General features: G+C 50.5%; 2 protein-coding genes and 1 long non-coding RNA gene across 3 annotated transcripts; 1 reads left to right on the forward strand and 2 right to left on the reverse strand.

Annotated features, from left to right (window-relative positions):
* Positions 1 to 4276: 4276 nt before the first annotated feature.
* LOC125917534 (ATP-dependent DNA helicase PIF1) lies at positions 4277 to 17000 on the reverse strand. The gene is made up of 13 exons (XM_049623713.1): positions 16864 to 17000; positions 11062 to 11638; positions 9988 to 10120; positions 9775 to 9900; positions 9495 to 9648; positions 9289 to 9403; positions 9106 to 9212; positions 7584 to 7723; positions 7125 to 7231; positions 6348 to 6435; positions 6066 to 6211; positions 5204 to 5395; positions 4277 to 4992 (listed from the first exon to the last, which is right to left on the reverse strand). The coding sequence occupies exons 2-13, from the start codon at positions 11617 to 11619 to the stop codon at positions 4933 to 4935; spliced, it is 1926 nt and encodes a 641-aa protein (XP_049479670.1). The 5' UTR covers positions 11620 to 11638; positions 16864 to 17000; the 3' UTR covers positions 4277 to 4932.
* A 47-nt stretch (positions 17001 to 17047) lies between these two features.
* LOC125917535 (uncharacterized) lies at positions 17048 to 21655 on the reverse strand. The gene is made up of 3 exons (XR_007456219.1): positions 20938 to 21655; positions 20408 to 20765; positions 17048 to 18712 (listed from the first exon to the last, which is right to left on the reverse strand). It is a non-coding gene; the product is annotated as an uncharacterized LOC125917535 (long non-coding RNA).
* Positions 21656 to 22082: 427 nt separating this feature from the next.
* LOC125917533 (pleckstrin homology domain-containing family O member 2-like) lies at positions 22083 to 49718 on the forward strand. The gene is made up of 6 exons (XM_049623712.1): positions 22083 to 22199; positions 28394 to 28543; positions 32779 to 32895; positions 39522 to 39626; positions 41174 to 41272; positions 43572 to 49718. Exons 1-6 carry the CDS (start codon positions 22188 to 22190, stop codon positions 44574 to 44576), a joined length of 1488 nt encoding a protein of 495 aa, XP_049479669.1. The 5' UTR covers positions 22083 to 22187; the 3' UTR covers positions 44577 to 49718.
* Positions 49719 to 69945: the final 20227 nt, after the last annotated feature.

Here is a 69945-nt window from a genome sequence, read left to right on the forward strand (position 1 = left end):
GGGGGGGGGGGGGGGGGGGGGGGGGGGGGAGGGGGGGGGGGGCAGGGCACGGAGTTCTAGTTCCAGCCCAGCTACTGCCTAGCTCCCCAGGACTCAGCTACCTCGTCTGCAAAATCAGAGTAAACATCCCTGCCTCTCAGGGGACCTTTTCTTTCATTTATCAAATATTTTATGAAGTATCTCCTTTCTGAAGTCCATCATGCTGAGTGCTGTGGGGACACAAAGACATCGAAGCCAGGTCTCTTGCTCCCAAAGGCTCCACCTCATTCCAGGAGAAGACAGACTTGTGAATTGCTAATTACCATCGGAGGCAGGTCACTACTGAGTGCTCCATCTTCAGGCACAGAAGAGGGGGGTGGGGCGGCAGAAAGTGGGACTCACAGGAGCCCCTCTTAGCCCCAGGAGGGGCTCTCACCCCTGCGTTGAGCCCCCTCAGGAATATGTCTGCCTCCCCCAACAGCCATTTTCTCTTGCTTTCCAGTGTAATAAAGTGGGATGTCAAGCTCCATCTTTCACACTTCTATGCCTTTGTACTACACAGTTCCCTTTTCCAAAATGGCTTTCTCCAACTTGTCCACCTGATAAACTTCTCTCCAGCCTTCCTCTGGAGAGTGGAGGGGAGAAGGATGGGAAATGCCCATGACTAGGCAACTAGAGGGGACACAGATCGTCTCCCAAGCAGTGGCACAGGAACCCCCATCACCTGGACAGCATGCTCAGGCAGGTGGGAAGCCCCCTGGGCCCCTAACTGCGGGATCTCTGCATTCTTTCATCCTTTGTTCATTCCATGCTGTTGGCCTGCCCCAGTCCCTGTGCTGGGCTAGGTGCACCGGTTGCAGGAAGCAGGGGCCTCAATCCTGTTCTGAGGAGCTTTCTGGTGCAGGAGACAGACCCACAGGCAAGGACAACACAGTGGATGTGCTGAGACTGGAGCCTTTTTTCTAGAAAGGGGCAGGGCTAGGTCCTGGGAACAGAGGTGATGTTTGAGGTGAGTCATGAGGGGTTAATCTGGACATCTCAGGTTAGCCCAAGTCAGGGAGGTATGCAGGGGGAAGGCACCCACCTCCCAGTCCCTTTCTCCAACCATCCTCTAAGTGAGCTCTCCTCACCCACAGGTACTCCTTATTTGATCACTTAGTTAGTTGCTTGCTTGTTTATAAATCTGTCTCCCTGTATTCACCCTAAGCATCCCAGGGCCATGTCTTTCTGGTTCACTGGGGTCTTCAGGGTCTAGCCCAGCACCTGGAACATTATAGGTGCTCAATAGGTAAATATTTGTGGAATCAATGCATGAATGAACACACAGGCTGGGTGGGAAGTCTCTTTTATCCCAGAATGATAGTGATTACTGGAGATATTTTCTCTGTTCTGACCATACTTATCTGTCCACCACACCCCCATTTTCTAAGCAGGGTCACTAGGCCTTTGGGCTTCTTTGCCTCAAATCCAGAGGCTACCTGAGAGCACACTCTCCTGGCTTTTGCTTCCAGTTTCTTGAGGGGATTATGCTGGGGGGAAGGAGAGGCAGAGAGAGGAGGGTTTCCAAAACTAGGGAGGGGTGAGGGGTGAGTGAAGGTGGCCTGGGAGCACCACAAGGAGGTGGCAGGGCTCTGGAGGGCAGAGTGTGAGGCCCCTGGAGAGGCTATGACCTCTCCTCCACCCTTACCTTTCCCTAGGGCCTGGGTAGAGTCAAAGCCTATGGAGCTTGTCACTGTGGGTATCAGCAGCCACCATGAGGCCATGGACACGAGAGACCTGCTCTTGCAAGCCCTACTCCCGGCCTGTGTGACGCCAGGGGTGAATGGGGAGCCCTCAATTCTAAGATGGGGTTTCCCTACACCCTCACGGATATAGGTTTGAAGTTAGATTAAATTAGATGCCAAGAACATAAAGGACTGTGAGGTTCCTTACACATATCCCTCTGGCCTGAGGGCAGCTCCTCCTCACAGGGGACATGTGTGCCTTTCTCTGGAGCCTTCTGGAGAACATCAAGAAGGGACTTTCTGGTATACAGGCAGTCCCGTGAGGAAGACATCTTTAAGCAGGGCAAGTCCATATGAGACCAGGAAAGCTAAAATCAGTCCTTGGGGGAGGGGAAAAAATCTGGGGGTAGTGGGACATGCCTACTAGTGTGTAGTAGGAGAGCGGTCAGAGAGGAGAGCCCCAGGAGAGGATGCAGAAGAAATGACTGCATCACCAGGATCCTCAAACATCTTCCAACAGCCTGGCTCTGGGGGATGATGGGACATTCATCTCTTGGCAGAAGCCCTGGTCCCTGTCGTACCTTGATGGTATATCCAACCTCTTGCTAGGTACTCTTGCTAGTAGCTGCAGGGCTTGCATTGGAGACCAAGCCCCACCAGCCACATACCTGCACCTGCCTTTAGGTGTGGGCTGAGTGAAGCAAGGAGGCGGGAAAGTACAGGATTCCTTCCCTGATGGCTGTGCTTGTGTCCAGGGGACACAGAACTTCCCCCAGCCCTCTGCCCCCAGCTCCACTCTTGCCATTTGTTCTAGCTTCTCTGGTTCCCACTTGTATCCAAGCTTGGGTTTCTGGGCTTCATATCAGTTCTTTGAGCTAGCCTTCCATTACCTTCCTTTCCTGCTCATTATCTTGAGTCAAGTTCTTCTGTTTCCATCCAAGAACCCCCAAGGTGCAGAGCTGCTAGGAAGCACAAGCAAGTGCTATCTGTGCTGAACTGGATGGTTCCCAAACTGTGTTAAGCGGAAAGAGTGAAAAAAGCAAGTGCAGCCAGACCAGTAAGCCCCTTGAGGGCAGGGCATGGTGAGATCAGCTCAGAGCTGGTTCTGCAAGGAGGGCTATGTCATATAGGCAGATGGGAAACACTGACTTTCAAATGGCACTACATTTAAAGACCACCATGATTGCCCACTTGTGGGTGGGTGGGGGGTCACCCTGATGGGCTTGGTTCCTCCTAGGAGTGTTTTCTATTTGGGGCAAAGAAAAGGGTTCAAGCTACAGAAAAACAATCAACTCCTCAAGATCAGGAAAAGTGGTGACAAGAGGGAGACAGGCAGGGGTTGTACAGGGGTGAGGCTGGCACCCCTCTGAGGCTCCACATCTTGTCTGCCAAAGGAGTGTAGGAACAAGATATTATGGTGATAATCGTTAGTGATCATAAATGTTAATGACAGCTCCTGACCGAGTTCCTGCCATGTGGCTGGCCTTTCTCCTAACAACCCTACATGAAAGTCACAGTTACCACCTGCACTTTACAGATAAAGAAACCCCCCAGAGAGGCTGTGTAACATGCCTAAAGTTACACAGCTGGCGAGTGGCAAAATCAGATGGAAAGCCAGGTCTGTCCCCTGTCAGTCTAATTCTCCACAAGCTGTAACCCTGCCTCTTCCATGAAGCCCATGGGGAAGGTCTGAGGATCCATAGCTCCTCCGAAGCACCATAGCACAGAGCTGCCCTACCCATGGTCTCCACCATTTAACTAGACACTCCTTGAGCACCTGCTCTGTGTGCTGGGGCCTCTGCTGGCTCTTGGAAGACAAGGATAAATGCTCTCAGGTACCCAGAATTCATGTCTTCCTGCAACCAGCATGGTTTCACTCCTTACCGTTGTCAACTTCATATTTAAAATACATTTACTCATAAGCAGGGAACCTTAGTTTTAGCCAAACTATAAGGGCCCCTCAGCAATTTCCACCTGACTCTTTGAACAACTGAAGTTAGTTTGCTGATGATCCCTTCCCAATTGGAACATTCAAGCTGGAGCCTCAGCAAGGCACAAAATAAAAAAGTTGCAACTGAGATCCCCAGCACTCAGTCATTGTGACAGACCCATTTCCTGCCATGTGAATTCTCTTGTGTGCCTTTGTCTGACTACTGGGCAACGGTGATTCACCTTGTCATTTCGTTGTGAGTCTCAATCTTGGGTAACTCAGCTTTCCAAATAACTGGTGATCCTAATAAAAGCTCATATAAGGGTACCGTGAGCTCAGCCATTGTGATGTAAACAAACACCTCTGTGTGTACCCACGGGGAGAGGGCCATGGCAACACTTATAGCCAGTGCCTCAGGCAGGGATGTGCCTTTGAGAGAGAGTGAGCATGTGAGAGTGAGACATGATGGGCAGAGGGAGAGATAGAATCTTAAGCAGGCTCTATGCCCAGTGCAAAGCCCAATGTGGGGATCAACCTCATGACCATGATCATGACCTCAGTGGAAATCAAGAGTTGGACGCTTAACGAACTGAGCCCCATGGGATGCCTTCTTAAGGAGAGCAGAAGACTCAACTCAGAGTCCTTACACAATTCACAAGTTTATTTGTCCTAAATAAATACGATCTGAGAACTCCATCTCAGTACCCCTAAATATGATTTCTTCTCCAAAAAGGGAGCTTAAGATAATAGGCACATGGTTTGCATTGTGTGTTCTCAGGTTAAGCTCAGGAGAGTCTGTGTCCTGGCTTGTGCTATCCTGGGCCTAGCTGTGATGATAACCCCAGGTTCCTTTCTCTGTGTGGGGCCTGTATTTGGCCTGAGTCCCCCAGTTCAGGACTGTTATAGCCTGTTCCTGCTCCTGAAGCACCTGTCTTCACTGCCTCTCCTCTCTGCAGCCCAAAGAGGGCAGCATTCACAACCGTGTGGCCCTGGGCTAGCCCTCGCAGAGAGCTTTGTCCTATAACACCAGGTGCCACCATAAGCCCTTTCCCAGTTGGCACAGAAAGGGTTACTCCTGTCCCTGGAATTAGATTACCCAGGGCAAAGGGAGAAACTGAGGCAGAGCTGGAAAAGGGGTAAGAAGTAGTCTCCCTTGAACCTGGACCAGGAAAGACCAGGAGGCTGAGAGCCCTAATGAAGGAGAAAGGGTTGACTATCTTCCCCAAGTTATCTTCAGAGGCCCTGGCCCACTAGGGAGGAAGAAGTAGGGGAGACCATCATGTGTCTTCTCTTTGAGGCTCAAAGGTTTGGGTCCTCATTCTCTTGGTCTGAGGCTGCCTCATCATCATTTGGAGACTTCTGGATCAGAGACAGAGAAAGCCAGTCATCGGTTCATGCTGTCCCCTAAGGCCACAGCCCAGGGGCCAGCATCTCCTTCTTCTTGCCCCTGTTCCCAACAGAGCCAGAGAAGGCTCTGCCATCCCTACCCCAGGATCCTTTGGCCTTCCCTCTGTCCTAGTTCCCAGGCTTCCCACACTATATGGCCCACCATCAGGTGATTCCATCTTACCATCTTGAGGCCTCTGCCCCTCCGCAGAGTGGCATAGAAGCTCAGCACACGAGGGTCACAGCGAACCACCATGGGATCAAAGTCCAGCACACGCAGGCCCTGCAGGCTGCGGGCCCGGGAAAGGGCCACATAGGCCTGGCCGCTGGCAAACACTCGGCCCAGAGAAATCTCCACGCAATCCAGGGTCATGCCCTGGGGGAATGGGGAGACACAGCTGGAGCCAGCTCAACCTCTTGTGCCCAAGAGCCTGACCCCACCTACACCAGTCCAGCTACTGCCTCTGGAGCTCCTCACCCAGTCTAGAGATTCTCAAGGCAGAGGGACAGATTGACAGCAGCTGAGTGTCTGAGTGGGAGGAGGTCCAAGAGACACAAATTCAGTAGAGGGATGGTGGTGAAAGGAAAGAGCACAGGCCTGGGTCAGACAAGCATGGAAATGAATCCTGGCTCTGCCTCTCACTCTCTGTGTAACCTTGGGCAAGTTACTTAACTGCTCTGAGCTTTAGTTTTCTCTTCTGTAGAACAGGAACGATGATCATATCTATACCTTGCACAGTTGTAAGGATTAAATTTAACATCTGGTAGTGCCTCACAAAATGGCAGAATAGGAGATTATGTGTTTGGGAAAGGGAGAGGAAGCAGGATGGGAAATGCACTAAAGAAAGGTTAATTCTGCCACTGGTGTGGAACTCTGACTACACTTGATCTTAGCCAAAAGGCCAAGAAGCGATGGTCTGGAACTTTCTATCCAGAGCAAACTCAACCTCCATAAAGCCTTTAAGAACCCCCTTCAACATGCCCTAGGTCTATTCAGTCCCCCCATCTGCCCTGCCCTGTCCCCGTCCCCCACACTGACTGCTCACCTGGCTCTTGTGGATAGATATTGCCCAGGCCAGCTGGAGGGGCAGCTGCTGCCGACTGAGGAGTTGGCCGCCAGTGGCCTGCACCGTCCAGCGGTCAGCACGGATGACCTCGGTGACTCCACACAGGAACCGCACCTGGGGCAGCCCTGAGGGAGGTGTGGAGAAATCCCACCTTTCAGCCCTGCTTCAGGGCTCAGAGGTGAGGAGCAGGCCTTCTCCTCCTCACATACCCCAGGGCCCTGCCGCAAACCCAAGCTGTAGGACTGCTCCCCCACTGCCTACCTCTCCCCTCTGTCTCGAACCCAACAACCACCCCACGGGCACCATTCACCAGGCCTCGGGACACCGCTAAGTTCTTCACCAACATCACCTGCAAGAGAAAGAGGACTTGACCCATGGAGAACAGCCCATTCCTATGCCCTGCCTCAGTTCCAGACTTGCTGTAGCAGTCCCAGGAGGCTGGAGGCACTCATGGAGGGGCACTAAGACCTAATCCTTAACTCTGCCATCTGCTGACTGTGACCCCTATGGCAAGCTGCTTTATTTTCCCTGGTCTCAGTTGGACCTAATGTCAAAGTGGAATGACATTTGCTGTTTGCCTCAGGAAGAGGGAAACAGTAATAACGTAACAGACCTCACATGGCTCTGAAAATGATCATGTCTGTTTTGCAATATGTGTATGGGCCGCAATCATTAGGGACAGCCCCAGGTCCTGCCACCCCTCTCCAGCCCTTAAGTGCCCTTCGGAATCCAAGGCAAGTCTCCCATTTGGCCCACCCCAACACCATGGGAAGAAGCAGGGCTCTTTCACACTACACAGATGTGGAAACTGAGCTTCAGCAAGAGAAAGGGACTTGTCCAAAGCATTGCTGCTGGTGCCCCCAGGCCTAGCAAGAGGAGGGCAGTGGGAGGCTGAAGACGGGAAGATGGGTAGAAGCGGGAGGGAGGGAGTTCACTGGGGTCACAGCTAGGCTTTCTGGCTGTGAAGCAGCCTGGGGAGAGCTTCAAGGACAGGAGAGGCCCAGGCTTTCAGGGTCTTGGCCCTGCTTCCCAACTCACCTGGGCCCCCAGCTTTAGTTGAAGGATCTGGCTAACAGGACAATGGGCATCCAAGGTTCGGGCTTGCTCGGGGTCACTGTCCATGGCCTTAAAGCTGTGTACCTCACCTAGGAAAAAAGAGTTGGGCAAACAGATTACAAGTCACTGACTTGTGGTTCAGTTTCCAAAAACATATATTAGACCAGGGTATGGAAGGAGGTAGTGGGGACAGTTCAGGCAAGCCAGGGCTTTTGAATCAGGAGCCTGGGTTCAAGTCTTACTTCCAACATTTACTAGTTCGGTGACCTTGACCCATTCAAAGTCCTGCCTCTCCAAGTCACAGTTACATCTACAAATATAAAGGCCTTTATGGCCAGAGAAGTTAGGGGCCTAAATATCCAAGCTGTTGGGGGAGGAGGGCCCACATGTGCCTGATGGCTTCTCCCAGATGGTCTTGCCCAGCCCTGGCTCTCTGCTCACCTGGCAGTTCCTGCAGTCGCCTCTCATTGGTGAGGGCCACGTCATCCTGGTGAGTGCAAAGCCTCGTGGCCACAATCCCATCTCGCCCCACCTTATGGGAGGCTGTGGCCTGGAGCTGGTGGGTCACTTCATCTGAGCACCTGTAGAGGCTAGGCTGTCAGGGCAGAGCACCTCCCTGAACACCAGGGAAAGCAGGGCACAGAGCTGATATGGCCCAAGCAATAGGCCACGGGTCAGGCTTAGGGATTAGAAAGGGTCACCAGGGCAAAATGTGCTGGCCCCCAGGCTGACCAAGTTGCCCTTCCCCACTCAGACCCCAGACATGGAGAATGATCATGGGCAGGCTCCCTTCCCTGTAAATATCTCCAGGTAGGAGCTAGCCACCCTCCCATTCCGGTGCTCCAGAGGAAGTTGGATATGATGAGTGGGCATAGGCCAGAAGTTTAAAGGACCTAGACAAGGTGCTGATGTCGATAACCTGTCATACTGGTAGCCTATAATCAAATCAGTCTCCAGGCTACTATCTTCTAGCCTCTTGCTTGCTGCTTTGGGGGCAAAAATCTACTGTGTATGTGTGTGTGTGTGTGTGTATATATATATATATATATATATATATATATATGTGTGTGTGTGTGTGTGTTTAAAGTTTATTTAATAAATCTGTACACCCAATGTGGGGCTTGAACTGGGGACCTCAAGATTAAGAATCACATGCTTCTCCGACTGACCCGGCCAGGTGCCCCTAGCCTGTGTTTCTATCTCAAGCTTTCCTCCACACGAGAAAGCCTGGGAACAACAGCAAATCAGGTGGAAGAAGGGGGAAAAACGGGACCATCTCTCACTGCTCTGCCACTCAGCCTTCCTCTTGTTCCCCACACATGCTGGTGTATGCTATGCATCTTCCTACCTGCCTCCTCTGTCTGACAGGGGTCCCTAAGCATAGAAAGCCCCTCACCACAACCACTTGCTCCCCATCCCATTTCAGTCTGGTTTTCAAAGCCCAGCTCTGGGCCATGTCTTCCACCTTCCTATCCTCCTGTCCACTCTCACATTAGACTAGTCCTGGCATTTCAGCCTTTTGTCCTAGCTGGGGTGGGACCATGTCTGCAACCTCCTTCCCTCATCAAGTGACCCCATAGGCTCTGAGAGTGGAAGGAACTTGGGCTTTAGAATCAGGCCAGGTTCAAATCCCAGCCCAGGCACTTACTGGCTGTGACTCTGGGCAAGGTACTTCACCTCTTTGAACCCCTGTTTCGGCATCTGTGAAATAGGAGTGTTAACATCTCTGATTTCCTCTTGTGTGTCCATGTGCCCACACTTCCCTGACACCTACTCTGTGCCAGGGCCTGTGCTGGGTGATGGGGACCCAACCTTGGAGGAGGCAGGGTCCCAGTGCTCACATAGTGACCATCTTCTATGGGGCCATGAAGCATTTTTTCCCCCTTCTCTGGATCCCTGTGCTCCCCTGTGACCCACACTTGGATCCTTATCCATGGCCCCTTCTCTGTTCACCAGGGCCCACCTTCCCAGCCTGACAGCCTGCAGCAGAGAGATGAAGGTCTGGTCTGCCTGCCTCCACACCTTGGTCAGCTCCAGGGTCACTGGGACACATCTTCTCCAGCTCTTGGCCTGGTGCGGGGAGAGTAGGGGTATCAGGGAGAAGAGCAGACATCTATGGAGGACAGGGCTAGAGGGTGAGTGATACCTGAAAGCAGAACTTTGGGGGCTGGGAGCCCTTGGTTACAGGTGGCAGCTGCAGGAAGTCCCCACAGATGATGAGCTGGATCCCTCCAAATGGTTTGTTCTGCTGCCGGATAGCTCTGGAGAGGAGCATGGGGTACTTTAGGAGCTGGGATGGACAGGTTCCATATGGAAAACCACCAGAACACAGCCCTTACTGCATATACTGACCTGGCCATGGCTTCCAGCTTGTCAAACAGGTCGGCCTCCACCATGGAGATCTCATCAATGACTAGCCGCTGGCAGTTCAGCCAGCCCTGCCGCACAGCTGGCCGCTGAGCCAGGGCTACACATTGGGCCAGAGGAGCCTGGCCTGAGCCAATGCCTGTGAGTGATGTAAGAGAGAGTATTTAGCCTGAGACCGTGGCCCTGGCCCAACCCTGACCCCCTCTCCCTCCCTTCTCAGAGGCCTGGCTTGCTTCCAGCTCAAGCCCTAGAGGTTCCTACTTACCTGCAAAGGCATGGAGAGTGGTACCCCCGATGTGGCAGGCTGCCACCCCAGTGCTGGCAGTAGCCACAGTACCTGTGGGAGGCAGCAAGCCCAGGATACGCTTCAGCAGATAAGACTTCCCTGTCCCTGGGCAGAGGGTAAAGTCAGGGTCACCTGCTCCTCCACTGTATCCCACCTCCGTTCCCCCAGCCCCCCTATTCTGCCCTCCACTACCTGCACTCCCAGTGAAGAAGATGCTCTGGCCTTTCAGGACAACCCTCAGCACAGCAGCCTGTTCTTCAGAAAGCTGTGGTTTGCTCGGGGGCAAGCTCAGCCTCTTCACAGGCAAGGGCCACTTTGGGGCTTCCTATAGGGGGACAGGACTCAGAGCTTCCTACCACCCCTTAGGCATTGCCCCTCCCTTCTTAGCTTGCGCACAATGCTAGGTCTCTGCTGGCTTCACTCCTTGAAGCCCCTCCACTGATCCCTGGTGCCCTGATTACTGCATTAAGTAGGTCTAAGGGAGGTCCAGACCTTCCTCAGCTCCCTCCCCTGGTTTCCCTAAATCTCCTGGTTCTCTCACAGGTCCTTCCTTCTCACTTCTCTTTCTGTCACAAACCTGTCTCTCTCACTTCAAAATACCCCAGCAATGGGGTGCCTGGCTGGCTCAGTTGGTGGAGCATGTGACTCTTGACCTCAGAGTCCTGAGTTCAAGCCCCACAATGGATGTGAGGCCTCCTTAAAAAAAAAAAAAAAAAAAAAAAAAAAGTAAACAAAACAAAATACCCCAGCAAAACCCTGCCTGGACAGGGCCCCTTTCTTGTTCCATCTCCATCCTTTCACCAGCTTAGTCTTGAACCCCTGTAGTCTACCATCCATCTGCCCCAGTTCACAAACCCACCAGGCTTTGCACATCGCCCCCCCAATATGATCAGACCAGTTGGCTGCCCAGACACTGCTGACCAGTTCTTTTTTTCAAAAGCTTCTTTCCTTCTCCAGGCTGAATAGCTTCCTACTTTTTCTTCTAAAGTCACCTTTCTTTCTAGGCCTCCTTCTCTTTCCCTTTTAACGTGACCTGGGCCTCTTTTCCCATTCTAGCTTACTCAGGAATTGCACTATGGGAAATACGCACAACCCTCATCTCTCTGTCATCCTCCTACATCTGATGGGCATCTCCTCTGAGATAACCAGCAACCTCCTCGAATACTGCCACCATCCTCCCCCCAACCCCAAACTTGGACCTCCTGGGTCTCTTCCATCTCAGTGGCACACCCACTCCCTAAGGCGTCCCCGCTTTCCGGTCCTCACGTTGCTGGGATCAGATCTCGCCCGGAGTTCCCTCGGCCGCTTCACGGGCGTGGCGTGCGGGACGCCGGTGGGCGCCGCGCGCCGCAACTCCTCCGGCTGCACTGGGCTGATGGTGACGAAGTCTCGGGGCCGCGGGCCAAGCAGCTGTGCGCGGGCGGAGGCCGGTCCGGGGCCCGGGGCTGCGGCCAGCTTGAGACGCAGCGTGCGCAGGAAGCGTCGCAGGCGGTCGGGGGGGCAGTCGGAGAGCAGCAGCTGCACAGCGCCCGCGCGGGGAGCGCCGTCAACTGGGAGCCGTAGTGTGCTGCGCCCGGCCGCTGCGAAGCGCGTGAAGAGGCGCACCGCCCTCAGAGGGAAGCAGCGCGGCCGCCCCGCGGGCCCAGGCGCTTGCAGCCGCAGCAGCAACTCGCGGCGCTCATTTCGTCCCAGGCTCAGCTCCGCGGTGCGTAGGGCCTGGCGCTTTCGCGGCTGCCCGCTGGGGCTCAGCTCCTCCACAGCCACGCGACACCGCAGCTCTGCGTCCTCGAATTCCACTGGCGCTGCCTGGGTGCCCGACAGCATCTCCACCGCCTCCGGAGGTCTACAAGAGGCCGGAAGCACAGGGGTCACGAGGACTCAGGGGCATAATAGGTGGTATAGAGACTTTGACGGGAGCCCGGTCAAAGCCAAATAAGGTCACGGAGGCTGTCACTGGTAACACAAAGAGGTCATGGAGACGGTGAGAGACCTGGGCCAACCAGAATTCACAGAGACATTACTCTCCTACGCAGTAATTTCCAGAATGGTGGATGGGCAGCATCAAATGCACCCAGGATTGGAGAGCCTCGGCTGTCTGACAAGCAGGCTCCGTAACAAAAGAGAAACCTGTTTCCAAAAGGCCCAGGGAGGACAAAGGAATCCTTAGTCCTCTCCCAAAGAAGAAGGGAATGAGGAGGGATGAGGGATGAGCAGGGGGCTGACTTGTAATAAGCACCTTCTTTCCTCCAGATACGTTCACTAGTTTATATGCAGCCAGGTCAATCTCTTTCCCGTGTACAGAAAATGGAAACAGACTGAGGGGCTACAACGACTGGTAGGAGTCAGGGTTAGTGTGATTCCGCAGCTCTGACTCTTCTTCCCAATCTCTAAGGTGGGCATAGGGTGGAGAATATTTGCCAGCGAAAATCGCGAGGGATCCTGGGGCCCAGGAATCCCTGTTTCTTCCGTCTGACCCACTCGTCTGCACCCTCCCGGCAGAGACCTTTTGAAAAAAGCATAACTTTGTCTCCCACCTCCGGGATCGCGTGGACACTCACTTGCACCGGCACTCGGAGAACGCGCTGAACAGAGCCGGCCAGTTAACTAAACTTGGGCACTAAGAACTTTCAAATCTAGGAGTAGAGAATCATCCTATCACCGGCCGGATCTTTAAACTCTCCAGCCAATCAGAGACAGGGGCGTGACAACGGGCGTGTCTTTCATTGGGTTCCAACTCCCAGAGCTTGGGCTGTACCAATCGCAAGCTGGAGGAAGGAGGCTTATAGTGGTGGGCGAGCATACCAAAGCCGGTGGACCAGTGGAAGTGGAAAGGGGCGGAGGGCTGCAGCAGGGCGATGCGTGATGTCGCGTCACACAACGCGGCTTGAAGATTTGTTTTCAGAACGGTGCCTCCAACACACTTTTTCTCTGCTTTAGCCCCCACACAGCGGCTGAACTTGGCCTTGGGGGATGAGCTGCCCCTGATCCCTCCCACCCGTGTTTACCTTCACCTGGCGCTTGCCGATTCCTGGGCCTGTCGCTTCCTCTGCCCCCGCCCCCTACCCCTCTTTTCCTCCTTCTCTGCCTCTGTAAGGGTCATTTTATGCATTTGTCTCCAAGCAGGCTGAGGCCCATCGTTCAGGAATTCCTAGACCTGTGTTAGGTGCTCAGGGAGTACAAAGGAAGCATGTGAGCCTATGTCTTCAGGGAGTTCGTATCCCTTTTGTCAAATGCACTGGCTGCTCAGAGAATGTATTTTTAATTATCTTTTCAACCCCCTCATTGACGCTTGTAATTACATAGCTGGAAGGGATCTTACAGGTGAGTCAGCCCCCTCCTTTATTGGCTTGTCCTCATTTTTCAAATGAGGAAACCAAGGCTCCAAGAGATTTTACCAAAGATCACATAGCTTGTAGACAGCAAAGCAAAGCCTTGAACCCAAGTCTAACCCAGCGTGAGCACCTGCTGTTTAACTATTATGCCACACTGCTCCCAGGTGACTCGTCTAATTTCATGAAGGGAATCCAGGCCTGGACTGGAAGCTCAGCTCCTGACAGCTGCTGCCATGACCCAGCCCTGCCAGTTAGATGTTACTCTAAGCAAGTTTACTTTGTTTCCTCATATATAAAAATGGTCAAAGATGAAAATTTTCATTGATGGTAGAACTCTGTGGCTATACTAAAAACCATTGAACTGATGCTTTAAATGGGCAAATTTTTTGGCATATGAATTATATCTCAATAAAACTGTTAGAAAAAAAATCAGGAGAAATATTTTTCCTCTTCAGTTCTATCTTGACATATCAGTCCCCAGTGGCATGGGAAAAATTTCAACATCACTGTGGTAGGCAGAAGAATGGTCTCCCTAAGATGCCCCCATCCTAATCCCCAGAATTTATGAATATGTTACCTTACTTACATGGCAAAAGAGATTTTGCAGATGTGATAAATTAAGGATCCTGAAATGGAAAGATTATCCTGGATTTTTGGGTGGGCCATGGAATCACAAGCATTCTTATAAAGCAATCAGGAAAGCAAGAGAGAACAGGAGATGAGATAAAGAAGCAGAGGTGTGTGTGAGAAACAGAAAGATTTGAAGAGGTTACTGCTGGCTTTGACAGAGAAAAGGGTCATGAGTCAAGACATAGAATACAGGAGGCTTCTAGAAGCTGGAAATGGCAACAAAGTAGGTTCTTCCTCCCTAGAATCTACAGAATGAACACAGGTCCTGATTTTAGCCCAGTGAGACACACGTCAGACCTCTAGAACTGCAAGATAACAGATTTGTGTCGCTTTAAGTCACTAAATTTGTGGTAATTTGTTACAGCAGCAACAGCACTAAGAAACAAGTACAGTCACACAACTACAACATGAAAAGAGCTAGGATTATGAACCCAGGTCTGTTTCTAAAGCCTCTGTTCTTTCTTCCCGCTACCCTTTGCTCAAAATGGGCCCAGCACACCGACAAACAGCCTGCTTCCTTCCCCTTTCTTTCTGTGCAGTACCCTTGACTGCCTCTAGAGAAGGCACAGACACTTCCACATGGATTTTCCCCCAGTGTTTTTTTTTTTCCTTTTGGCTTTCAAACTTAAAAAAAAAAATTGTACAATGTAAATAACATCAAAATTTTACCATCTTAACCATTTTTTAATGTTTATTTATTTTTGAGAGACAGAGAGGCACAGAGCACGAACGGGGAAGGAGCAGAGAGAGAGGGAGACACAGAATCTGAAGCAGACTCCAGGCTCTGAGATGGCAGCACAGAGCCCGACACGGGGCTCAAACTCAGGAACCGCGAGACCATGACCTGAGCCGAAGTTGATGTTTAACTGATCGACCACCCAGGTGCCCCAGCATCTTAACCATTAAAAAAAAATTTTTTTTAATGTTTATTTTTGAGAGAGAGAGAGAGAGAGAGAGAGAGCGAGCACAAGCAGGGGAGGGGCAGAGAGAGAGAGGGAGACACAGAATCCGAAGCAGGCTCCAGGCTCCGAGCTGTCAGCAAAGAGCCCGATGCGGGCTTGAACTCATGAATGAGATCATGACCAGAGCCGAAGTTGGATGCTTAACCGACTGAGCCACCCAGGTGCCCCTTAACCATTTTTAAGTGTACAACTCATTGCCATTAAGTACTTTCAAGCACTGCATAACCATCACCACTAGTTCTAGAAAATTTTCATCATCCCAAACAAAGTTTGTACCCATGAGAAAATAACTCCCCACTTTCTCCTCTCAGCCCTTGAGAACTCCAGCATTTTATTCTGAACATATTCCAACATAAACAGAAAGGTTCAAAGAATTGTACAGTGAACACCCATAAACCCACCACCAAGATGCTACAATTAATGTTTTATCATGCCTGATCATCTGTCCATCTCAACATTCATGAATCCATCTATTATGCATTTTGAAGTTGCAGACAACAGTACATTTCATGTCTAAACACTTTAACATGCATAGCATTAACTAGGGTTTATGCTTTTTTTTTTTCTTAAGTAGGCGCCACACCCAATGTGGGGACTGAACTCATGACCCCATGATCAAGAGCCAAGTATGCTCTACTGACTGATCCAGCCAGTTGCCCTAAAGCTTACCTTTTTATCAAGTCCCCTCCCCCACTTTTAAGTTTATTTTTGAGGGGGGCAGGGGCAGAGAAACAGGGAGACAGAGGATCTGAAGCAGGCTCTGTGTTGACAACAGAGAGCCTGATGTGGGGCTCCAATTCAGGAACCTTGAGGTCAAGACCTGAGCCAAAGTGCAATGCTTAACCGACTGAGCCACCTAGGCACCCCCTAATGCTTGTCTTAAAAAAAATTTTTTTTAAATGTTTATTCATTTTTGAGAGGCAGAGAGAGACACAGCATGAGCGAGAGAGGGAGACACAAAATCGGAAGGAGGCTCCAGGCTCTGAGCTGTCAGCACAGAGTCCAACGTGGAGCTCGAACTCGGGAGCTGTGAGATCATGACCTGAGCTGAAGCTGGACAGAGTGACCCAGGTGCCCTGATGCTTATCTTTTTAATGTAAACTTCACAAATGATGAAATGCACAACTCTTACGCTTATCATGAGAAGAGTTTTGACAAACATATATATCTGTGCAGCCAAGTCCTTATCAGGATATAAACCATGCTGTATATGGTAGTTACCAGCCACATGTGGCTAATTTTAAATTCAAATGAATTAAAATTAAATGAAATTTAAGCTTCAGTTTTGTTTTTCTAAAGGTTTTATTTTTTATTTTTTTGAGAGAGAGAGTGCGCCCGTGCGAACGAGCGGAGGAGGGGCAGAGATAGAGAGAGGGAGACATGCTTCACGCTGTCAGCCCATAGCCTGAGGTGGGGCTTGAACCTAAGAACCGTGGGATCATGACCTGAGCCAAAGTTCAATGCTCAATTGACTGAGTCATCCAGGTGCCCTAAAATTCAGTTTTTGAGTCGTACTGGCCACACTTCAAATGCTCAGTAGTTGCATGTGGCTAGAAGCTATGGGACAGTTTCTTCATTGCACAGTTCTAAGAACATTATCATCACCTAGAAAGTTTCCTCAGGTCACTTTGCACCACTCAATTCCCACCCTCAATCCTCAGGCAACTCTGCTCTAACTTGGTTTTCACCATAAATTTGGTTTGTTCTAAAACTTCTTATAAATGGAATTATACAATATGTATTCTTTGTGTACAGGTTTCTTTCACTCTGCATAATTATTTGGAGATTCATCCATGTTGCTATATCAGTAGTTGGTTCCTTTTTATTGCTAAGTAGTATTCCATCCGTATGGATATACTGTACTAGTTTTCCATTTTACTGTTGATGGATATCTGGGCTTTCTGTGGGTTTATGCTTTAATTTTTAAAAATAAATACCTCAGTGAGGGGCACCTGAATGGCTCAGTTGGTTAAGCTTCAGACTTTGGCTCAGCTCATGATCTCCAGGTGAGTTCCAGTCCCGCGTCGGGATCTGTGCTGACAGCCTGCTTCAGATTCTTGGTTTCCCTCTCTCTCTGCCCCTTCCCTGCTCACACTCTGTCTCTAAAAAATAAACAAACATTAAAAATAAACAAAAATAAATACCTTGGTGAGAAACTGCTGAGTCATCGAACAGGTACACATTTACTTTTATATGAAACTGCCAGAGCTTTTTCCAAAGTGGTATGCCCTCCCAAAGTTTTGTAGGAGCAGCAACAGTGAACCCTTGGAGGGAAAGGAATAAAATGAATAACTGAACGGGGCTTAGTCGTTATTAACTGACCTCAGGCTCCGCCCTGTCAGTTGGATCCTGATTGGCCCGTGGAGGAGGGAGGCGGAGCCAGAGATATCTCACGTTTGGGGCCGGACTTCCTCCTTCTCAGCTTCGAGTTTTCTATCCGCCCTGTTTTTCTTACTGCTATCGCCGCAGGGTTAAATTCTAAATGAAGCGCAGCATTGCTCCCGTATCTCTCCCCTAACCCCAAGCCTGGTTTTGACGCAAGCTCTCAGGAGTTTTCTTCATTATGAAATTTACTTCTTGACAACTCTTTCTGTACGTCTTATGCGCTCTCCCTCACCGGTGGTCTTAATTCTAATCGCCAGCTCATTAATAAAAACCCAACAGTGACGTTATCACAGGACTGGGCGGCTTACAGAATGCGTTTTCGGCCATAATCTCATTTGATACTTAAAAGAAGCTTTATGGTCCTTTCTCTCTTTCTCCTTAACAACTCTAAGCTTACAGGGACAATTTGTAGAGATGCTGAAATGGTCTTCCAGCTTCCAGAGCACTATTTCACTTGGCATTGCTTCATCACGGGGCAGCTGACACTCATTTATTGAGCCTCTGATACAGGTAACCCTCCTTCCTTGAAATCCTCTTTTTCCACAACACACTCCCCTCGTTTCTTCATACTTCTACTTCATACTCGTTACTTCATACTTATCGGCTCCTCCTTTGCTAACTCCCTTTTCCTCAACCACACCTCTCAAAGTGGGGAGGACTTTATCTTTTTTTTTCTTTTCCATCTTTTCTAATCCCATGGCTTGATTATCAGCTATATGCTGATTCCCAACATTGTATCTCTAGCCTGCCTTTCTCCCCTGAACTCCAGGCTGTCTCCATTTGTTCTTCTGATATCACCACACAGATGCCTAGCAGGCATGTCAAACTTACTTTCTCCAAAACAGAGCTTTTAATCTCCGCCAACACCATATACACCTGTTTTTCTCCTGTCTTCATTTCAGTAAATGCACCACCATACCCTTGATTCCTTCTTTACTTACCACATCTAACCCACCATCAAAACCTGTTCTGTCTGCCTACAAAACGTAATTTGGATCTATTCTCTCCGTCTCCACCCCACACCCTAGAGCTAGCAGCCTATCGTCTCTCCCTGGATCTCAGTAGTAGTCTCCTAATGACACTGGATTCTGGGCTTCCACTCTGTCCCCCTACAATCCAGTCCTTTCTCCAAACAGCAGCAGATGGGATCTTTTCAAACATATAAACACAGGTTGCTTTTCCCTCCATGGGAAAACCCTCCGTGCCTTTCTAGGCAATTCCTCTTAGAATAAAATCCATAGTCTTTACCACAGCCAACTCCCTCCCTTCCTTCCACTGTGACCTCAAGTCTACCATTTTCTCCCTTACTCAATATGCCTCTGTCACAATAGCCTCCTTGGTGCTCCTTGTACACCCAAAACCCATTCCTATTCCTGAGTCTTTGCGCTTTTTTTTTTTTTCTCTGCATGAAATACCTTCCTCCAGGGTGCCTGGTTGGCTCAGTTGGTAGAGGACACATCTCTTGATGTTGGGGTCGTGAGTTTGAGCCCCGAGATGGGGGTAGAGTTTACTTTAAAAAATTAAAAATATTTGTTTGAAGGAAGAAAAAAATACATTCCCCCTCACCTCTTTTTGTGGCTGTCTCTGTCTTCATCTTTCAGGTCTCAGCTGAAATATCCATATATTGTGAAATTAGTACTACAATAGGCTTAGTTAACATCCATCATCTCATAGATCCAATAAAAACAAAAGAAAACAAATTTCTCCTTGTGATAAGAACTCTTAGGATCTACTCTCTTAACATCTTCCCTATATATCATACAAAGGTATCAACTATAGTCATCATGTTATACATTATAGTCTAGCACTCATTTACCTTATAACTGGAAGTTTGTATCTTTTAACCACTTTCCCCCAATTCCACCCCCTTCCTCACCCCCACCTTACTGTCTCCTGAATCTCTATCTGTCCCTACCATCCTCATAAACACTGGCCTGGTTCAGGCTCCATCACCTTGAACCTGGATTTTCTGTAACAGTTTGCTACGCAGTGGGCCTCCCCATCTCTCGTGCTCTGTCACCATTCTTCACATAGCAGCCATGAAAATGAGTTTTGTCTTTGTTTGGTTTGGTTTTTTTTTATTTCAGAAAGAGTGTGCATGAGCAAGGAGAGGGGCATAGGGAGATAGAATCTTAAGCAGCCTTCACAGCACAGAACCGGTGGACACAGGACTCCATCCCACAACCCTGGGATCATGACCTGAGCTGAAATCAGGAGTCTGCTGCTCAACTAAGGCACCCCAAAAATGAGGTTTTAAAATGAAAATCGTGTCCACCCTGCTTCAGTGGCCCCCTGCAACTTGCAGGAAGAATTTCAAATACCTTAGGTCAGCACTTAAGGTCCTTAATGCTCTAGCTCCTGATGCCTCCCCGATGGTACTTTTCTGAAATCTCCCACCACCCCCGCCACCACCACACACACATGACTGCACAAATCTGCTTACAGTTCCCCTAACAAGTCACGATGTTCTACAAAAGTTACTGCTTTTGTAAGATGTCCACCCTAGTGGAATACAACTCAATCACTCCAGCCCTTCCTCTGGGAAGCAGCTTTCACCATACACTGTGTGTTCTTTCATCAGAGCGCTTCTAAGGACTTGTCTACCCTCCTACTGGCTCTTCATCTCTCCAAGGCAGGGCCTGGATCTTGTGAGGCCTGGTCATACAATGCTGCCAAAACATTTAGTAGACAGCACATACTCTGGAGTCAAGGGAGGTTTGAATCCTTGAAACCACCACTCACCAGTCAAGTGACCTTAAACAGGTCTAAGCCTTGGATTCAAGATCTGTTAAATGAATATAACAATTGTATCTATCTCTCGGGTCATTATCCACTTGTGTGAAGATTAAAGGAGATATGTGTGAAGAGTTTAGTACAGTGAGCAGATGACAGAGGCTCCCTAAATTCTTTTGAGTGAATAAATGCCAGGATGAAGTATTGGAAAGCACCCTACTTAAAAGGCCCCCAATAAGTTTTGTTGATTAAATGGTGTACATGCAAAACAGACTCCATCCCTTCCACAGCCAAAAACTTTCAATGATTTCCCATTACCCTGAGGTTAAAATATAGTCCCCTCAATACAGCCTTCAAGGCCCTTTCTCAGACACTGAGCTCTTCTCCAGCTTAGCCGCTCCCCACCCCACCCCCCAACACACACTATACTGTTTCATGCTTCTTTGCCATTGCTTATACTCTCCCCTCTGTCTAGAATGCCTGTGTTGACCCTTTGTCCTGGTTTTGGTGCCCTTCCTATGTGCATTTACCCTCACATTTAACATACGGTTTTCTCATCTGTTTACACACCTTTCTCTCCTGATGGAGGACAGGAACTCTGGGTCTTGCCATTATCTTCCAGATATTAGTGTAAGGACTGATGATCAAGGCAAAGAAAATATTTATGTTGAATGAATGCATGTGGTGCGGGAGCAACAACCAGAGGGCCAGCATGGCTCGCTGGATGGGAAAACCGATGCCAAAGTGGTTATCAGTGGCTCACTCCCAAAAGTGACAGAGCTCACTGGATATGAAAACTGACCTTACCCCAACCGAACCATGAGCTGTGCAACAACACAAATTCCTCAGGGTCTCTGGGCTCCTGCAGGTGGAATCTGAGTTTTCAGATACAGGATCTTCTGAGTCCTCAGGCATGAGGTGCCCAGCTCTGGAGAAGGAATAAACCATACTGAGGGAATAAAACCATGTGGTTGCCATATACATTGACTTTCTCAAATCCATAGCCTGGATTTTCCTCATCCTTTTAGATAAAGGAACCCAGGCCCAGGCATAAAGAAAATGTATGCCCCCATCTTCCTCCCCCTTGGGCCCCAAGCTACCTTTTTCCATGCAGGGCTGTAAGTGGCTGGGGGGCCTGAGGACCAGCAAAAGGCAGTGAAAGGGGAGCTTGGTCAACTGGTGCAGCTGCTGCTATAGCAGCTAGAGCCAAAGGAGGTCACCATTGATCTCACACATACTTAATTCTTCCTGCACAAGCATGCTTGGGCAGGGTTGGCTATGAGAGCTGAGACGGAAAGGGTGGAGGGTAGGAGGGGAGCTGGAGGCTGGGATGTAACCAGTCACTTTCTCTCTCTGGGCCTCTTTCTCCCAAGTATAAAATGACGGCCCGCGGTATAACTAACACTCCACTCCCACCCAGCAAGGCTGTCGAGGTTGCAAGATCACCGCTGGATGGGGGTGGGGGTGGGTGGAGGGTGACCCTCAGGTATAGGAACCAGAGAGAACAGCTCTGAGCAATGTCCAATGAAGGCAGGAGAACACTGCATTTGAGGATCCCTGAAAAATAGGGGAAGACTCCCTCCCCCGAAGTCCAGCCTCCCAGCCCCAAGTCTTCGCGTTACCGGACTCTCCGGACCTGACTAGAGGTCCAGGCCCAGCCCTGCCAGGAGGCTCCTGGGAGAAGAGGACCAAGTCGTCGCCACTGCCCCAGCGTCGGGGAGGAAAGAGGAGGAGCCTCTTGCTGCTCCCATCTCTGGGCCGCCCAGGGCGGCATGGCCCAGTCCCGCAACCCCGGCCCTCTGGGGCCTGGAGACTTCAAAGGCGCAAGCAGCTAGCGCCTCGGGCGCACGCTGGTCCTGCCCCACCCCGATCCCGCCCTAGGGCCCCGCCCGCGTCCCTCTCTTCGGCCTCTAGCCGGAAGCCCCCACCCCCTCCCTCCGCCCGGTCCCCGCACCCTCTGTCCCCTTCCAGTCCCTCTCCCTCGGCGGTCTGGGAAACCTCTCTCCGCCCTGCCCCTCCTGCTTCCTCCTTCTGGCTCCACCATCCAGTCCCCAAACCCCCACCCGGCCCCGTCCAGGCTCCACCCCTCCGCCCCGGCCCCGCCCCACCCGTTTCCCGCCCCAGCCCTGGGCCTCCCAGCTCTGCTAGTCCCTTCCCTGGGCCCCGCCCCCTCGCCCCCGGAAGCCTCTCCCCGCCCCCAACCCCGCCCCCCCCGAAGTTTCTTGGGCCCCGGGCGGCCCGCGGGACAGAAAGCTGAGAGCCGCCGCCCGGCCGGGTGTGGATGGAGGTGGCGGAGCCCGCGCGGCGCGGGGAGTGAGCGGCGGAGCGGCCGGACTTCTGCGGACTCGCGATGGAGGAGGAGGTGAGGGCCAGGCCAGACGGGGGGGGGGGGGGTCTGGGCTGGGGTCTTCGAGCCCCTTACATTTGTTGGGGTCGCAGGCTCAGGCCCTTGTTCCGATCAGCCCTCTCTCTCCGGACTCCGACACCTAACCCCTACCCCACCCCCATCTCTCCAGGCTGAGGCTAGGCAGATAGAGCAGGGGTGGGGGTAGTGTTCCGTGTCCCGCACTTAGCAGACACATCCTTCTACCTTATCTCTTTGGCTTCTCACACCAGCTGTGGGCATCGCGGTTGTTATAGTTCGCATTGGATTGAGGGGGAGACTGAGGCTCTGGTCAGTTGATAACTTGCTGAAAGTGGCCTGGAACTGGGCTCGAACCTGGTTACCGTTGACACCCCGTGTCGGCCGGGTCTGATCCTGAAGCGGTAGATTGAGTGTCCTGGAGAGTCTGTGGGGTCTGGAGTCCCTGTGTCAAGGAATCTTGAGTCTGTGACCGTGTCTGGTGGTGAGGATTGGAGAAGTTGCCTTTTTCTCCCCTGTATAAGTCCCTGTGATCCTCTTTCTCCTATCTTCTCCCTTGCCCCAGAATCAGGCCCACATAGGAGCTGATCCTGGCCCCTGCCTTCCCCACGTCCTTGGGAGGGCCAACTCCCTGGAGGAGCTGGGCAGCCTTGAGCTTCCCTCTTCCCCCTCAGGACCCTCTTGATCTGGAGTCGGCTCTGGCACTCAGTGACCCCTGCCCTTGAATTGCAAACTCAGTTCTCCCATCAGCCCCATCACCAAAGCACACAGTGAGCACTTAATGTATATATGTGGAATGAATAAATTAGAGCCGGGACCTGCTGAGTCTCAAGGACTTTGCTTCTTGTCCTCTGAGGGGGTCTCAGCTTTTGTCCCTCCCAGCCCAAGGGATGGGGATGTGTTTGCCTGGATAGATGGAGGGAAAAAATGAAAGCTTCACTCTTGGGATAACCCTGGCCAGCTGGAAAGCCCTGAGGGGATCAGGCTGCCCGTGTCCCCATCAGTGTCCAGCTCCCTATTTCCTGGGGCCAGTGTCTGTCAGGGTTCCTTCCAGGCCAGGCCCTGCATTTCTGTGGGATGGTAGATAAGTCACTTCCCCTCTCAGCCTGCATTTCCTCTTCTATAAAATATAGGGCTTGGCCTCCTCCCTGGGTCCTGTGTGATTGTGTCCCCCTCTCTCAGAGTGGGTGGAAGGAGGGGGCAAAGTCAGGCCACTATGATTTGCTGTGGTTTCTTTCTGACAGGGGTAGGGCTGCCCTCCCCCACCCCAGGCCCCTGCTGTGAGGGTTAGACTGTCTGGTTGTGGCCCCTCCCCTTCTCCCAGAGGATGTGGGACAGGATTACTCCATCTCCAGATCTGCTCTGGCCCCCAATTAAGGGAAGTTCTCCTGGGGCCTCCTGGGCCAATGGTTTGTCTCCTGGCCAGCTCAGCCCAGCCCTGCACTCCCTCTAGTTCTGAGTTTCTAACATTGCCATTTACTGACTCCCAGATGCCAAGAGCTCCCCATATACCTGAGCCATCTAAGGGCTTGCCCACCTCCTCCCCACACAGAGGGGCTCCCTATCTCCTGCCTTGTCTTAGGCATCCCTCACTCTTGTCCTCCCATTCCTTCTCCTAATCACTTCTTGTTTCTCTAGGTCTTAGTGCTTGCCCATCTTTGTTTCTCTAAAACACCTCTTAGATCATAGTCACCTGCTCTGCCCCATGACCTCAGGCTGGCCTCACCTCACTCCCACATGGTTGTTTGCAGCCCTTCCCCTAGCTTACATTTCTCTCCGGGGGCCCCAGCTACCTTAGTGCCAACCCCCCTCAGCTTCACTGACCTCCTCTGTGCAATAGCTTGGTAGTCTGAGGCTACCAGGCTAAGGCTGAGGCTTAGTGAAGAAGTTTGGGTCCAGACACTGGGCATTTGTCCATTTGAGTTCTCAGGCCCTCAGTTTCCCCATCCACAAAAAGAGGGAGGTGGGCAATCCAGAAATGTGATGATATGCATGCAAAAGCTTTGAAAACTGCGAATATAGATGTGGGATATTGTTGCAGCCACTGGAGTAAGGTTGAAAACCCAGAACCTAGGGTTTCTTTCCTGTTTCTGCCCTGGGGTTCCACCCCCACCTTCTCTCTCTCAGTCATGCCTTTCCCTGCCTCGGCCTCTAGTGGCTCCAGGCAACTCATTTGTCCACGTCCATCTAGAGAGAGGCAGGACAGTGTCCTGTCCAGCCCTGGTTTTGTGACCTTGAGCTAATCTCTTGCCCTTTCTGGCTATACTTTCTCATTCCATAATGAAGGGGTTGAATGAAGGGTCTCTTGATACCCTTTGTGTCCTCCCTTCTCCTCTGGGCCAAGGTGTGTGTCTCTTGCCTGCCTCACACTCCTACTAAAACCTTAGTTTCTGCAAGGACTTCCTAAACTAACCCCAAACCCCTACTGCACCAGAGAGCTGGGACTCATGTTTCCTTCCGGGTAGGTCCTATGTTCTCCCAAAAGGCTGGGGCCCTCAAGAGCAGGGGATGCCCTCCCCACCCTCAGACTGAAGACTTACCTTGTAGGGTCTCTGTTGCCCCCATCAGACTGCAAGTTCCCTCAGGGCAGAGTCTATGCTTCCTCTCTGATAACCCCATCCCAGGGCTCTGACATGGTGGGATCTTAGCAGAGTTTGGTCAGCACATCATTGGGCTTAAAGGGCAAAGGTTGTCATAAACTCCCTGTGGTGTGAGGTGCCAACAAGGTTTCTTCTGCTTGTCTCTGTCTTTCCACCATGGCCTGTGTTGTGGCTTTCCACCTGTTCCCTTCCCTTCTGTGCATAGTGTTAGGGTGACCTGACATCTTTTTCTTTTTTTCTTTTCTTTCTTTTCCTAAAGGAATGACACAGAGATCCTCCCACCTCAAGCAAAGGGGAGCCAATCTGGTGCTCAGGGGTGCCTCAGGAGTTGCTCACAGTGAGCAAGGGAGGGTCTGAGTGAGGATGGGTGGGAAGAGAGAGGGTGAAACAGGAAGAACAGTGGTCAGCTGGTCAATAAGAGGAGAGAAGGCCGTGAAACTGGGCTGAGCAAGACAAAACCTCCCCTGTGAGCCCTGCCAAGAGGAGGGGCCACTTATTAAAACTTACTGGGGCATAGCCAGGCCCCCTGGTGGAAGTGTCTGAGGGGCAGGGAGAGGGGCAGGGTGGAGGGTAGCAGGCAAGCAGGACTCTGGCCTCTAGCCAGGCCTCCCTTTGGTGGCTGTTGCTGTGGCTAATTCCTGACAAGGAGACCCTTCCTGGGCTTTGGTTCATGCCATCTCCAGCCCCTTGTCACTTCCCCCCACATCCCCAAAGTGCCTTCTCTCCTCAGTCCCACCCTGTTCCCACCCAGCCCTAAAGGCTTCTTTAGCTAACTCAGTCCCAGTATTCACTGGGCACTGCTCTGCTACACCCTGAGAGGACAGTGGTTAAGGCACAAGCTTTCAGCCTTGCCCCCTGGGAGCTTCCAGCTGACAGGAAGTTTTCATGTGTCAGACAGTGGGTGAGGCAGGCCTAGGAGGTCACAAGGGGAAGGAGTTTACAAAGGGGTGTGAGATCCCATGGGGTGGTGGGTGGGCCCCTGAAAAGCAGGAGGCAAGCTTGGAGCTCAGCAGTGGGAGACCAGTGCCTACTGCTCTGTGCAAGAGACACTGAGAGTCTGCAGGCTGAGGAGGTGGCCAACAGCACCACTGTAGTTGCTGATGGAGGGGTGTGATGTGTGAAATGTGGGGTGGGGTTTCCCATTCTTCCCTTCTAGCCCTGGGCCTGGGCCAGCCTGTAGGGCTCACTGAGGAGATGAGGCCCCTGCCAGTCATGGTCGTGCAGCTAATGGGGGCTGAATACAGGGTCTCTGGTGTTGGGAGTGGTGCACGATAGGATGTGAGAGCCTCCCCCTTCTTGTCAAAGGTCCCTGAAGTCTCCTCTCTCCGTGGTCAGGGTGCCTCAGAACTGGCCTATAGGCAAGCCTCCCACTTCCACACTCCTCCCATCTGGGAAGATACTTTGGGACCATCTGACTTCCCCACTTGTCTAGTCATCTACAAGTTAGGGAGAGATGCTGAGGGGCACACCACATTCCTAAAGCTCCTAGGGTACTGAGACCCAGCAACTAAGCCCATAAAGGCCTTCTCCCGAATTCTGAACCAGGCCCAGGGAAAACATCCCTGAGAGCTGGAAGGGATGCCAGTGACAACAACAGTGACAATGACAGATACCATTTCCCAAGTTTAGGGTATTCTAGGCACCTCTTTATATGCCATATCTTTATTCAACAAACATTTATTGAGTACCTACTGTATGCCAGATGCTATCTAGGCACTGGGGATATTGCATGAAACAAAGCAAAAATCTTTGCCCTCATGGAGTTAAAATCCTTGCAACTTCTGTTATTATCACCATTTCACAGATGAAGAAACTAAGGCTTAGAGAGGTTAAGTGACTTGCCTATGGTCTGTGTGACTTGGGTGTCAAAAGCTCAGACTCTCAACCACTGGAGTGTGCAGTTCAGAGGGGTGGGGCCACAGTGAGAGCCAAGCTGGGGCTCCCTTGCCATGATATTGAGCAGGGAGGTGCCCAGCCCCTTGCCCAGCCCCTGACAGCTCACCAGTCTTCTGCCTGGGCTTGTCTTTCCAAAGCCAGCTGTGGCCACAGGGTATCCCTGGGGAGAGGCATGCTCCTTTTAACTGGGGCCCCTTTTTTGAACTTTATGTAAATTATAAAGTACTCAAAATTAGTCAGTGCTAATTTCCTTCTAGCATCCTCTAGATTCGACACGCTCTTGACCTCCTCTCTTTTACCCTCTCCTTCACACTCACTGCTGTGGGCACCAGTCACTGAAGCAAAGTGGTTAGCAAATCGGTGTATTTTTATTTTCATTTCACAGATATTTCTCAAGCACCCATTATGTGTAAAGGAACAGTGCTAGGTGCTGGGGACCAGAGGTGAAATGAGCCCATCCGAAAGGCATGTACCTGACACCCAGCCACCTAAGTAGATAATTGAGGGCTGGCCTGGAGGCTCCAGGGTGGCTGCCCATGTCTGAGAAGAGGACTCGAGTTTACCTCCTGTACCAGCCTGTGGTCGAAGGCAGAGTCCTTGGAGCCCTTACCAGATGGATGGCCGCCCACAAGTCCTGGCCTGTGGTGGGACTAAGAGCAGAGGACCCCCTGCTTTGGGGCAGGAAGCCGTAGAATGGATTCTCTTGAAGGGCAGGGATGGAGAGGCAGATTACCACTGCCTGCCTGCTTCCTTCCATCCTTCTTCTCCTGCTTGAATGGTCCTTCTCTGGGACGCCTTCCTGGGCCACCCAGACCTGAGCCAGGTCCCCCACTGTCCACTCTCACTCCCTTCTTCATGCCCCTTTCACTGTTCCCTTCATAGCGTTTCATGCTCCTTAATGTATTTATGTCTGGTGTTTGTTCAGCTTCTCCTTCCCTGCATCGCCAGCTCTATGAGGACAGAGATGCATTATTTTTATTGTTTCCTGCTTACTCCGGCACCAGTGACGTTGTCAGTGCTCAATATAGCGTTTGTGGACTGGTTGAATGAATCCATGAGGCAGAATGGTGGAGCTGGAAGAACCTGGGGTCAGAGACCTGGTTTGACTTCTGGGTTTGTTTATCCCACTGTGTGACTGGGAAGTCACACAGTTTGCTGCACCTCTCTGAGCTTCAGTTTGCTGTACCATGTGAATAATGATGCTTCCACCTCAGAGTAGTTATATCATTTAAATGGGATGATGTGTGGCTCAGTATTGAGGTGGCTATTGCTATTATTATTGTTGTTGCTGTTGTCATTACTGTTAATTCTTTTTTTAATAACTGTTTTTAACGTTTATTTATTTTTGAGAGAGAAAGTGCATGTGAGCGGGGGAGGGGGAGAAAGAGAGGGAAACAGAATCTGAAGCAGGCTCTGTGCTGTCAGCACAAAGCCCGATGTGGGGCTCGGACCCATGAATTGTGAGATTGTGACCTGAGCTGAACTGGACACTTAACCAACCGAGCCACCCAGGCACCTCTATTACTGTTATTTCTGATACTTGATTAAGGAAGGGTACCTGCCTTGGGAGTTGTGGGGAAGCTCATGTAGGATGATATGAGTAGGTACCCAGCAGAGGGACATATCCCTTGTGTGGCCATCGGACTGTGTGACCCCATGTCAGCAGTTTTCACGACATGTCCTGTTGCTATCTTACAGGGTGTGAAGGAAGGGGGCGAGAAGCCTCGGGGAGCGAGGATGGCCGACAAGGCTGGCTGGATCAAGAAGAGCAGTGGAGGCCTCCTGGGGCTTTGGAAAGACCGATATCTGCTCCTCTGCCAGGCCCAGCTGCTGGTCTACGAGAATGAGGTAAGGACTCACCTGGCCCTGAGGTTGGGATTACTGGGGCAGGTAGCAAAGGGATGATGGCAGCCCAGGCCAGCAGAAGGATCCCAGAACTGGGACTGGAACACCTGCTCCACTTTTGACATGCTGTGCAACTGGATTTGGTTTGAGACCTGAGTCCTTGGGCAAGTGCCTGATCTTCTCTGGGTCTCTATGGTATGGGGACAATACCTCCAGGTGCAAGTCTCGGGCTCGTGCATGAGGGGCCCTTTGAAGTGTATGTACATAGAAATGTGTGTGTCTCCTCAGTGTATTTCTATACTGTAACTCCTTGTCATTGGGCTAGGTTCAACATGAGTGAGTGTTCCAGAAAACTAGAGCTTCTTCCATTCAACCAAAACTTTGCTTGTTTGGAGTTCTTGCATACCTCTCATATGAGGCTCATAGTAGTCCTGTGAGGGTGTCATCACATCACATTCTATAGAGGGAGATATTGAAGCCCAAGGTGGCCAAATGATTGTTCAGCATCTCTGTGAATGAAGGAGTTGGGAACCCAAACCAAATCCAGTGCTCTTTCTACCCATAGATTCTGGCGAGTAAACTCTGACACTTATTTTTGGTGGAAATCCTCTAAAATATGTTGAATATCTTCTGCCTTATTCAACAGAAGGTGTTGGACTAAAGTGAGTCTTTCCTTCGTGGCTCAGAGTCCCCTATCATCAGATTATCCTATACTGCCTGACTGTACTTCTCAGCTTTTCTCTTTCCTTTAACATCAAGTGCCAGTCGCCACTTCTGCTGTCCTTGTGCTTCTCAGAGACCTCAGCTCCCCCCTCAGGCTTGTGCTCCTACTCATTTCAGTAGGCTTGAAACTTGGACAACCAAGGATGTTAAAATTGTGTGTTAAGTAAGAGTCGATGAAGCTCTGTGTGAGATCTAAGGAGGAAAGATGAATTTTGCTTGTGGATGCTGTTTGTGTTCTGGGACTGAGGCTGTTAGAAGGCCCATCCACTGAAAGTGGGCTATCACTGTGTGCCTCTGACAGATGGAATACATGGGGAAGAACTGGTCTGGGGGCAGAAGAGGGATTCTGCCTGTCCTCTCATCCTTTCTGAGCATCCCTCAGGTTACCTTGGCAAATTCATAATGACCCAGGCCAAGAAAGGTTGGGCAACCAGATCTAACTGTTTAGAGGAACTGCCTTTGAGAAGCACCTTGCCTTTCCTGCCTGAGTCCACAGGCTCATGGAGTTGGGGTGTCAGAGAAGCAGCTGGAGGAAGGCAAGGGAATGAATTATGCAGGGAGCCCCCCAGATGTTCTCAACCGCTGCCGTCACCAAATTAGGATGTGCTGTGGCGGCAGCAGGGGGATATTTTTATAAATAAAGGCAGTTGTCACACCTTCCTCCAGTCCCAGCTGTCGTAATAGTTGAGTGACAAGCCCCCAAGCTGTCAGCCTGTCAGGCGCTGCTAGACTTGTCCTGGGCTGTGTCTCTGCACCTGGCCACAGCTGGGAAGCAGGAAGGATTTTACATCCCGTAAACATGAAACATCTAAATCAGGCTTAAAAAAAAAATCACTATTAAAAACCTCAGTGCAGTTTCAAGAACTTTGCACTCAGGGGTGGGGGAGGTTGGCCCAGGAGTAGGAATTGAGAAATGCTTATTAGTTCAATTCCTCTTTCTGATGTAAGGAACTAGGCGAGTGCAAATGACTCTTGGCTGTTTCTTTGCTGTCAGTGAGGCTGACATTCCAAAAATGCTGCCCCCGCCCAGTGCCTGCTGGTTTATCCGTTTTTCTGAGCTGCAGAAGGGCCAGATGATTCAGCGTTTCGGGTGGAGAGGAGACCCAGGTCAGGCAACCCTGGGGAGCCGGGTGGTGGGGATGGACTGACTTTTTGTTCCCAGAGAGAGGAGGGTATATTTGGGCTACTAGTTGTCCAGTTGAGGGAGGCTTCTGCACATGGGGAGCTACTCTCTCTGGGACTGGGCATCCTTCCCCAGGCAGCTTCCTTTCTCTGGATGCAGGTGGGAGGGGACTTCCTGGGGTCTTACTCTGAGTCAGGTATTCAGTCCAGCAAACTGGTCCTATGTGTGCCCCTGTTGAGGGCTGCCCTTTGTAGGCCAGAAAAGAGAGCAGACACATGCAGCACAGGGTAGAGAGAGATGCCCAGCAGGGAGTTAGAGGACTGTTCTTCCCCATGGCACGGTGTCCCTAGAACCTAGTATGGTGCCTGCTCCTGGCAGGTGCTTTGTGGATGGGGGACCTCAGAGGAGAGAAAGCATCAGGGCTCAGGCTTGTGGGTATGGCGGGAGAGTTTCCTGGATCTTACTAGTCTTCATGTTGAGTGGAGGAACTTGAAAAGGATTGGAGACTAGGGGCTGCAAAGAGATGCTTGGAGGCAAACACGGGAAAAGACACTTAACTGAACCTGGATGGGAAAGATCAGGCCACCCTGACCATCTATCTGTTCTCCTTCCCTTGAGGGGCCAAACAGAGAACAGGTCAGTGGTTATCACCCTTAGCTTTCCTTTGAAAAATACTGATGCCTGGGTTCCACATGCCCAGGTCCTGATGAAATTGGTCTGGGATGTTGCCTGGGCATTGGGGTTTTTAAAGCTCCCAGGTGCTAAAAAGGTTGAGATTCTATGGTGTAAAGCAGAGGTTCTCAAACTTTTGCATACATCAGAATCACCTGAGGTGTTTGCTAAAAGTCAGATTGTTAGGTCCATTCTCCTATGGTTATGATTTAGTGGGATGGGGCCTGAGAATTGGCATTTCTAACAAGTTCTCAGGTGGTGCTACTGCGCTGGCCCAGGTACTACATGTAGAGAACCACTACTATAGAGCGACCTGTTGCTAAGGCATTGATCACCAAGCCTTTGACTGGCTGGGAGGAGTGTGGTGTGCTTGAAAGAGCTCTAGCCTGGGCATCAGGATATAGGTCTGAGTTTGGCTCTGCCCCTTGCATTTGTGTCCATGCTTCGTGGGCAAATCAGTTCGCCCCCAGGCCTCATTCTCTTTCTGTATACAGTGAGGTCAATTCTGGGGCTCTGGGCTTTCAGGTGATTGAGAGGTTCAGGAGAATCAGAGATGCAAAAGTGCTTGCTAAGTGTCAGGGTGTCTTAAAATATGCAGATTATCATGGAGGGAAATCAGGATCATGGAGGGAAATCAGGGCATTTCCTCTGCAAACAGTTGAGTCACTGCCTCCCAGATATTCCACCCAAAATGGCAGAGCACCAACGCAGTCCCTGGGGATGCTTTTGCTGGCTCTCTGAGTGATGTCCAGTAGCAAGCATGTCCTTAACTTGTTGGCCAGCATCTAGGGCAGCTCTCCCCTCTAACTCCCACCCCCAGGGCTGGCTTCTTCTTCCCTGGATGCTCAAGGGTGAGAACGCAGCACAGTGAGAAGTTGTTCCATCTGGGTCTCCCCTGGAAGAGGAAGCAACTGACCAACATTGGGGAGCTTGTCCCAGGCAGCTTGCTGGAGAGGCACCTGGTAGGTGGAGCCCAAAGGGAGAAAATACTCAAGTGCCAGGGCTGTTGGGCAGGAAGGCAGCCCTGCCAGTGTCCTCGGTGGCCTAGAAGAGGCTGGCCCACTGTCCTGGCCACTGGTCTTCTTAGTGATGAGGCCTCAGGGTGGCAGGCTAGTGGGGGGATTGCTTTTGAAGGAACCCTTGCCATCTTCATTGTGTAGGCCACAGAGAGTGGCCTCTTCACCTAGCCAGGGGTCAGCAGAGGAAGATGCCAAGTGGGGAAGTCACTTCAGGATCGTTGTGGTAAAGGCAGGCATGCAGCCCCAAACTTCCCTCTGTGGCTCTGCCTGGAAAGCCTTTTCTTTTTTTTTTTTCCTCTCATTTTGTGATATCTTACTCCCTCTTCCAGGCTGCCTCTTCCACAAATCTCTGCCTGGCCTCAGGGCCTACATGGACCGCCAGGCAGGCTTCTCTAGCTTCCCGTTTCTTCCTTTGGCTTTAGGCACATTTGAGTCGGCCCTGCTACCCACCTCCAGGCTGGCTGCCCCATTTCTCATGTGGATGCTGAGCCTTGAGCCTCCCTCCAGCCAGCATGGACTGAATACTGTCTACTTGCCGGGGTTTGAATACATCTTGTGATTGATTGGCAGCTCAAGGTTGCCTTCTGATGGATTGATACCCTCACTGACTGAGATCAGGGTCTGCGGTGGGGCCTGGGTGTTGGAGGGTCTGGGTGCATCTGGCTCTCACTAGTTTATGGCCCCTCTATCTCCCTCCCCAGGACGAGCAGAAGTGTGTGGAGACAGTGGAGCTGGGAAGCTATGAGAAGTGCCAGGACCTTCGTGCCCTCCTCAAGCGTAAACACCGCTTTATCCTGCAGCGATCCCCGGGGAATAAGGTAGGGCTATGCCCACTGCTGCCTGACCTTCCTCCAGGTCCACCTGGGTTGGTTTGGGAAGATCATCCCTGGAAGGCTTTCTAATGCAGGCCAGGCCCCTGGATGTAGCTCCTGGAGGGTCTCTGGAGTGTGGCTGAGGCTCAAACCCAGAGGCTACCACAGGTTAGACCTTTTGCTCATTTTGGCCTGGAGTCTCCCCACTGCCTGGTTGATAGGAGATGCATTCGGGGCACTGCTTTGAGGTCTGGTCCCCTCTCCCCTTCTAGGCACTGGGGCCTCCTTCCCAGGCTATAGTTGGAGGTGGGGTCCTTGGCCTTTCCCCACATCCTGGACACATGAGGCACAGGGGCTGAGACAGGAAAGCTGGGGACTGAGGCCTTCAGCCCACCAGGCCTGCAGCACTGATACAGTCTGGGGCAGAGGGGAGGCTATGGCCTCCACTTCATCTCAGGCCTTCTTGGGTGGGCCACCCATCCTGCCTCCGTCCTGGACTCAGTGCTCAGAGACCTGCGGCCCCCCAGCTTTCTTCCCTTTGCACTTTCCTTTTTTGGCTGAAGCCGGAGAAAGTCTCTTGCCTGGGAGGCTCTCCCCCTGGGACATGCTGTGTATGCAGATGATGTTTGCTGCTTGCACATTTCTCTGGCAGGGAGTCTGGGTGGGTGTTGATGCATGGTATAGTTTCACAGATGTCAGGAGAGAGTTTAGATTTGAGGCAGGCATGTACAGCACCTCTTTCCAGCTCGCGCCCATCTGCAGCTGGGCCACGCCTCGTCCCAACCCCTGCACATCATGTGGAGCCTCGCAGAGTCAGGCTGAGTCACAGAGGCTGGGGGTTGGGGAGCATCTGGTCTGGGCCTGCTGGAGGCTACTCTTTCCTCCCCCAGCTTTAAGGCCCAGGAGCCTAAGTCCTCTGAGTGCTGGGGCTCAGGGCTTGGGGCCCTGGAGGAGGCTGTGGTGCGTTATTTACTAACCCTTTGTCCTACTCTGCAGTGGGTGGAGCACAGAAACAACTGTGGAGCTCTGGGAATTGGGGGTTGAGCCCAGGTTTCACTTGACATCTGCTGCTTAGGGCTCTTAAGAAGAGGAGAGCCATATTTTGGTCTTTCAGGCCAGTTAGCCCCTGCCTGTTCCTCTCTGAGCAGGCACTGTAGTTGTGTATGTGTGTGAGTTACATGCAGAGTACATTATGTAGAGGTGAGTGTTCACCTGACCATGGATCTGCCTGGGTCTTCGTGTGTCTCTCTGAGTGAGCTTATATGGATGTGAGGCAGATGGGGTCATGCTTCTCTGTCCTCTGCCAGTGCTGTTCTTCTCTCCCCAGCTCTGACAATCAGCTGATGGTGGGCTTAGGTGGGTGGGGCCTAGCTCAGTGTGGGACTTACCTTCAGAGAGGCCTATTTGTGCAGCTGCATTCTTAGCTGCTTTGGCCAACACCCTGCCTTCCACCCCCCAATCCTGCCAAGAGTTCAGATCGGCTCTGGGTGACTCTGGGAACAGGATGATAAGTCAGGGAGATGAGGCTGTGGAGCAAGTTGTGGGGGCTGTAGGGCGGTGGGAGGACAGCACATCCAGTTCCAGCTCTCCCTGACTCTCGCCGCCCGAGGAACTCATACAGACAGCAGGGTTCCCCAGAGGTCAGATGGTGGACCGCCCGGAGCACCAGGTCTCCCATGTCTTCTCACCCTCCTTTCCTATCGCCCTGGGTGTTCCCCATCCTCAGTGAGGCCACACGCTGGCCAGGAGGTCACATGACCCTGGCTGTCTGGTCCTGAGGCCGCCTTTTTCCCCCCTCTAATCAAATAAACAAAGACGCCAGTGTCTTGCATGCCCCTCTCCCCCTGCCTCCCATCCCCACACCCCTGCCATGAGGTCACAGGCAGACGCTGCCAGGAAGCAGGGTGGCCTAGCTGGGCCTTGCTGCCCTGCTGGTCTCGGCCAGCTTGGCCCGTTCCTCTTTCCTGCTGCCTCTCTCCCCCTCCCACTTTTTTCCTCTCTGCCATTTTGTCCTCCCCTCTTTCCCAGGCCATGTGGGCCTATTCTGTGGCCAGTCCTGTTGGTTCTGAAACTCCAAGCAGGGCCTGTGCCCCAGGGCTTCTTGGAAGGGCTTGAGAGGGACCTGTGTAGCCTGTGGCTCTTTAGGACATAGGGCCAGGGGCGGGGCCAGAGGAACAACTTCTTGGTATTCCACTTGTCCCCATTCTGGTCCCCCTTGTGGGATGCCTGGCTCATTCAGCCAGGATAACAAGGTTCCTTAGAGTGGGACTGGGTCCCATTTAACCTTGCATTCCCTCTCCTAGGGGGTTCCTTTGGCCAGTACAATAGGTCTTCCTGAAGCCACCTCCTTCACAGGGAGCAGAAGAGAACACAGGCTGGGGCGCCTGGGTGGCTCAGTCGGTTAAGCGTCCAACTTGCGCTCAGGTCATGATCTCACAGTTTGTGAGTTTGAGCCCATGTCAGGCTCTGTGCTGACAGAACCTGGAGCCTGCTTCAGGAACCTGGAGCCTGCTTCGGATTCGGTATCTCCTTCTCTCTCTCTGCCCCTCCCCCACTGGTCTCAATAAATGAATAAATGAATAAATGAATAAATGAATAAATAAATGAATAAATAAATAAGAGAACACAGGCTGACCCCTTTTCCATGCCCAGGCCTGCCTCAGGTGGGCTGGTCATTGGGGAAGGATTGCAGGTTGGGTTGGGCCTCTGATCTTGTCCCACTGAGGCCCCAAGTAGTGCATAAGCCTGTGCAATGTGGGTTTGTGGGACTAGAACTCTTAGCTTGACTCCCAGGCCAGTGCTCTTTCTCTGCCCTACTCTTGCTCCATCTGTGGCTGATTTCAAGGGTATGTCTCTGCAGCTCTCCGGCATGCTGAATCCTCCACTGAGCAGGGGCCCACCATCTCGGAGCCTGCAAGAAGGAGCAGCAGCTAGGCTCCAAGGGGCTGGCCCTGGGCTGCCTTTCTGGCAGTCCCCATCACAGGGCTGGGTAGGCCCTTGCAGAGCCTGGATGTTGCCACCGTCCCTCCCTGAGCCCCCTGCAGCCCTGATGGCTGGGCTAAGAGGCAGTTGCCAAGGTGCCCTGGGGTTTCTGACTTAACTGCAGATCTGCTGCCAGGATCGAATTTACCCTGGTCATGCAAATGAGCATTTGGCTGTGCCTGGCATGGGGAGGTGGGTGGGACCCAGGGCCCTGTATGAGGAGGAGGCGGCAGCAGCCAGGAAGAAGTTATATAACGAGGATGCTGCGGGGGCCAGGCAGACTGTGGTGTTACATAACATTGAAGGTGTCCGGAGGGAAGGCGCTATCTAACACCAGGGTGGGGGATGGGCACGCTGGCAACCCGCCCGACAAAGAACTAGGGCATCTTGAGGTCAGAGTGGGCAGTGACCCAAAAACAGGGCAAGGGAAGGAACTTTGGGCCAGCTCATTCATTTACTGGCTCATTCATTCAGTAACTATTTACTGAATACCTACTGTGTGCGGGGACCCTGGCATCAGTCCTGTTTAATTCCCTCAGCATTGTTTGGGTTAGGCATTATGCCTTTATCCAGATGAGGAAACTGGGACTCTTTTGTCAGAAGGAAGGCAATAGTGATAATTCCTTTTTTTTTTTCTTTATTCTTTTTGAGAGAGAGAGAGAGAGCAAGTGCGTGCACAAACGGGACAGAGACAGAGAGAGGGAGAGAGAGAGAATCCCAAGCAGACTCTGCACTCTCAGCACAGAGCCTGACACAGAGCTCGAATTCAGGGACTGTGAGATCATGACCTGAGCTGAAATCAGGAGTCGGACACTTAACCACCTGAGCCCCAACAGTGATAATGCCTATTGCTGAGCACTCACTCTATGCCCAGCTCCACAGTCAACACTTCAGATACATATTTGATCTTCACAGCTCCATGAGGCAGGTTGTGGTGGTCTTGTCTTTTTACAGATGAGGAAACTAAGGCTCAAGGTCAGCCAGCTGTAAGCAGTGTTCTGTCCAACTCAGAGACTCTACTGCTATTGTGTCTGCCATGCAAAATGGTCCCTCTGTTTGTGCGGTCTTGCTCCTTCTACCATTTCTTGTCTGATCTTGGATCCTGGCAGGGAGGGGGTTCTCTGAGCTGCTGTTTCTTCTTCTTCTTTTTTTTTTTTTTTTTTAAGATTAAAGACATTTATTCTTTTTAAATTTAAAAATTTTTTTTTTCAACGTTTATTTATTTTTGGGACAGAGAGAGACAGAGCATGAACGGGGGAGGGTCAGAGAGAGGGAGACACAGAATCTGAAACAGGCTCCAGGCTCTGAGCTGTCAGCACAGAGCCCGACGCGGGGCTCAAACTCACAGACTGCGAGATCATGACCTGAGCCGAAGTCGGCCGCTTAACCGACTGAGCCACCCAGGTGCCCCTAAATTTTTTAAACATTTATTCATTTTTGAGAGAGACAGAGCATGAGTGGGGGAGGGGCAGAGAGAGAAGGAGACACAGAACCGAAAGCAGGCTCCAGGCTCTGAGCTGTCAGCACAGAGCCTAACATGGGGCTCAAACTCACAGATTGTAAGATCATGACCTGAGCTGAAGTCGGATGCTTAACTGACTGAGACACCTAGGCACCCCAGAAACACTTTAAAATTAAAATGAATTTAATTTAATTTTACTTTATTTTATTTTATTAAAAACATTTTTTTAATGTTTAATTTTGAGAGACAGAGAGAGCGCAAGCAGGGGAGGGGCAGAGAGAGAGGGAGACACAGAATCTGAAACAAGCTTCAGGCTCTGAGCTGCCAGCACAGAGCCCGACATGGGCTCCAACTCACGAACTGTGAAATCATGACTTGAGCCGAAGTCAGATGCTTAACCGACTGAGCCACCCAGGTGTTCCTTATTTTATTTTAAGGTTTATTTATTTATTTTGAGACAGAGAGAGAGAGAGAGAGAGAGAGAGAGAGAGCGCGCACGAGAGCACAAGGAGGGTAAGGGTAGAAAGAGAGGGAGAGAGACAGAGTCCCAAGCAGGCTCCACACCACCAGCACAGAGCTCGATGTAGGGCTCAAACCCACGAATGGTGAGATCATGATGAGCTCAAATCAAGAGTAGGACGCTTGGGGGCGCCTGGGTGGCTCAGTCGGTTGAGCGTCCGACTTCGGCTCAGGTCATGATCTCACGGTCCGTGAGTTCGAGCCCCGCGTTGGGCTCTGTGCTGACAGCTCAGAGCCTGGAGCCCGTTTCAGATTCTGTGCCTCCCTCTCTCTCTGACCCTCCCCCATTCATGCTCTGTCTCTCTCTGTCTCAAAAATAAATAAACGTTAAAAATTAAAAAAAAAAAAAAAAAAAAGTAGGACGCTTGACTGACTGCACCACCCATGTGCCCCCCAATTTTTTTTATTTTTTAAGCAGTTTTTTTTAAAATTTTTTTTTAAACATTTATTTATTTTTGAGACACAGACAGAGCATGAATGGGGGAGGGGCAGAGAGAGAGGGAGACACAGAATCAGAAGAGGCTCCAGGCTCTGAGCCATCAGCCCAGAGCCCGACGCGGGGTTCGAACTCACGGACCGCGAGATCGTGACCTGAGCCGAAGTTGGACGCTTAACCGACTGAGCCACCCAGGCGCCCCTAAGCAGTTTTTTTTTTTTAACATTTATTTATTATTGATAGACAGAGACAGAGTGTGAGCAGGGGAGGGGAAGAGAGAGAGGGAGACACAGACTCCAAAGCAGGCTCCAGGCTCTGAGCTGTCAGCAGAGGCCAATGTGGGGCTCGAACTCATAAACTGCTAGATCATGACCTGAGCTGAAGTCGGATGCTTAAATGACTGAGCCACCCAGGCGCCCCTTTTTTTTTATTTTTGAGTAATCTCTACACCCAGCATAGAGCTTGAATTCACAACCCCAAGATCAAGAGTCACATGCTCTACCAACTGAGCTGGCCAGGTACCCCTCTCTGATTCTAATGTAAGAACTGGGAGCTCCTGCATGAGATGAGAAGGGATGCCTGGGGTGGGATGGGGTGTAGAGTCCTGAGTCATGGGATTACTTTATGTCACCTTGTGCAAGTCTCATCCCATCTGTGAGCCTCTGTTTTCCTCATCTGTAAGATGAGGGGGTTGAAATTGACCCTCATTGCCCTTTCTCTCATACAACCTATGATTCAAGGCCAGAAAGGATACCCTGGGACTTTTTCACTTGGCCAGAGCTGAGTGTGGGGCCTTCTGGAGAGCTGCATGTGGCCCTGGTTCCAGTGGGCCTTCACCAATGGACACCCTTCACACCTGTCACCTCTGTCACTGTACTCAGCCTGGTGTGGATGTAGACTGGGACAGCTCCTACTTTATGGAAAAAACAGGCAGCTGGTCTGGGGAAGTCACATGGAATAAGACCAGATCTTGGCTCTTTCCACAGGGCAAGGCTGATTTGAATCCAAATCTCTGGCAGCATCATGCTGAGAGCCAGCCCCTTCTCTGCTTGATCTATCTCCTTCCCTCCCCCAAAGCCCCTTGTCAGACCTGTTGTGGGGGGTCATTTCAGTTTGCTCCTGACCAGCTGTGCCATCACAGACTTTGGGATCTGGGATGGGAAAACTTCCTTAAGACCCCAAATGTGAACTCTGTTAAACATCTGCCATCCACCCCATCCATGTCCCCTGCAGGTCAGCGACATCAAGTTTCAAGCAACCAGTGGGGAGGAGAAGGAATCCTGGATCAAAGCCCTCAATGAAGGGATCAACCGAGGCAAGAACAAGGCTTTTGATGAGGTGCGATGCAGTCCTATGGATGGCTCTGTGTCTCCTTTCCCGCCATGTGTGATCTCAGAGAGGATCCTGCCCCCCCCCCCCCCCCCCCAACTTCAGACAACCCTGAGATTATGCTACAGACACTGGGACATCTACAGTTGTTACCTCATTTAATCACAACACCCCTCAAAGTGTTCTCATTTTAAGGATGAAGAAACTGAGGTGTCAGGAAATTAGTTTGTTTTAAAGTAAAAAGTGAATAGGTAGAGAGTAGAATTTAACTGGTAGCCATGCATCCTTTCCAACCCAGCCTCAGCTGAAAACAGCAGGTGGGCCCAGGCCAGAGGGGTCTGGGCGGGGGGTGTCTGAGAGCTTGAAAGCTCTCTTTTCAGTTTGGCTGTAAAGTCCAGGCTGGGCTGGCTTTGGCCCTGGGCCTCCCCATCCATCTGCAATGACTACCTAGCCCCCTGTACTGTAGTGTGACTCTAGCACCAGTGGCTGTGATTAGGTTTGAGGTAGGCAGGGTATCCCATGGGGCCAGATCTCCTAGGGTGGATTGTCTTTGACATCATGGATTTGTAGCTCTTTGAGCTAAAATTGACCTGGGGTCCACCTAAACTGACCCCTTGGATTGCAGAAGCCGAAGACCTGAGGGGAGGAATCTTCCCAAGCAAGTCCCTCTTAACACCCAGGTCTCCTGACTCACAGCCGTGGTTTCTATGTCATGTTTTATGAGACTGTATCTTGCTCAGCCCTTCACTAGCTAGAGAAACTGTCCCCGTTTCATGGGTGAGGGGTGATAGAGCATATTGCAGGTATTGGAGGCCCCAGAAACATGGGCTGGATGTCAGCCCAGTTTTGGTGGAACAGTCAGAAACAGAGACAGTTGAACCTCACCCCCATCCCCACCCAAGGTGGGCCTGACTCTGAATCTGACCTAAGGGCTGAAGAGTCTTAGCCATACTCCCCATCAAGGACAAGCTACTTCGGGGTTCAGAGTCTGGATTTCCCATGCAAATCTTATTTACTCTTCCCAACTACTCCTGACTGTCTTTCCTTACCATCAGAGAGGATTTTCTGTCTTCTAGACACCCTGGCCCAAAAGGGGCAGAGGCCTTGCTCTCTCCTCAGCTATCCCCAAGGGACCTGGGAGAAGGACTGGGTCCATTTTCTGGAAGGCAGGCACCAGGGGATCATGGGCTGCCTTCTCTCTGCTCCCACAGCTAAGCATAAAAACAGCCTCAGGGCTGTTTGTATATATACGCAAGTATACTGAAGGGCAAGGGCTGGTAGCCCATATCCAGGCAGGAAGACTGAGGCAGAGAGCGTGGCTGCAGAGAAAGGGAGAGCCTCAGATTGCAGAGAGATGACAAAGACAATATAGGGACAGGAAGCAAAGCAGAGGTCCAGACACAGGGAGGTGCCTTAAAGAGAGGGCCAGAGGTAGGGCCCTGACCCTATAAAGGGAAGATGTGGGTGTAGACCCTGCCTCTGAGTCAGGTTAATGTCTGGGCATTTCTTCCTCTCCCCAAGGCCTGCTGGGCACTAACCTTGTTCCCTCTTCCCAGGTAAAAGTGGACAAGAGCTGTGCACTGGAGCATGTGACACGGGACCGGGTGCGTGGAGGCCAGCGGCGCCGGCCACCTACAAGAGTCCACCTGAAGGAGGTAAGACTTTGTCCCAGCTTAGACAGGTAGGAGGTCAGGTGAGCCTGGGACCACAGCTCCTTAGGGTGGTAGCCAAGCTTGGGGCCACCTTTTTCCTGGAGACTTTTGGAGCTGGGGCTTCCTGAGTGGTATATGGGGTGTCTGTGTGTGGAGGCTCATGTGTTATATGTGCTTGGGGTGTAGATGTACCTGCTTTGCTTATTGAGTCTGCACATTGCCCTTACTCAGAGTTGGTCCCTAAGGGACACTAAGACCCTGAGGCTGGTCCCTGCTTCTCAGAGCTCAGCTTCCAGATGGAAAAAAGACCTGTCCACAGACTGCTTTAAGCAGAGTTATGACTAACTTCTATACAGAGGAGGGCTCTCAGAAGCCAGGCAAGAGAGACCACAGAGGGCCCAATGGCACTTGAGCTGACCCATGAAGGACAAGAAGGGCTTCAGTTGTCAGACTTGATGTGAGGGAGCTCTCTGGCCACAGGAATGACCTGAGCTGAGGCAGGAGGGTTTAGGGAGTGCTGAGTCCCTTTGACTACACATCCCTTTGGGGTGTGCAGGAGCTGGGGATGGGATGGATAGGAGGGTACATTCCAGAGGTCAGTTTGATGCCCAGGGTAGCATGGGTTGGGTTAAGGGAGAGAGAGGCAGGGGGCCAGGAAGAAGAGGGAGGAGGTGGGCCCTCCAGGGCTCAGGAGGGGCCAATGGGAGAGACCCTGGGAAGCAAGAGACATCTGGGCTTGCCACTGAATACAGGGCTAGGGGAGGTGGGCCAGACAGAAGGGGAGGGTTGTCAGAGGTGCCCCAAGCCTGACTGGGTGAATGGAGGCCCTGGACCAGGAATTGGGAGAAGTTATGGGCACAGTGAGGGTAAGGGAAGAGCCCTTTTTTGACCAATGTTGCTGATGGTGAGTGGATGGTGAGGGGAAAGATTTTGGAGACCAGGAAAGAACCTCGGCAAATGCTACATTTGGTGGTGGGGGGGTGGGGCAGGCAGTAGACAGCCAAGGAAGAGAAAGCCAGAGAGGTGAATGGCACCTCCAGAGAGAGAAGGGCACAGGATGTGTTATCAGCCAGGTTGGCAGCCACAAGTCACAGGGGCAGGTCTGGGGAAAGCGGCAGGCAGTGACCCCATCAGAGAAGGGCTCAGCTTAGGTTTCCCAAGGGGTGCAGAGCTGGGGGTGCCAGAGGGAAGGGGACCGTGGTAGGGAAGAGGGAGAAAGGAAGGGGCCGAGGTCATTGGGGAGATTGTTTTTGAAATGTTTTTGGTTGTTTTTGAAATGACACGTCTGTCAGCTGAGGGAATAAAGCCCGCAGAGGGAATGCCTGAAGTAGCCAGAGAGAAAGGGAATGCCCCAGGGGGAGGGCTACGTGTTGGGGAAGGGCCAGTCTTGGGAAGAAGGACCCCCTGAGAAGAATTCAGAGAGGCACTCCTGTCCCAGTGACTGAGCAAGTGTATGTACTGGCCAGATCCCCTGTGGTAAATGGGAGTGGGGTTCTCAGCCAAGACCCCCACTGTAAGGGACCTTGAGAGAGGCCTCCTGCCCAGCCCTGCTCCGGGGCCTCTGAGGCTCCTTGGGAGGGTCTCCATGACCGTGGGGCTGCTGGGTGTCTCTGTAGGTCCCTCAGGCCAGGTGCGGGGCAGCTGCCAACTCAGTGCAGCTGTTCTTCTCTGGCGGTCAGCTGCGGTATGGGGCTGCCTGTGTCTGGGGTCACATCTGACGGCATGAGGAGAGTAGGCACTGGCTGCTGAGCAGCTGGGCAGGCAAAGGCTGCAGAGATGTGGGCTGGAGGGCTGGTCGTGAGGCTGGCAGATCATACAGCGGTCTCCAGAGAGGGGAAGCAGAAGTAAGTGGGCTCGAGACAACTTGGGAGGCCGTGTTTGAGTCCTGGTCCCATTGCCCCCCTGGATGGGTGCTTGCACAGATGGAGTTCTCTCAAGGCCATAGAGCCAGAAAGGGGTCAAAAACAGGGCTGGAGCCATGTCTCTTGCTGCCCAGACCAGTACAGTTGCCACTAAAAAGCAGTCTTTTTCACAGGCTGGGGCACCAAGACGACACCCTATCTCTGACCTGGCTTGTGATTCCAAAACAGGGAGTTCTGTGGGAGTGAGGGAGAGGAGAGGATTCATCAGAGAATCACTTCAGCATCTAATCATGTGACCTTGGAAGCCAGGGCAGAGGATGTGGAGAGTGGGAGGCTGGGGGCCTGGGCAGCCTGGATGGGAGGACTTGAGTACCTTATGGGTGGGCACAGATCCAAATGCCAGTCATCCAGGATGACACCTGTATACTGTCCCTTACCAGGTAGCCAATGCAGCTTCTGATGGGCTTTCGCGCCTGGACCTCGACGTGCCAGATAGTGGGCCGCCAGTGTTTGGCCCCAGCAATGATGTCAGTGCAGCCCAGCCCCAAGAGACACTCAGGCCCCCTATGCCTCCTACCAAGCCTTCCCCACTGCCGGAGACCACCAGCCTCAGTGACAGAGTGGAGACTCCTGCCGGGGAGAGAGCCCCATCCCCTGTCTCAGCAAGCTCTGAGTCCCACCAAGCGAACTCAGAGACTCCAGTACAGGAGGACAGTGGCCCTGAGCAGACCCCCAGCATGGTGCTGCCTGACAAACTGAAGGTGAGCTGGGAGAACCCCAGCCCCGAGGACGCCCCTGACTTTGAGAGTACAGAACTCCAGGTGCCCTGCTCTGAGGATTCTGAGGCTGTGCCCAAGGAGGGTGGGAAGCCTCCTACACCCCCACCCAAGATCTTATCAGAGAAACTGAGAGCTTCCATGAGTGGGATGGTGGCTTCTGGGCCAGCCCAGAGTCCTGAGGCCTCTGAAACCTCGGCCCCAGATCCAGCACAGATGTCAGTGAATGGCGTGGATGACAGTCTGGAGCCCGTCAATCCACCCCAGGCCTCGGGCATCCCAGAAACAACCCCAAAGGATGCAACAACGTCCACAGCACTGCCCTGCTGGGACCTGCCATCTCATTTCCATCCCCGCTGTTCCTCCCTGGGGAACCTGCTTGGGGAAGGCCCCCGGCGTCCACGGCAGCCTGGAGAACGGCTGTATCGGGCCCAGCTGGAGGTGAAGGTGGCCTCAGAACAGACGGAGAAACTGTTGAACCAGGTGCTGGGCAGTGAGCCGGCCCCTGTGAGCGCTGAGACATTGCTCAGCCAGGCTGTGGAGCAGCTGAGGCAGGCCACCCAAGCCCTGCAGGAAATCAGAGATCTGGGAGAGATGAGCCAGGAAGCACCTGGGCTACAGGAAAAGCGGAAAGAGCTGGTGACCCTCTACCGGAGAAGTGCACCCTAGGGCCTGCCAGGCCAGGGCGTGGTCCCTCCTAGCCAACCCAGTCCATCAAAGCCCAGCCCTGCCAAAAAACATGCTTCTGCTCAGGCCGTAGAAAGGCCATCAGGCATGTTGGGGGTATGGCCAGGAACTATGGAGATTCCTGGTATCCTTCCTGCCCTGCCCTGGCCAATGGTGCCAGGAGCCACCCAGGACCACTATCTGACTATCTGGCCCAGTTTCTGGGCTTGGGCAGGGAGCACACACTTGGTTGCTTGCATGGTTGTTCTGAACTGCCCCAGGGCTTTAGCATGGCACTTGGGGTTTCTGGGGGTGGCATCATCTCTGCTTCCCACCCCCAGTAGTTTACATTCCTGACTTCTGAATAGAGCACAGCTGAGCCCCCCCTCCTCCCCACCCCGCCACAGCTCCCACATCCAGATGTTCCCGGGCAGAGAGCGTCATGGCAGAGGCAGCTTTGAGCCGTAACTAGCCCTCCCTACCCACCTACTCGCAATAGCTGCCAAGGCCTTGGGTCCAAGTTATACGTTTTTCTGTCAGCTGAGTGAGACCTGGAATCCAGCCAGGGCCTGTGAAGGCAGGTGGAAGGCATCTGTGTGGGATTCCTATTCTGCAGGCCTTCCTCTCTGGTGAACTGTGATTGGAGGACTCCAGGGTAGAGGAAGAACTTGAAGGGTCTCCTAGTCTAGTCTCTCCCCCTGGACCAGCTTGTGTCCAGCCCTGCACATTTCCTGTAGAGGTGAACCCGAGAATAGCTCTGAGGTCAACATCAGAAAATCCTGTACCTACTTCATTCATTATAAATGAACCTTCAGAGGAGAAGCCACCTCAAATTCTGTGCCTCCCCAGATGGGATTTATATCTGGCTCTCTATGCTTCCTCCTGAACCCAAACAGGCCCAACATCCCAATCATTTCTTTGGATGCTGATGGGGGTATGTTGGGGCCTGAAATCACTTCCCTTTCCCCTCTTCCCCTCTGGCTCAGGCCCTAGATGGACTGCTCTTCCTGAACTTCCTAGTGGAAGAGGCATTTCCTTTTGTCCCTTTCCTGGTCCAACCCCGCAGCCTGGGCCTCTCCCTATCTGTCGCCTCCCCTCCACCCCAATTCTCCCCGCACTTGTCCCTGACTCTGGGAACACACCCAATCTCCATCTAGGTGCAGAGGCCCTGAAGGCACAGCCACTCTCCCTGGGACCTATAGGAGTAGGAGCAGCTTCTGAAAGGCCTGCTCAGGGGGTTTTTAGCATGTGCACTTTTATTTACTGAAAGAGGACAGGGAGGGTCACAGCTGCATGTCCTGGCCTTTCTGCCCACTGCTCCACCACCAGTCGTGCCCACTGAGACCTGCCAGTACAGGTCAATGCCTTCTTTACTGTACTTCTACTTTGTTCTTGAGGGTAGTGGCCAGGGATCAGGAGGGGCAGATATCCACTCTGCAGCCTATACTGGGCAGAGGTGGAGGTGAACAGCAATGTCCTGACCCATGAGCCCCCACGGGCCTTCTCAAACTACACTCTTTGGACAAACGAGGCTCCCATGCCACAGTCTGCCTGTCCCTCCATCTGCCTTCAGTATGAAGGCAAGAATGGCATCAGGTGCCTAGTCACATGGCCCCCTGCACTCGTCTTTTGGGGAACAGCTTTCCCCCACCAGCAGCCTGGACCAGCTGGGGCTTTAGCCAAGTCACCTGTTTCCAGGGACTAGAGCCTCAGTTTCCTCCTCGGATAAATGACCAGATTGAGCAAGTAGCTCTGGGGCCATCTCAGTGACCTAATGCCATTATGGTGTTCTTAAGGGATTCCCTGTGCCTTGGTGACCTGGGCCCCAAGGGGAGGGGTAGAAGGATTGGGAATATGCAGGGTCTGCCTGGCCTGCCTCCTTGAGGAGGATAGCATTCCATGTCTTCTGTTTATGAAGCGCCTTTCTCAAAGTTTGGCAATAAATCCCTTTTTATGGAACTTCTCTGCTGCAAGCCTGTTTGTTGGTGTGGGGACCAGCTCTAGGGCTGGCCTCAAGGAAGCAGAGGGTAAGCAGTGGTTGGTCAGTGGCATCACTGGTCCTTTAAGCTTCCTTCTAGTGCTTCCTTCCCATAGGCTTGGCTGCATCTTTGCTAAACTCAGCCAGGCCCTCCAATTTTACCCCCTCCCCACCCCTACCTACATGTTTCTATAGGCTGGGAGCTAAGTGTCGTAAGGCACAATGCTTTTCAATTTTTAGAAACTTCATTTGGAAATGATTTCGAATAGAAAAGTTGCAATAATAAGACCAGTACAAAGAACACCCACGTATTCTTTATCAGATTGACCCATTGGTTTATCTTTTGAGTGCTTTGTGTCTTTAACATATATAATTTTTTTCTGAATCATTGGGGAATTAGTTTTCATGGTCCCTTATCCATAAATACTTCAGTGAGTATTTAAGTATATTCTCTCATGTAACCATAATACAGTTATCAACTTCAGTAAGTTTAACACTGGCATACTTATTATCGCTCTTATTTCAGTTTTGTCATTTGACCCAATAATCTCATATTTTTCCTCCAGTGGAGGCTCAAATATTGTATACATGTCTCTCTAGTCTCCTTTAATCTGAAGTGTTTCCACAGCCTTTATCTTTCATGATGTGGATATGTTTGAAGAATATAGTTCTTCCTCCCCACTGTTTTTAATAGATCATTCCTCACTTGGGATTTTTCATTGTGAGGTTTCCTCTGAGTTAGACTGAGGTTATGGATTCTTAGCCAGAAAACTGTATAGGGGATACTAGGTCCTTCTCAGGGCATCACATCTGGAGACATACGACCTTCATTCATCCTTCATTGGTGATGTCAATTTTGATCTTCTGGTCAAGGTGTCTGATTTTTCTATTGTATAGTTACGATTTTTTTTTTCTCTTGTAACTAACAATCTGGGAGATATTTTAAGACTGCACAAGTATGTTACACCTCATCAAAATTTCCCCCTAGATTTAGTATTCATTGAGGAGTCTTGCCTGAACAGGTGTTCCCTATAATGATTCAAAATGATTCCAGCTGTTATTTTAACCTCAGAGCCTGGTCCTGATTAGGGGTTAGCCTGGGCCTTGCCATGTGCCCATGGAACCCCTAATGCATCTCAGCAGGACCCCAGGGCTTCACTGAGTGCTTTTTGGAAGCCCCTGGGCCAGTGTACTGAGCTCCAAGTCAAACTGCCAAGGTTCAGGTCCCACCCAGAGACCTTGGTGACTCCTCAGCCTCAAGGGCCTCAGTTTCTTCACCCATGAAAGGAAGATTTACAATGTCCCTACTCCCTGATGTGAAAAAGCACTGCTGTGCTCCCCAAAGGCTGGCTCCCTTCCTCCTCTGTGAGGGCTGCCGGACAAGTCCAGTGGCCAACATAACAGGAAGCACCTGACTCAGGGTCTATTGACTGGCAATGACCCTTGAGTCCTGCCTGAATTCCCCTGCCACTGGCCTATGTGTCATAGCCATGCTGAAGAGTGGCCTGCAGACCCTAGGTGAATCATTTCACCTTCACAGGTCCCTTATCTCTGAGGAGGAATCAAGGTAAGGGAGAAGAAGCCCTTTATTGGTAGGGGTGTCACTTGCCCCTTGCCCAGGAATGAGGTTCCCTCTGGAAGGTCACCTTGGAGACAGCAGCTGCTGGAAAGGTCTTAGTGGCCAGCTATAGGGCTGAGGAAGGATGTGGTGAGAACTTTCCCTCTGGTTCTGGAGGCTGAAGGCCTATGTGGAAAAGGGGAGGCCTTTCATTTGAATAGTGGCTGCAATATCTCAGTGGCCTGAAGTCCTGTGGGTAGTTACAATGCAGGGTTTTGCAAACCACAAGGTGGCCATATTCAGACAGAGGGGAAGGGAGTGTTGGGGTGGGGTGGGGGGTGGCATTTGGATTGCCCCTACCTCTGCCCCTGCCTGAGCCTGGGCCCTGGAAGCTCCCTGTGTCTTTCTGGTGCCACTGTGTTGTGTCCCTCCTCCAAATCCTGTTTCCTGCCTCCTGACCTTTATTCTCATGTCCCTGACACAAGACATGTCAGAGACATATGAGACATAGCTGTCAGAAAAGGCCACATACACACTCAGGTGGAGGTTTCTATGTCGTTATGAGGAGGCTCTGGGGGGGAACATGGGGGTAGAGAGATGATGGTGAACATTCCTCCCTGTTGTCATAATTTTATTAAAGGAACAAAGATCCTGGAGGAAGCAGCAGGTAGAAAACCATGACTTTAGATCTGGAAGTAGACACAACTAGAACAAGTGACCTTAGGCAAACTGCCTCAGTTTTTCCTGTCTATAAAATGGGCTAATTCTCCCTTTTTCACAGAGTTGCTGTGAAACACTTAGCCTGTGGCCTGCCTCATAAAAAATGTTTAACAAACCCTGGTGGCCTCACAGGACACATCCTATTTAGCAGGCCTATACTCACCTCCCATTGTCACCACAGTGGCCTCATGAGAAAGCTTGTATTTATGTTCACTCCATTTACAGGTTAGTAATTCAAGCTTAAACAACTTGCCTAGGAGACAACAAGTTAGTGCCAGGATCTGGATCTGATCCCCTGGGGCCCTGGCCTGGGGCCACCATGGGCTTCCTGCTTTTTCTCTGGACAGTCTGACTTCAGATGGACACTCAGCCTAGGGAACCTCTGGCTGACTTGGGGCTTGGGGTATCCCCACCTTTTTTGGAGCCTGGAGGACACTCCAGGCTGGCTGGGCTCTCCACCAGCCAGCCATGGCCCAAGGGAGAGGCTCAGGAGGCCCTTCCCTTATAAGGACAACAACTCAGCTGTGATGAAACTCTTCAGCCTCCCAGCTGGGTGGGCGGAGGAAGGGAAATGACAGGCTCCAGCAGCTACAGCTGAGCTCGAGCCTCCACAGGAACTCGCCCACAGCCTCCTCTCTCCCCTTCCTGTGTTGCGCTATGTGGGGCTTTCCAGAGGGTCCACTGGCTAGAGGGGGGAGAAAGAGCCAGGGCCTAGGAGACCACAGCCAGTGGCCCAGGGAAGGGAAGACATGCAAACTGAGGCCAAGAGAAGGGACAGGACCCCTGAAGGCCCAGCAGGTAGCACGCAGTCTTCATATTGGTCAGGGCCATCCTAGGGCCTGGGAGAGGAGGCCGGAGAAGGCTCTTGGGCAAGTGTCTTTCTCCCTTTGGACCCCTCAAGTCAAGTCATAAAGGGGAGGGGGCTGGTCTCCTTGCAGCCCAGCATGACCCTATCCTCCTCCTCCCATAGCTGTGTTTTTAGGGTACTGCTCTCCCCAACAAAATTCACCAGCTGACTATCCACCTGAGAAACTAGCCATGGAATCACAGATATCAGGACTGACAGGATCTTTGAGACCATCTAGTCCCTCTCACTGGTTTTAGAGAAGAGGAAGTAATAGCTCAGAGGGAGGACCTGAATTTGCCCATTGGTTGTGTTAAAAATATGTGTGTGTGTGTGTGTGTGTGTGTGTGTTTGCACACACTTGGGGGGAGGGACTTTCCCTTCATTTCCTCTTAAAAGTTCCTTCTTAAGAAATCCCAACATGGGGACTCCTGGGTGGCTCAGTCAGTTAGGTGTCTGACTTTGGCTCAGGTCATGATCTCATGGTTCATGGGTTTGAGCCCTGTGTCAGGCTCTGTGCTGACAGCTCAGAGCCTGGAGCCTGCTTCAGATTCTGTCTGTCTCTCTCTCTCTCTCTCTCTCTCTCTCTCTGCCTCTCCCTGGCTAGCACTCTTTCTCTTTCTCTCAAAAAATAAACAACGATTAATTTTTTTTTTTTTTAAAAAACCCCAACATGTTAACTGAATTAAAGGACAAAGGACTTGATCTACACCCAGGTCTGGTTAGCTGTGGGGATTAGTGGTTCCCTGGAGACCATATCTGGGCTTGGCAGTGCGGTGAAGCCCTAAGACCACCAGAGAACCAAGTATGGCAGCTGGTGAATTGGTCTCTGACATTGCCTTGCACAATTTGTGTGACCTGAAGCAGTTGCTCAGCCTCCCTGAATCTCAGTCTCATCTCTCCCAGCAGAGTGATTTTGAGGATAAAATTAGGCAATTTATAAAAAGCATCTAGCCCAGGGCCTGGCACAGTACGGGCTTAGTGAATGGGTAACAATATTGTGTGCTGGGCACCTACTCTATGCCAACATTATATTAGGTGCTGTGGATTCCAAGAAAATGGGATCCCTCCCCAAATTGCTCACTGCCAGTCAGGAAGACAGGCACCCCCACTCAGAGAGTGCAGTGGGATAAGCTGTGTTAGATGGGCAAGTTCTGCAGCAGCACAGAGCAGAGCTCAACAGGCTGCTCTTGCTGAGGGAATCAGACAAGGCCTCCCGGAGGAGGTGACTTTTGTCTGGGCCTTGAAGGAAGAGTAAGAGTTTACCAAACAGGGAAATTGGGAAGGGCATTTGAGACAGAGGGAACAGCAGGCTACTGGCTCTAGAGCAAATTCTTTGTGTGGTATCCGGCAGGAGGGGAGGGGGGGGGGGGGGGGGGGGGCGGGGACACGGGGTGGCAGAAGGTTGTGATGTTCATTCAGAAAGCTTGGACTTTGTCCTAGAGACCGAGGGGAGTCATGGGTGGGTTTTAAAGAGGGTAGAGACAGGCTGTGGTGTGGAGACTGGAGGCAGGGAGACCAGTTAGGTGGCAATGGACGAGGTGTGGAAGAGTAGAATATTTTAGGAAGCAGGATGGCCGGGGCGGGGGCGGGGAGGGTGGGTGTTGGGTCTCATGGATGTGGGAGGACTAGAATGGGAGGAAGGAAAATCAGATAACTCACAGAGTACTTGGGATATGGAGGTGCCCTTTCCTGAGATGGGGAGCACCAGGGAAGAGGCAGGTTGAGGAGAGGATGGAAGCTACATGGAGGGGTCCAGTGAACTACCAGAACTGAACTGGAGCAAATCTGAAGATCATGCGCATGCAGACAATGGGTGATTGAAGCCATGAGTATGGTAGAGTTATATCTTAGATGTTGTAGGATTAGATTTGACTGTGACTGGCTAGAGGCCATGGTGTCAGGAGAGTTCATCAGAGGCCAGAATCTGGGCTCTGGGGGTGTTAGGCCAAGATAACAGTGACACAAGTTTAATTTTCTCTCATGTGAGTCAAGTCCGGCAGTAGAGCCCATGCCTATTATAGCAGCTCCATGGTCATCTATTATAGCACCTCTTCTCTTACTGTTCTGCCATCTTATCACTTGACTCCTACTTCATGACCTACAAGCAACAAGATGCCAGTCACATAACTTGTATTCTAACTTCTGGGAAGGGAGAAGGGATCATAAGGACATACACCTTCCCTTTAAAGACACTTCCTGGAAAAAGAAAAGACACTTCCTGGAAGTTGCACTTTGCCGACCTCTCATTGATCACAAATGGCCACACCTAGCTGCAGGGGTGATCTTGCATTTTCTTGGTCTTTTTTTCCCTGGTGACTGTGTGCCAGCTGGAAATCAAAAGTCCTATTACCAAAGAAGACAGAAGAATGCATCTAGAGCAGTGGTGTCAACTGGGGGCCATGTTGCCCTCCAGGGAACATTTGGCAAAATCTGGAGGTATTTTTGTTTGTCACAACTGCGAGGGGTGCTACTGGCATCCAGTGGGTGAAGGCCAGGGATGCTGCTAAACGTCCTACAATGTACAGGATACCCCGCCCCCCCCCCCCCCCCCCCATGCCACAACATTTGGCCCAAGATGTTGGTGGTGCTGAGCTTGAGAAACCCTGACCTAGATGGACAATTTCTAGTCTCATTGCTGTAACCAGGAGAGCATGCGGAGTGAGTGGACAAGTCGCTTGTGGCTGTGTAAGACACCTGTCCCTGGCAGGCCACAATATCAGGGGAGTTCAGCAGCTCAGACTTAGGCTCTGGGCATTTGTTAGATTTGCCCCAGCTTGGTGGGGCTCCTGCCTTCACAGAAAAGCAAAGAAGCTTTGTTTGTGCCTCTTTGTTTCATTCATTTCTTTATAGTGAGCTCAGAAGTGCAGAGTTACAGGCTAGACTCTCAGGGAAGGGGCTTATTTAACATATGGGCATTTCTTTGCCCACCAACCCGACTTGGCTGCTGGTGGGGGGAAAGCCCTATACACTGGGCCACCAGGGCCAGACTCTGGTTCAGTCCCTTATTTTCACTGTGACACAATCAGGACTCTTCCCCCAGCCTCTTGGCCACAAACAGTGCTGGGTGGTCAAGGAGAGGCTCTTGTGGCCCTGAATCCGCAGAGATACCCAGGCAGCTTTTCTGGCTTTGCCCATAGCGCTGGGCTGGGCCTTTCTGTGCTTCTTCCCTCCCAGTCAGCCTTCCAACCAAGTCAGCATTTCTGGGCCCCTCCCACCTTCATTTCCTTCCCGGCCTGTGGCCTTGGGACTGAAGGGAAGTCGACCTGCCCCAGCTGGGGCCAGTGCCAGGCCATGCTGAGGCTGAGGCCTGTGGGTCCCCAGAATCCCCAGGATGTGGTATGGCTGAGAGTGTGCCTATCAGTGGGGTGGGGAGTGTGTGAACAACTCTGTCTCTGGGGAGGGCTTTGGGAAAGGAATAGCCTCCAAGCCATTCTGAACTGTTTGAGGTCCTTGCTATGGGTGAGCAAAGGTCTCCCCAGGCCAAAGAGTCCCCCGCTCTTGTCTGGCTGTCAAAAGTCCCCTGAAAGGAATTGGTCTCAGAATGACCCCCTGGGCCTGGGCTAGGCCAATCCTTTCAGTGGGCCTGAGAATCACCGCCTCCATGAGCTTAGGAAGGGTTAAGCTCCCACCTTCCAACCTATTTCTGGAAGCCCAGAGGGACTCTGGAGGTTTTCAGCATTTTCAAATATCTTAGCTCTTCAACGGGACTGGGTGATGGATTTGATTGGTGGTACAGATCTTCTGCCCTGTGACCTCTGACCAGTTGCTGAACCTCTCTGATCCTCCAGTTTCCTCATTTGTTAAATGAGGAGAATAACACCCAGCTGAGGGTTGCGAGGATTAAGTAGGATCGTGCATGCATAGCATCTGGACAGTGCCTGGCCCACAGGAAGAACCCAGGAAGCAGCAGCTGTTCTTACTATCACTGTGTTGTCACCCTGTCTCTCTGGAGAGCGTCACTACTCCTCATCAGAAAGTCCTCCCCTGAGCTGCCACTCTAATTCTTAGCATGGAAAGTTTACAGTGGGAATGACCCTGATAACCTGCAATTTACAGATGGAGAGGCCAGGGAAGAGAGTTGCCCAAGGTCACACAGGAGCCTGTGGCAGGGCATCAACCAGGTGGAATCTGCGCGCAACACTCTTCTCCTGCTCTCCCAAGGCTCTCATTTCCCACTCCCGCTCTTCTCGTTTGCAACCTTGTTAGCAAGAGCCCCAGACACCAAAAGGCTGTTTTCCTTCTGTCCAGTTCAGTGTTGATGCCTGTAGTCAGGAAATGGGGTGATGGGATGTCCTTTCTGACATCCTCCTGGGTCGGCGGGGAGCAGCGGGGGGGGGAGGGGGGGGAGGTTGGCGGCAACCCCACAGGGCTGGGCTTCCTGAAATATAGCTGCGGCAGCAGCTGCAGGAATTGGCATAACATTTAGCATTCGTTTTTAAAAAGTCAAATACTGAGAATGGGGTAAGAAGGGAGGAGAGACGGGGCAGATGCAAGGAAACTAACTTTTCCAGCAGAGAATGAATAGTTATTCTAGGGTGGATACATCAAAAAACAGAGGCATTAAACATACCACTTGCAGATAGGGAGAGAATTCACAAAAGGTAAAAATCACTTACTACTAAAGTGGTACCTCTGGGCAGTGATTCTGGAAGTGGGAGAATTTAACCTTTCATCTGATACTTTTCAGTACTATTTGAATTATTACCATTCGTATTATTATTTGCCATATATGTATGTTATGCCTACTAATGAAATAGTTAATGCTGAGCTCAGAAGCAGGCAGGTGTTAGTTGGGCAAAGATGCGATGTGGCCTTTTTTTTGTCTCTAGATTCCTTGGATATGACCCCCTCAAGAAGTCCTTGGTCAGGTTTAGGGGGAATTCTGTGTCAGTCGGACTTCGCTGGGCCCTTCCTCCCTACCCCCTCAAAATCAGTTAAGATTGGTTCCAGGAAAAGAAAAAGAAAAAGATTGGCTCTAAGACTGTTCAACCTAGAAAATTCAGTTATCCATATGGAAGAGAAAGAACTCCTACCTCACACCACATACAAAAAAATCACTTTAGACTGGAGTGATGGATCGAGAACTTCAAAGTTAACATGAAGCCCTTTAGAAAAAATCCGATATCTTAATTTGTTACAATTAAGAACTTCTCATCAAAAGATACGTTGAATAAAGTGAAAAGATAAGGCTACAACCTGGGAGAAGAGAAATTATTTTATATAACCAAAGGATTAGTAGTAAGAATATATAAGAAAAAATAGAGAATTCCTACAAATCAGTTAACAAAAAACATAAACAATACAAGAGAAAAATGAACCAAAGATATGAATAGGCATTTTACTGAAGGGAAAATATAAATGGCTAATAAACATGTGAGGGCATACCTAACCTCATTAGCATTCAGGAAAAGCAATAAGCACCATAATAAATACCACTGTATGTCCATTTTGCTGACAAAGTTTTCAAAGTTTGACAATACAAAGGTAGAAGGGGATGTGGACCATAACATATCTTAGGCAGTTACTGGGGATATAAATTGGCACAACCCCCTCAGAAAACAATTTGACAGGGGCGCCTGGGTGGCTCAGTCGGTTAAGCGTCCCACTTCATCTCAGGTCATGATCTCACAGTTTGTGGGTTCGAGCTCCATGTCAGGCTCTATGCTGACAGCTCAGAGCCTGAAGCCCACTTCAGATTCTGTGTCTCCCTCTCTCTCTGCCCCTTCTCCACTCATGCTCTATTTCTCTCAAAACTAAATAAACTTAAAAAAAAAAAAAAGAAAACCTGACATTTCTTAAAAGGCTAAATATACTTCTACCCAATAGTAGACTGAATTATCATTCCCATTTTACAGAAGAGGAAACTCAGGCACAGAACGGTTAAGTGAGTTGGCCAAGGTTATAGCTAGTAAGTAACAGAGCTGGGGCTTGAATCAGACTGGCTCTAAGGAAGGAGAAAGGACACTGATGAAACATTCCCAGACACTGGGCAACCGCTGGCTGGGCCCGAGGTTGTCTGTGACCCCAGAGGAGAACGCTAAATGAAATTTCTGAAAGCAGCACAAATGTAGACATGTGATCATAGCCTCACAGGGAGGAAGGGGCCTTCCTGAGCTTCTGGCCCTGCTGCAATGGAGTTCTGGAATAGTAATCACAGGTGCACCGCCTTCCCTGCCTCCACTTGGCCAGTGTGCACAGTGGATGTGAGTATAAGATGGGAAGGCGCTGCTCTCTCGCAGGAATCAGCCCAACAAGGAGACAGACATGTAGGAAGCCTAGACAAGGGCTGTGTTGGGTGGGAGCATTGGCCCTGCAAACACTGGGAGGCAGGGTGGGTGCGCACCTTTCCCTGCAAGTCACCTGACTTGGGAACCCATAAATGCTCAGAAGATTCTGCTGACTTGAGGATTATCACAGGCCTTGTATAGGAAATCTAGGTCCAGAGATGACCAGCAACCTACCCACAGGCACACAGCTTGGGTGTGGCTTAGCAGGGTCTGCCATCCAGGCCTTCTGGGGCTAAACCCTGCAAGATTCCTAGCAGGTCACACTCCAAGCACCCAAGCCAACAACTGGTTTGAAAATGCCTTCCTGTGAGCCAACAGCTCCGCACCTCCCAGGCTTTCCTCCTCAGAAACAGATGTTTCATTATTCCATTGTCTCTCCCCTCAACAATGGTTGAGACAGGGTGGGTGAATCACATCTAAAGCAGAAGCAAGTCTCTATCAACCCCAGTATCTACTCCGTCAATTTCCTGTTTTGGGTTGGGGGTGGTAGTGGTCATTCTTTGGGAGTTTTCAAACTCCTACCCATATTCAAGACCAGACTCTGCCTACATGTGTGGAGATATGATTTCAGGGCTGGGTAGGAATATGTGGTAGGGCCCTCTGGTTAGATGGATCTCCCCACCAACCACCACCCACCTGAAACACCATCCATTGTGTCATTTCTTCAGAAAGGCCCTGCTAATTGAACTTGTCAGCCATGAGTCCCATATTATAGCCATAAAAGTGCTTTATAGTTTATAAAGTGATTTCACATCTAAAAATGTTTTTGATTCTCATAACAGCTATGAATTTAAACATGGGTAACAATTTAAACTTGTCCATGCAATAGATGAGGACACTGAACAAGAATCCAAGAGGCAGTGGACTTCGTAGTTAATCAGATCCAATACTTGAATACAGATCTTTAATTACAAATTCCACGTACCTCAGGTAACTGGGAGTTGTTCTGGAGAGCAGGGGCTGAAGGGACACAAAACAACTGTTTTTTATTTTTCGTTTGAGCAGGTGGGTTTTGATAAGAAAGCAGAAAGGAAAGGATGAGGGGAAAATGTTCAGGAGCAAGCAAGGATGGTGGTGGACCTGGGTCACATGGATGGGCACAAGTCCCCAGGTCACTGACAATGTGGGCATGGGGAAGAGTGTCCCAGCGGTGGGTAGGAGGCTGCAAAGGAGTGGGGGATGAGCTCTGGGGAGTCAGAGCCTTGAGTTCTGGCTGAGCCACTTCCTGAGGCCTGAGGGGCCGGAGTGGATCTCTTCTCTAGGCTTCTGTTTGTTCCCTGGGCTCTGCGGGCCTCCCAGCTTGCCGCCAATGTCTGTGGCCTGATTCCCAGCCAAGTGTCTTGTGAGCCTGTCAGCGCTGACCTAGTCACACTGGCTCGTGACTGTGCTCCTCCTGCACTCGAATGAGTCAAGAGGGGAAACAGGCGCCTAAAGGCTTCCGGGGGATTCCCGTGATGCAGGCAGCTCTGGGCCCTGGGTGCAGAAGGCCTTGAGAGGCCTCAGAGTCCCCGGGAGGCTGGAGGTTCCCAGGGCTGGGCTGTGAAGCCACCCTTCTCCCTGGGTTGAGGGCAAGTCAAAATAACCCCAGACTTAACTCAATTCCTCTCCAGCTGACTGGTATCAGTGTGAGAAGGGACACATAAGCCACTCTGGTGGAGGAAGGTCTGGCTCAGGGCTGAGCAGTCTGTGGGCATCTGGGGCACAGTGCTTCAATGTAGCCCTAGGAGTCCATTTTCCCCAGAAGAATGCTGAGTGGAGTAACCACAGTAGATGCCTGAGGAGACTCTCAGTTATTGAAATCTACTATCTGCCAGGCACTTTGTTTGTAAATTTAATCAGATTTTTAAGAACTATGATATAGGGACGTCTGGGTGGCTCAGCCGGTTAAGCGTCCAACTTTGGCTCAGTCATGAACTCACAGTTTGTGAGTTCAAGCCCTGCATTGGGCTCTCTGGTCAGCACAGAGCCTGCTTCAGATTCTCTGTCCCCCTCTCCCTACCCCTCCCCCACTCATTCCCTCTTTCTCTCTCTCTCTAAATACAAATAAACAAACTTAAAAAAAAAAAAAAACTATGATACAATTACATATACATGCTATGAAATAAAAGCTAGAACCAGACCAGGAGTTCTAGTCTAGGAGTTGGGGAGTTGGAGTCTCTGTGGGATCCTCAAAGATCTGAGAATAGAATTCAAGGACTCTAACAATTTGGAAGAAAAAAAAAATACATCTTTATTTTCACTGAACTCTACCTGAATTTTTTCTCTTCAATGATGTGGCAACAAACCACAGCACTGTAGGCAGGACCTGGGATGGTGTCACTGATAGAATTACTGATATTTTCAAATCACCATTACGGCTTTTTCAGATATTTCACAATATGGTTTACGCTCATCACTATTTCAAAATTATAGTAGTTATCAGACCTATTGCTAGATCTTGGTATTTCGTGCATCAATTAGGAAGCACTGGTTTTTTTTAATAAATTTTTGATAAATATATTTTAATATAGTTGTTTTCCTGTATGTTATGTTATTTTATTGTGTGCATTTAACATTATTCTGAGACAGGGTCTATAGGTTTTACCAGATGACAAAGGAGGCTATGGCACGTTCTCACACAAAGGGTACGACCCCCTGATGTAGGCCTGTCCTGCAATATTTAGGAGATACCCACATTTAAAAAGTGGATCCTGATTTTTTTTAAGATTATTTTCCAGTTATATTGGAAAGTTGAACACTGATATGGGTATTTTACTTAATCAAGTGAAATTCAACTCTCCACCATCACTGGACAGTGAGCAATCCACAGCTCTCCAGCTGAATGCTTCTAATCGTCCATTAGCCGAAAAATCTTTCCCCCAAACAGGCATTTACACTGTTGAACTTAACTGAAACAGCCTTGAGTCTTCTGTACATTTTTCTTCCTTTACATGTACACTCACCATAATTAGACAATGTCCTAAGAGGAATGGTTAAGGAACTGAAGGTCTTTTGGCTAGAAAACAGGCTGATAGTGGGAGAGCTAGTGGGGGAAGAGGACAAAGGAAGCTGTTTAGCTTTCACAAAGGGTCGTCCTCACATTCCTGCAGGTCCCTCTGGAAGCCTAGGAAGGGCGTGAGGTTTAAAATTCAGGACGGCCCTAATGTCCAGAAAGTCTCTGTTCTCTCCTTACAGCCCACTTGTTTCCCGCCCCCCCACCCCCACCCCCCGCCCCACTCCCGGGGCCCTGGGCCCTCCTGCTAGCTCCTCTCCCTCCTATCAAAATGTGCTCTGGGAGAAAAGTCCAGAGAGAGAGGGGCTGGCCAGGGCACTGCAGGACCCATCACCACTTTCCTGGGTCTTGGTTTCCTCTGTAAAATGGACATTATATCTGTTCTTGTTGGCATGGACTAAATGAGATGGTACGAAAACACTTATGATACTAAGGTCACAATGGTCATCAACTCACACTAAAGTAGAGAAAAGTGATAAAGCTTCAAGGGTGGCTTTTCCCAGTGAAAAAGCCCACCAGTGGCTGGGCTTTGTATTTAAACTGAGGATCAAGTGGGGTGCCTGGGTGGCTCAGTAGGTTAAGCGTCTGACTCTTGATTTTGGTTCAGGTCATGATCTCACGGTTCATGGATTCAAGACCCATATCGGACTCCGTGCTGGCAACGCAGAGCCTGCTTGCTTGGGATTCTCTGTCTCCCTCTCTCTCTGCCTCTCCCCTGCTCTCTCTCCCTCTCTCCAAAAAAACAAAAAACAAAAAACAAAAACACACCACTTTAAATTGGGGGTCAAGTCTAAGTTGAAGGACTGACTTCTTTTCCAATGGTGAGCTCTCCTTTCACAGGGATGGGGGAAACAGCAGAGGTTTAGAATCAGATTGAATCCTGGCTCTTTCTTGCCTTATGTCTGGCCTTGGGCAAGATAGCTCACTTCTCTGAAATACCATTATTCAGTGTTCCGATCCTGAGTGAGTGAATAGGTCATGAGTGATTAAGGCAGACTGGGCAGGTCCGAGGGCTAGAATGGTAAGGGGGCTTAAGGAGAAATGGAGCTCCTCCCCATACCCCACACCACAGCTTTCTACTGACAGGGAAGATGCTGTCCTGCTGCCCCGGGGGCTCTTCTATGTTAGCTTTGGAGCGAGACACTCGACCTCCTTGATGACCTGCCCCCAAGGGACTGACCCCCAGACTACAGGGTCAGCCAGGCAGGCCCTCGCTGGGCTCTGCATCCTCCCTCAGTCCCCTGGGTCCAGGAGGCCGGCCAGCTGCCAGGCTTGCTGTTCGGCCGTATGGAACTGGCTCCCTTGGGCAGGCCCCGAATGGAGGGCCCAGGAATGCAGTTGCCTCCTTAGAGAGGCCCAGAGCTTCCCTCTTGCCTGGATGGCTCCTCAGACAATGAGCAAAGCTGAAACTGATACACGGACAGAGGAGAGTAGGAACTGGGACTCAAAAACGAGGACCTAAAACTGAGGGAGGAAGGGACACCCACACCAGGCAGGCCAAGTGGAGAGCTTCAGCCTCTCCTCAGAGCTGACTGCAGGTGTTCTGTGGCTATATCTCATACTTCTGAGCCCCCACAGGCCTGCCCTTCTTCCTGCACAGCGCCTCCTTCCCCAGAAGCTGGGCCCATCCCCTTCCCCATCTCACATCTCCCTGGGAGTGGTGTTACCCAGGATGAACTGCCCCCTCCACATACACACACCTGATCCCAGGCCTGCATGGCCCAAAGGACTTGGGGGGGGGTGGGGAGGGTCACGCTCAGGAATCACTCAGGTATTTGCCAACTAGGGTGGCCAGGCAAAGACCCACAGGCCTCTGACCAGGTAGTTTCAAGCACTGTTTCTAAATCTCCAGCCATTCACTCATCATTTCCCAGATTTTTGCTACCTAAATTATTATCCATTTAATATTTTTCTTTGAATCAACTCCTTTTCAAAACTTAGTCTAGAGAAAGAAGAATAAAGTTGTAGGTATCATGCTCCCTGATTTAAATCTCTATTACAAAGCAATAGTAATTAGTACAGTATTGGCATAAAAACAGATCAATGGAACAGAATGGAGAGCCCAGAAATAAGCCCATGCATATACGGTCAATTAATTTTCAATAAAGGAGGCAAGAATATACAATGGGAAAAGGACAGTCTCTTTAATAAATGGTGTCAGGGAAACTGGACAACAGAATACAAAAGAATGAAACTGGGCTGTTATCTTATAGTACATACAAAAATTAACTCAAAGACTTGAATGTAAGACCTGAAACCATAAAACTCCTACAAGAAAACATAGGAGGTTGGGGCACCTGGGTGACTCAGTCAGTTAAGTGTCTGACTTTGGCTCAGGTTATGATCTCACGGTTTGTGGGTTCGAGCCCCACACTGGGCTCTGTGCTGACAGCTCAGAGCCTGGAGCCTGCTGCAGATTCTGCGTTTCCCTCTCTTTCTGCCCTATCCCAATCACGCTCTGTCTCTGTCTCTGTCTCTGTCTCTCTCTCTCAAAAATAAATAAACATTAAAAAAAGAAAAAAAGAAAACATAGGAGGCAAACCCCTTGACATAGGTCTTGGTGATGGTTTTTTGAATTTGACACTGAAAGTAACAAAAGGAAAAACAAACAGTTAGGACTACATCAAAATGAAAAGTTTCTGCACAGCAAAGGAAACCATCAACAAAAGAAAAAGACAACTTCCTGAATAGGAGAAAATATTTGTCAATCATTTATCTGATAAGGAATTAGTATCTAAAATATACAGGGGTGCCTGGGTGGCTCAGTTGGTTAAGCATCCAACTTCGGCTCAGGTATGGTCTCACAGTTGGTGAGTTTGAACCCACATTGGCAGGCTCTGTGCTGTCAGTGCAGAGCCTGCTTCAGATCCTCTGTCTCCCTCTCTCTCTGTCCCTCCCCTGTTCTTGTGCACAAGCTCTCTCTCTCTCAGAAAAGTAAACATTAAAAAAAAAGTAAATAAAATATATAAAGAACTCATACAACTCAGCAGCAAAAACACACAAACAATGTGATGGAAAAATGGGCAGAAGATCTGAACATATATATTTCCAAACAAGATGGCTGACAGGTACATGGAAAAGCTGCTCAACAGCACTAACCATCAGGGAAATGCAAATCAGAACCACAATGAGATACCACCTCACACCTATCAGAATGGTTAGTATCAAAAAGACAAGAAATAACAAGTGTTGATGAGGATGTGGAAAAAAGGGAACCTTTGTGCACTCTTGGTGGGAATGTAAATTGGTGCAACCACTATGGAAAACAGTAGGGTGGTTCCTCAAAAAATTGAAAATAGAACTACCCTATGATCCAGCAGTTCCACTTCTGGGTATTTATCTGAAGAAAATGAAAACACTAATTTGAGAAGATATCTGTACTCCCATATTCACTGCAGCATTATTTACAACAGCCAAGATGAAAACAACCTGAGTGTCCATTGATGTATGAATAAAGAAATTGGGGTGTATGTATGCAACAGAATATTATTCAGCCACAAAAAGGAATGAAGATCTGCTCATCTTGCTGCCATCTAAGACACACTTCTGTATGTAAGTCCCCTTAATAAACCATTGCTTGTCAAACTGGAAAAAAGGATGAGATCTTGCCATTTGTGACAACATGGATAGGTCTCAAGGGCATTATGCTAAGTGCAATAAGTCGGATAGAGAAAGATAAATACCATATGACTTCTCTTACATGTGAAATCTAAAAAAACAAAAACAAAAACAACCTCAAGCCCCAAGCTCATAGAAAGAGAACAGACTGGTGGTTGCCAGAAGTGGGGGTTAGAGGGTGGCAGAAATGGGTGAAGGGCATCAAAAGATAAACAAAACATTTTTTCAGCCTATTTCTAAGCAATAATATCTGTGAAATCTTGAGTTTGATGAGCTGATTTACCTTTACTGACTTGCATTTGGATCAATGTATTATTAAAAGAAAAAAAAAAACAGTTCACACACCTATCACCTAAACTCATCTAATGGACCATGTTTTGAAATTCATCTTGTGGTCCATGTTTTGGGAAGTCATTTAGTGGAAAGAACAAAGATTTTGGCGTTGTACCACATAGGTCCTACAATAGCTGACCCTTGAACAGTATGGGTTTGAACTGTGCAGGTCTGCTTATATGCAGATTTTTTGTTTTACACAGTACAGTACTGTAAATGTATTTTCTCTCTTTTTTTAATTTTAAAAAATTATTTGTTTATTTATTTATTTATTTTGAGAGACAGAGACAGTGTGAGTGGAGAAGAGGCAGAGAGGGAGGAGGAAGAGAAAGACAGAATCCTAAGCAGGCTGCATGCTGCCAGCACAGAGCCCGATGCGAGGCTCAAATACACTAACTGTGAGTTCATGACCTGAGCCAAAATCAAGAGTCAGATACTTAACTGACTGAGCCACCCAGGTGCCCGTCTTATGATTTTCTTAATAACATTTTATTTTCTCTAGCTTACTTTATTGTAAGACTGCAGTATATAATATGTATAATATACAAAATACATCTTAATAAAAAAAACCTAAACAAACAAAAAAGCACCAAAATACATGTTAATCAACTGTTAATCAACTTATCAGTAAGGCTTTAGGTCAACAGTACACTATCAGTAGTTAAGTTTTGGGAGAATCAAAAGTTATACTTGCATTTTCAACTGTGCGGGGATGGTCAGCACCCTTAACCCCTGAGTTATTCAAGGATCAACTGTACTTTCTGGCTGTGTGACCTTGGGAAACTCACTTAACCTCTCTGAGCTTCAGTTTCCTCATCTAAAAATAGGGATTCTCTCTTCTACAGCTGTCATAGGCATAGGTGTGAGTCCTGAACATGGGGCCTGGCCAAAGTAGATTTCTTCCTCCTTCTGAAACCTTGCCCCCTTCCCTGCAAGATAACTTAAGCAGGAAACCTGGTCTCTCCAGCCATCTTCCTAACCACAAGGAGCTACTGCATTCCAGTGTATCCTACTTTAAAAACACATCTGGGAGGAGGTGTTACTTTGGCACCTGTCCAAGTCTATAAATCCTAGGTACAGAAGTGCTTCCTGGCATCTACTCCAAGTCTCTGTGCTGCAATGTCAACTCCTTTTCTTGTGCTCTACCCTCAGTAGAAATGAGAATTAGTTAGGGAGACTTCTTCATGGAGGGGTGGCCTGATGGTGTACAAAAGCCTGTGGGATTTTGCCTGTGGCAATTCTGGCATTGCCACCATCTCAACTGTGTGTCTTTGGCAAGTCACTGGTCCTCTTTGTTATATGGGTATTCTCATCTGTTAAACGAGGGGGCCAGCTTTGACTGTGAAACCAGACTCTGCCCCACGTATTTTCGCCCACTGTAGACAGGGTGGGTGGAAGGGGCAGGGACTCTTGCCTTTTCCTATTGAGGAACTAACTTGTTTCTCTTCTGGTTGAGGATGTGGGAACTGGGAGGGAGCAGGGCATGGTGGGGATGGGGGCGAAGAGGAAGTTACTGATGAGGGTGAGAGACTGGCTGCCACCAACTCCTTCCCGGTGGAAACTTCCTTCCTGTCCCCTCCCCTATAAAACCACAAGGAAGAGTCTAGGTGTTTCCAAGGATGGCCTGAGAAGGGTTAGATCAACAGAATGAGGGACACACTCCGTGGGATATCTGGATTGTGAGTGGTGTCTCCCTCTGAAGAGTATACTCTGGATACCAATCTGGGTCTCCAAAACTGAGGGAGTAGGAGGGTTCAGAGATCACCCAGTCTAATCCCCCATCCTTTTACAGAAAGGGAAACTGAGGCCCAGAGAGGTACAGTGACTTGTTTAGGGTCATGCAATGACTTGGCAGCAGAATAGGTAAGAACCTAGGACTCCTGCCCTCTGCTCCCATCCTCCTGCATTGGCTTCCCACCTCTCTTCCCCCAACTCTGATGACACTTCTAGGGAGATGTGGGGCTTCTATAAAAAATGTTCTAATTGATACTCAACAGGAAGTGTGGGCTTTTTTGCTCTGAGTTGACAACCACAGCAATTACACACATACGCACAAACAAGCACACGTGCCCCCACATAGACACACTCACACACACCCCCAAATCTGTACACAGCTGTGTGTACACAAAGCCACTTGCTTATACTCATCAGCATTTAGGTGCACAGATGGGACACACCTATGCACTTCCTCCTGGGTGCCATGAGACACCAAACTAGAGGCTCCCAGCTTGTCCCCTCTGACCTGCCTCATGCTTCCATAGTGGAAAGTGGATTTGAAAGGCAGAGAGCTGAGACATGGAGATCAGGACAGCTTCAGCAGGTAGCAAAGGCCCCCATGCCCCAGTCTTGGGCCTAGAGGGGCTGCTCATAGTTCACAGGGCAGACTGACGGGGAAACCACCAATTTGTCACAGGGTTCCCAACAAGGCTGAAGAAATGGGGCATTGGAGGAGAGCCTGGGTGGCTCAGTCAGTTAAGCTTCCAACTTGATTTCAGCTCAGGTCATGATCTCACGGTCCATGGGTTTGAGTGCTGTGTCTGGCTCTGCACTGACAGTGCAGAGTCTGCTTGGGATTCTTTCTCTCCCTTGCTCTCCCCACCCCCCCTCATTCACAGGCATGTTAGCATGTGCTGTCTCTCAAAATAAATAAATAGACTTAAAAAAAAATTAATGGAGCATTGGAAAGGTTAACTGACTTGCCCACAATGGCTCAGCATGCAAATGCAAAGCCTAGATTTGAACCTGGGTTTCTCTGACCAAGAGCCCAAGTTCTTGGTCCCACAACCAAACTTTTGTCATAACAAAGTACCTGGTTCAGGCAGTAGCAAACTTGTGTACCTATAAAATACCACAGAACTTCTCAACAACAAAATAAAGGAATCAATAATAGTACTGGGAGTCTAGGTAGGGTTGAGGGAAGCTTCATGGATGAGTTGGCATTTGAAACTAGTTTAAGGATTTGGAGGTGTCTGGGTGGCTCAGCCAGTTAAGCAACTTACTCTTGGTTTTGGCTCAGGTCATGATCTCACAGTTCAGAGGTTGTGGTTTAAGCTCTGCATTGGGCTCTGCACTGGCAGTGCAGAGAGCCTCCTCAGTATTTTCTCTCCCTTTCTTTGTCCCTTCCCCCCTCGTGTTCTCTCTCTCTCTCTCAAAATAAATAAATATTTTAAAAAAATTTTTAAAAAAAGAACGAATGAAACTAGAAGAGTAGAAGGGATAGGGAAGGGCATTTCTAGCAGAGGGAAAGCACAAGCAAAGGCAGTGCAAGAAAGTGTGAGGGGCAGGGCACAGAGGCAATGGAGTATGGGAGACTGGACAAACAGGTGTGGAGCCAGAACTCTGGGACAGGGCTGGAGGACTGACATGCATAGTCATGGGGGTTTTAAGGGCCTTGGGTGCCAGGCATGGCATTTGTGAGTGAGAATATCCTGGCAAATACTTAAGGAAAGGTGGGACTCCATTAGTCCTGTGTCCCAGAGGTTCACCCTGACTCCAGGAAGAAGGATGGTAGTGAGTGGATGCAAAGACACAAAGCTGAGGCAGGGAGACCTAGGAGCTGTTACAGGTGTTCAGGCAGAGGTCATGGGGCTAGAACTAGGCAGGGATCAGTAGGATGGAGAGGAGGGTGGGTGGGAGAAAAGAGATAGCATGAGAACAGACAGGGGCTCTCCAGGGATTCAGGCAGGGATGATTATGCAGCCACAAGGTGGAGTCTTCTGAGACCACCCAGTGCCCACATCCACCCCAGCTCAGGCCACTGGGCTCAGGCTGGAAGGCCTCAGAGAAAGTCTCAACATCACCCTAGACCCCCTGCCATTTCTAGGTTCTACCCACCAACTCACTTCCTCTGGGGGGAAGCAGCAGGGATCCCCACCTACAGGCAGGGCAGGATTTTCTCCTTTCTCCACTAGCTCTAATGTTCAATCTCTCCACAGAGCTGGAAGGACAATACTACCTGCCACCATTGGGCACAGACATTGGCTCCACCAGCAGTGAATGAGAGACTCTGTCCCTATGAATGGTTGTTGGTGCCTCTGGAAGCCAGATGGGGCTCCTATTGTCCTTAACTGACTGCCACGATGAATCAGTACAGTTACTGCCTCAACACAGAGTCTGGGGTGGTTGTACTAATCGGTCAAAGTTGGTCACATGCCCAGCCTCAAGCTGCATGGGAGGCTGGGAAATGGAGTATCTGGCATACTTAGTCTCAGTAGTGGAAGTTGGGCTCTTCTTCATGAGTGAAGAATAACCCCACACATAGGAAGGGATTTCAGGTGCTGGGTGGCCAACACAAACGACAAATGTCCAATATGCTACCTTATGGGGATGCTGGTGAGAATTAAAGTAATATTCCATGTAAAAGTGTTTTGTAAAGCATCTGGTGTAAAGAACATGCTCAGGGGTGCCTGGATGGCTCAGTCGGTTAATCTTCTGACTCTCAATTTTGACTCAGGTCATGATGTCACAATGAGATTGAGCCCCAGGTAGGGCTCCATGCTGACAGTGCAGAGCCTGCTTGGGATTCTCTCTCTCCCTTTCTCTGCCCCTCCCCTGCTTGTGCTCAAGCACATGTGAGCACATAGGTGCACTCACTCTCTCTTCCAAAATAAATAAACTTAAAAAACAAAACCATCCCCAATAAAAGTTAACTCTCATTCCATTTAACTGTAGAGCTCAATGGAGGCAGGAAGTGGACTTTTTGCTCCCTGCTATATCTCTAGTGTCCAGTGTGATGGCTGGTACATAGTAGGAGCTTGATAAGTGTTTGTTGCATGAATGTCTTGCTCTTTAAATCTGCGCTCTGTCCAACCTTTCTGTCTTCCCCTGTCTCTTTTTTGCCTTGGATGCGACCACAGCATTTTCCAAGGAGGAAATACATGCTAGAGGAGAAAGAACATCGTAGGAGGAGTCAGGTACCCACACCTCAGCTCCACAACCAGCTCACTGTGTGATCTTGGGCAAGACCTCACCTCTCCTGGTCTGGGTTTTGAATCTGCAAAATGGGTACAATAACTTCTGCTGCTCTGCCCTGTATCTCTGGCGTAAAGGACAAATAGGAACCTGTGAGAAGCTGATTGTAAAGCAGCAAAAAGTCTTCTGCACCAAGGCAGGAGAGGAAACAGCTGCTGAAGCCATTCGCGGAGAAGTGTTAGGACTCCACCCCAGAGGATCCACTTTTAAAGAGGGGCTGAGGGAGAATACAGTGGAGAAATGGCCTTCCTCTTTGCTAAGTAGAAAGGCCTGGTGATCATGTAGCGTCTGTGAACTGAAGCTATTTTTAGGTAGCACAACTGCGATTATAACATGTCCTCTTCCTGAAGGGGAAGGGTGGGGAGTAGACGTGAGTCATCAGTGGGGTGGCAGGCTGCACAGGCTGCTACAGGGCTGCCCATGAAAATCAGACCTATCTCCCCAAAATTACTCCTTGCCTCTGCCTTCCTCAGAGAGAGGCTCCAAAAAGGGAAGTGGGGCGGGACACTCGCTCCAGCAAGGACTAGGTCAATCATTGGATTTGGAGCCTGTCAATCATTGTTGGTGTCCAATGAGCAGTGGGCTGGAAGCGTCCCGGGGTGGGAAGAGCAGGAATAAATGGATAGAAAGGATGCCTGATCCACCCTTCCTGCTCCCTGCAGGGTTGGCTGGCTGGAATTGAACGTTCAGCTAGGGGTTACTGGGCATGGACTGCATGCCCACCCTATGCTTAGGGGCTTCATGTGTCCCCTTTTATTGAAGTCTTCCAACACCGTCCCCCTTAGGAATAGGTGATTTGCCAACATTTCATAGGTAAGGGCACTGAGACCCGGGGGGAGTTGGGGGGGGGGGGGGAGGCACGATTGACGCAGCCCCACAGCACTCCTCACTGTGAGCCCTGGGTTGATGGAGCCAACAGGAAGGTTATTTTCTTTACTGGGACGACAGGGAAAGGCTTCCCAGAGAAGGTGACATTTGAGCTGGCCTCTAAACAATGAATGGGATTTAGCTCCCTTGTGAGGCAGGGAGAGGGGAGAAGGCAGGGCATGTGACACAGAAGGGATAGAGCATGGCAAAGACATGGAGGTGTGACAATGCTTGGCTTGTTTGGGGGTGTCAGGTGACTCAAGGTCGCTGGTGAACAGAAGGAGTGGTAGGGCAGAGGGTGGGGCTTGCATGCCAGGCTAAAGAGTTTGGGCCTTTTGGGGTTCCTGCAGAGCTGCACAGTCCCTAGGCATACTGCCGGAAGTGTGGTCATGCAAAGAGGGGGTGGGTTAGCCCACAGCGGAGGAAGGATAGGGGGTGGCCTGTCAGGCCCAAAGGAAACCAGGTAGGTTTCCTGCTCTGGAGCATGAGCTCAGACAGTGGCCAGGCCTTGTGGTCCTGCTGTGCTCCACAGGCCCAGCCTGAATCAGGGCTCTAGGGCTTGGCTCCTTGAGACCTGCAGGGCCCTTCTCCTCTACTCTCTGAGCACCTTCTCTGTGCCAGCACGGCTGCATGGGGTATTCCCTTTATTCCACACACTTTCAAGGTGAGTATTAACACCCCCACTTCATTGGGGGAGGGGGCTGAGGTTTAGAGACGTTAGGGGACCTGCCCAGGTCACACAGCCTCTCTGGGTGACTTCATGGGGCTCCTACCATCATTCCACTTCCTTCCTTCAGGGTGAAAGGGACCCTGCCACTGAATTCAACTGTAACTTATTTGCTTCCCAGGCAGCCTCAGCACAAACTCAAGATGTTAAATCCAGAGGGCCCTTTAGTGATCATTTTGTCCACTACATATATTACAGATGTGGAAACTGAGGCCTAGAAAGGAAGAGACTTGTTTTGGGGTGGTGCGAATTGCCCTGGAGGTGATTGGCCAGTCCATTTTGAACCAGTCTCTAACTGGAACTCTAGCCCAGCTGAGAAGTTGAGGAGTGAGGGACAAGTAGGTTAGAATGCAAGGACTTGGAGCTGGGAGGAGGTATGTGGGGGACAGGGGACAGCCTGGGGCTTCTGGGGGAATCAGAGCCCAAATCCACTTGGCCCCTTCATCTCACTTGAAACACCTCAGACAATTCAGG

Source organism: Panthera uncia, unplaced genomic scaffold, assembly GCF_023721935.1.
Source record: "Panthera uncia isolate 11264 unplaced genomic scaffold, Puncia_PCG_1.0 HiC_scaffold_197, whole genome shotgun sequence".
In the NCBI taxonomy this organism is placed as follows: Eukaryota; Metazoa; Chordata; class Mammalia; order Carnivora; family Felidae; genus Panthera; species Panthera uncia.

Coding starts and splice junctions, on each gene's coding strand:
- LOC125917534 (XM_049623713.1), bottom strand. CDS start 11,619: ATGCTGTCGGGCACCCAGGCAGCGCCAGTGGAATTCGAGGACGCAGAG. Junction 9,404..9,494: donor AAGCTGGAAGCCATGGCCAG/GTCAGTATATGC, acceptor GCTCCTCTCCAG/AGCTATCCGGCAGCAGAACA. Junction 9,213..9,288: donor CCCCAAAGTTCTGCTTTCAG/GTATCACTCACC, acceptor TCCCCGCACCAG/GCCAAGAGCTGGAGAAGATG.
- LOC125917533 (XM_049623712.1), top strand. Junction 28,544..32,778: donor TGCTGGTCTACGAGAATGAG/GTAAGGACTCAC, acceptor CTCCCTCCCCAG/GACGAGCAGAAGTGTGTGGA. Junction 39,627..41,173: donor AGAACAAGGCTTTTGATGAG/GTGCGATGCAGT, acceptor CCCTCTTCCCAG/GTAAAAGTGGACAAGAGCTG.